Source organism: Phocoena sinus, chromosome 10, assembly GCF_008692025.1.
Source record: "Phocoena sinus isolate mPhoSin1 chromosome 10, mPhoSin1.pri, whole genome shotgun sequence".
In the NCBI taxonomy this organism is placed as follows: domain Eukaryota; kingdom Metazoa; phylum Chordata; class Mammalia; order Artiodactyla; family Phocoenidae; genus Phocoena; species Phocoena sinus.
The window spans coordinates 67,882,765-67,954,853 of NC_045772.1; the positions used below are offsets into that span (position 1 = coordinate 67,882,765).

The window sequence follows — 72,089 nt, forward strand, 5'->3', positions numbered from 1 at the left end:
GTAGTAGAATGAGCAAAAATAATCAAGGCTTGGACTAGAGTATTGTCAGATGGTGATAAGATGAAATCAACAGATCAGGGAAATAGTTAAAAGATGAAAATCAACAAAATTTAGTGAGTGAATGGATATGCATATGAAGGAGTGGGAAAAATATCAAGTATGACTTGAAGATTGTACCCTGAATGTGGGTGGATGGTGGTGCCATTTCCTGAAATGTGAAACACTGTTTGCCAATATTAATGGGATTTATAAACAGTACTTAAGTTTAGTCTTGAATGCTTATATTAGAAAGAAAGAATAAAAGTTAATTGCTTAAGCACTTTACCCTCAGATTAGTATAAGTACATCATAATAAATCCAAAGAAAATAAAAATTAGAAAAGGATAAAAATACAACTAGCAGAAAATAGGAAACACATAAAATAGGATCAAAAATACCAATCTGATATTGTGTGAAAATTAATAAAATTGACTAAGCACACTTTAGCAAGACTAATCAAGAGAAAAAAGAAAAAGAACAAATAAATAATATTATGAATAAAAAAGATATAATTAGAAATTCCACAGAGCATAAACAGAAAAAGTATGTTATATTTTTTTGCCTATAAATTTGAAGTTAATACATTTCTAGGAAATATAACTTACCAAAGGTGACTCAAGAAAATATAGAAAACCAGTGTAATCTTTATTTTTTTTTAATGGAAAGGCATTTTATTTTAAATATAGCCATGTGTACATGTCAATCCCAAACTCCCAGTCTATTCCTCCCCCTCACTGTTCCCCCCCGAGTAACCATAAATTTGTTCTCTAACTCTGTGAGTCTGTTTGTGCTCTGTAGATAAGTTCATTTGTATCAGTTTTTTTAGATGCCTCATATAAGCAATATATGATATTTGTTTTGCTTTGACTTACTTCACTTAGTACGATAATATCTAGGTCCATCCATGTTGCTGCAAATGGCTGAGTAATATTCCATTGTACATATGTACCACATGTTCTTTATCCATTCATCTGTCGATGGACATTTAGACTGCTTCCATGTCTTGGCTATTGTAAACAGTGCTGCAATGAACATTGGGGTACATGTATCCTTTTGAACCATGTTTTTCTCCAGATATATGCCCAAGAGTGGGATTGCTGCATCATATGGTAACTCTGTACCAATTTACATTCCCACCAACAGTGTAGGAGGGTTCCCTTTTCTCCACACCCTCTCCAGCATTTATTGTTTGCAGATTTTTTGATGATGGCCATGCTGACTGAAAATCAGTGTAATCTTTAATCTTTAAAGAAACTGAATCAGTGGCTAAAATCTCCCTCCCCCCAAAACACCTGATTTATTTAGTTATACAGAAAAGACTTCACCATACGTTCCTGAAACATAATTTCAATTTATATAATCTCCAGAAAATAGAAAAAAGAAAAGAGAACCTAAAATGGACAGTATAGGAATGCAAAATCATGGGCCAATTGGACTCATGAATATAGATGCAAAAATTTTAAACAAAATATTTGCAAACTAAATCTAGCCATGTATATGACAGAGTTGAGGTTATCTCAGGAATTAAATGTAGTTTTGGTCTCATGGATCTCTTTATCAGTCTATCATAGATAAAGCCTATGGACCCCTTCTCAGAAAAATGTTTTAAAATCATAAAATAAAATATATAGAGTAAAAAAGGAAAAGCAGTATCAAAATATAGAAAAGGAAATCTGTGACTTAGTAATATTTGAATTTTCCTACTAGTATGTTAAATAATAAGAGGATTCAGTGGTAGGTCTAATAACTACCAAAATTTTGAGGTGGCAATAAGTGTAAGTCATATTTCAAGATATCTGCAACAACTGCATTTTGATATAAAAGTATTTGTGGCTTCTATTGGTACAGGTACTAATTGTTCCATTGTGGTTTGTTGCGTACATTCATAATTGAAGGAAAAGCTAAATTTCAGTTAAAGAATAATGAGAAGAAAGATATAATTTTTTCCCACCTAAGCTGTTCTGAATTCTGCACAGACCCCCCCAATGGGTCTGTGAACCCCAGGTTAAGAATTCTAGTTCAGACAGAAATCCTGGCTAGAGATGTTTGAGGATTCTCATCATGGAGGTAGTGGTTGAAGCCACAGAGATGGATATTTAGAGCAACCAATGAGAGTTCGTAAAATATTAGAAAAGAAGTTCCTATGGAACACTAAAATTTAAGAGACAGGCAGAGGAAGGGACACTGATAAATAGAATGAGATGTTCAAAAAGTTGGAGGAAAATTAGAAGAGACTAGAGCCAATGTTAAAGAAGGAACTGTTTCAAGGAAGAGGAAATGGTTATAGTCATCATCAGCTTAAGAGAAATCAAGATTTCAAGAAGGACCAACTGTGACCACTGGGTTTAGCAAAAAAAAAAAAAAAAAAATCACTGATGACTCAGGTATGAGCAGGTCTCTGTAGGATGAGAGAGGAAGTCATGTTATAGTAGTTTGAGGAGTGAATGGGGAGGAGAGACAGAAAGTAGACAACCCTTTCTAGAAGGTAAACTTGAAGGTAAAATGAGAGAGACATGCTAGAGAAGAATCTCTGATGTTAAGAATGTGTTTTGCTTTGCCAGCTGGGAGAAACTTGAGCATGTTTAAATACAGATAGGGAAGACCCAAAGAGAGGGACATATTAATTGGATATCCAAGATGTCTCATTCACATGTTTATTGCCTTTATGTGTCTTAGTGTCTGTCTGTCTATCTCTGATACTCCCCCTGTCAGCCCCTCTCTCTTTAAGTGGCACCTCATTTTCCAGAGCCTCTTCATGTGGTTTGGGCTTGTCTCCGCATGATGGTCTTCGGATAGACGCACTTCTATGGTGACTTGCTTCCAAGAAGCAGGAAGCAGAAGTTTCCAGCCAGTTAAAGGCTACACTCAGCCCCACTGTCCATCAGCAACATCTGAGGTGATTGTTAAGGTTCTGATGCTAATTCTGAATCAGAAAGTGTTGAGTGGTGCCTGACATCTGATTTTCAGCAAGCTCTACACAGGTGATGCTTTTGCATATCCAGGCTTCGAAATTACAGGGTTAGGAAGCTACAGGAGAAACACTGATTGCTCCAGCTGGTTCATCAGCATCAACCCTCTCCTTCCCTTCCTGGTCAAACCTCCCTTTCCTTTTAAAGATCACTCTCCTTCATTTTAGTGCCATATTTCTTAAAGGAGAAAACCCCCTTTCCGTCTGAGTGATTTAAAATCACCAAATCAAACTAATTCAAAGTTGAACACGGATTTCACTTGTCAAATATCCTCTTATTAAGGAGACTTTATTTATGAGAAGCATTGTTAAGTGGTCAACTTCTCCTCTGAATCTCAATTTTCTGTAAAGAAGCATCCCCTCTATTCTATTATTTCACCACTCTCTCACTATCAGACTGGCTGGTTTCACTTCTCTATGGACTCACCTTGATTCTATGGTTCATTTACTCCTTTTAAATACAGTCGTTGCCTCTACTCCTCCTCATTGTACATGTCAGCAAAACCTCAAACTACCCATTTTCTCCTATGCAAACTTGAGCAGCTGAAAGGTACTACAGAAAATCAAACCATCAGGATGACTAATTGACATTAAAAACATGAACACAGAGCTCGATCATGCCAGGCAATCTTAAAATGTGTTCCCAGTAAGTTTACTTTCCTACTTTCCAAAAAATAGTATCCTATTGCATATCTACACCTCCATCCTCAAATCTCCTATACCAGTCTGCACCATCTCATACTTTTCTGAATATATGAAGGCCATCCAGGAACTCCTTTATCTTTCCATCAACAAACTGCTCGCATTGATATCTCTTCCCATGTTCTTCTGTGCAGTTACAACAGAGGATGCCCTCCTCCTCCCATCAGAGAACCATCCTTGCACGAGTAATCTGGATTCCATCACTTCTGTTCTTAAGGACAGTCCTTCAGTTTTTCTTCCCCCTTGCATCAAGAATTTCTCTTTTTCTACTGAACTATTCCTATCGGTATACAAGCATGCTCAAGAATCGCCTACCTTCTTTTCTTTTCTTAGCCCCTCCTTACTTCATGTACCTTTCTAGCAACTACTTCATTTTTAGACTCCTTCTAGCAAAAATTCTTGAAAGTGGCCTTTATAAAGTCTCCACTTAACTCTCCTGCAATTCATTCTTCGTTTCATCTCCTTATACTTAATACTTTTCCATTCTTATCTTTCTAACCCTTTAAGCAACATTGACTACAGTTGACCACTTCTGCATTCTGGAACCACTCTCCTTTCTCAGCCTCTGTGTGTAACACCACATTCTCCCAGCAGGGGGCAGCTTCTAAGATGACTCCCAATGATCCCCTCTCCTGGTAGTAATGCCCTTGTGTGATCCCCTCACCTTGAGCATGGGGTAAACCCAGCAACTTGCTTCTAAATGAATAGAATATGGCAAAAGTGATGGGTGATACTTCTGAGATTGGATTACAAAAGACTCCGGCTTCCATCTTGTCCACTCCCCCTTGCTTGCTCTTTTTCATTTCGATGGAAGCCAGCTACCATGTTGTGAACTTCCCTATGGAAAGGCCCACATGGTACAAAAACTAAAAGAGGTCTCTGGACAACAGGCAGGGAAGAACTGAATCCTGCCAGCTACCACCAGGTGAGCCTGGAAGCAGATCCTCCCCAGTGGAGCCTTGTGGTGACTTAGCCCCAGCCAACACCTCAGTGGCAGCCTGTGAATGACCCTGGGCCAAGGACTCAGTTAAGCTGAGCCCAGACTCCTGATCCACTGACCCTATGAGAAAATAAATATTTGTTGTTTTAAGCTGCTAAATTTTAGGATAACTTGTTACACAGTCATAGATAACTAATACATGGGAGTTTCCCCCAGAGGTCAGCAAACTACAGCAGTGGGCCAAATCTAGCCCACTGCTTGCTTTTGTCCTGCCTGTGAGCTAAGGATTGTTCTCACCTTTTTAAATGGTTGAAAATGAATAAAAAGGATAATAATATTTCATTAATGTAAAAGTTATATGAAATTCAAATGTGCCATAAATAAAGCTTTATTGGAACATAGCCACATACATTCCTTTCTGTATTGTCTATGGTTGCTTTTGTACTGCAACTGCAGAGTTAAGTAGCTGTGGCAGAGGCCTTATGACTTGCAAAGCCTAAACTATTTACTATCTGACCCTTTACAGAAGAAATTTTGCATTCTTTTTCCATCTTCTTTGCTGGCTCTGCCTCCTCTCTTCTATCTCTAGATGATGTAGTCTGTCTCCGTCTCTCTTTCTATACACATATATATATATAAAACGTTATGCACGTTCTGACATATAATACCATTATGTACAATATTACACATATCAGATGTTATATAGGTTTCTTTCTATTTGATCTTTGTGCTTCTATATCTAATAAGCTTCTCAAACTTAACGTGTCAAGCACAGAAGCCCTCTGCTGCCAGCTACCTCCAAAACCTGATTTTCCTCTATTCTTCCACATCTCAGTTGATGATACTATCATCTACCCAGGTGATCTACCCAGACATTGAGTGAGCCTGGATTTCTCCCTATTGCTCACCCTGTACAAACAATCCATCAATAAGATCTATATATTCTATTTCCAAAATATACTATTTTGGAATGTATTCAGTCTGTCTCAATTCGTTCCCTAAACACAGCATCCATTTCATTTTTTCTTATCATTTATCAACAGCATATAATTATTTTACTTGCTTAATAATGTATTTTCTATCTCTTTAACTAGAGTTTAAACTCCCTGAGGAGAGACCATCTCTGTCTTACTTACTACAGTATCCCCAGTACCTTGCCCACTGTAAGTACTAGAGCAGTTGATAAGTATTTTTGAATAAATAAACTGGGAGATGCTTGGTAGTAGCTATAGCTCAAAAGGGCACTAATTCACCTTTAAAAAGCTGTATTTATCTTTTGGTTAACTGTAACTACATTTAATAGAAGCAAGCAAATATCTTCAACTCAAAAAAAAAAAAAGGGTGATGAGGGGAGAAGTTTGTTCCTCTATTTTTAACTGGAGTAGTTTACTAAACAACATATTTTTAGAGAATAAATAGTTATGTTATTTTAATGACTGAAGAAGACTATGGTTTATATAGAAACATTTAAGATACAGTTTAAAATGTCTAAAACTCTGATATCAGTGATCTGTACTATAGAAAAATATCACTAGAAATTATTCAATGCTATCTCAAATTAATAGCTATATTAGGCAAAGTAAGAAAAATCCAGATAATTAATGGAAATAAATGAAGAAAAAAATTGCATAGGTATCTAACTAAATAATTTAATAGCATTACTATGAGGCTTTGCTAGTACTCAGGCAAACCAAAGATAATTCCTTATATGATCAAGCGAGTTTATTGTTTTCTATCATCATATTTTCCTTTGATTTTATAACCCAGTAGTATTATATGTATGTTTTGATTTCTAATTAATGCAGAACATTATATGATTAGGATACTGTAGCGCACTTTATAACTGTTCACACATGCACGGTGTCCCTCCTTATGGGAAGATTTTATTCCTCACCCTATTGAACTCAAGCATGGCCACGTGACTTGCTTTGGCCAGTGAAATGTGAGCAGAAGTGACATGTGCCCTCTTTGGGCAGAAATTTTAAGAGTTAGTACGTGCTTTGATATACTTTCTTTTCCTTCTACCAAAAGGCCAGAAATACTTCAGATAGAGGCTACTCCATCAGCTTGAAGCCAGGAATAAATTCTATGTGGAGGAGAGTTATGGCCCACAGAGATGGACATAAACCTTTACTGCTTTAAGCCATTACAATTGTGGAGTCATGTGTTACCAGAGCATAACTAACCTATCCCTATCTTTGAACATTACATACACTTGGAACGAGTAAAACCTTACATTGAGAGAGTGTTGCCTAGGAGAAGGCCATTTGAATTAGTAAGAAGTCAGAGTTGTAGAATATTTTAAAGAAATCAAAACTTATTACTTCCAAATCTAACAAGAACCTAATGAGAGGACTAATTAGTAGTTATGCTCTATTAAAAAGGTGAGACTTTGGCAGAATCTATCTAATTAAATAATGTAATCTGTAATGCAATATTGCAATGGAAGAAGAAATGAAATGTTGGTGTGTCATTCAATTAAGTGGTGGGCCATTTCACAAGTTCATCGCTGAATGACTGGTCAAAGTGTGTAGGCTAAATGAAGAACGTGTAGCTAGGGCAGAAGTGTTGGATTGGGGCTTGGGGTGATTACTAGATGGAATGATGGAGAGAGTGAAATATATGTAGTAACTTGAAAAACAGGGAGGGTATTGGAATGCCACTGCAGAATTACACCCCACAATTTAAATGGTTGACTTTCAAGCAATGCTTACTTTAGAAGCTTTGTAATGTTACTCTAGTTTTCAAATAAATCAAAGCTGTGAAACTCAACAGAGGACTGGGGGACTAGAAAAAACTCTAGGGATTAATTTTTGTTTATTGGCCTAAAATACTTGTTGTATTTTACATGAAACAAAGTCTCACCAGAGAAAGGACACCCTGAAGCAAGGCGATTAACACATCTAAATTTGGTTCAGAGAGCCTGGATTCAGAGCCTTAGGGTGGAGCTTCACAAGGGATTAACTTCTCCGTGTGTACTTCATAATTTTGGCAGTAAATGCAAACAACTTAATGTTCATCAGAAGGGACTACTTTGGTGTAAACATTGGGGAACATGACAAAATTCACGATGCAATGTGTATCCTTCCTTTTGTCCAGAGCGGTAATTCAGGGCCAACCAGAAAGCTTTGCAGGATTTCAATATGAATGAGAGGCACCTGTGACTCTGAGGACATTGAGCTAATGAGAAACGGTTGAAAAGGCTGCTGCTCAGCAGCACCCAGGGTAATTTCCTCAAAATCTTTCAGTGGTTCTCACATTTCGCTTGGGGCCAAGCAGTACAAGGGGAGACGTGGTTAGAAATGATCAATGAGCAAGGAATGCCAGAGAAACTGAATGGCCTGGAAAGAAACTGGGAAGTCTCCCAGTTACAGAAGAAAGTCAGTAAAATAGAGCTTGAAGGTTGAATGCAGGGCACGGAGATGAACAATGCCCGAGGCATGGCAAAATGATACACCAATGCCAACAGAGCCAGCCAGGAAAGACATGTGCAGGAAAAGTAGGACAATCGGAGCATGAGTCCTGCCAGGTCAACACTGAGAACATATTTCAGAGGTGAGCCAGATTTTTAGAATGTATTTCAGAGACCCGAGAGTATATGGGATGAGATGGGGTCGAGGGAGTGGGAGAATGTTTGGGAAAGAAGAGAACTGTACGGAAATCAACTGAGTAATGATTATTGAAGTGGTTGAATATGCCTAACTCTTAACATATTCCTTTATTTTTCTTTAAAATATTTTTTTCCTCTAATTCAAGGATTAGGAATGTAATCTGCCTAAGGCTCTGAGTCGTGAGTGTGTGCTGGGCTATGGAGAGAATCTACACAGTTAGCAGTTAATGGGAAATATTTGTTTCTCCCTGAGTAACCCTGCACCAGCCAGACTTAAAGGTTACTAAAAGGGATACAAAGGGTTCCTGAATCTTCTCCTTTAAGTTGAGGACAGAGCCTAGCTCCTCACAATTGCATCTCCTTTTAAAAGATGTCTGATTGTTGGAGCAGGTGCTCAGAGGCTGCCAACGAGAGGTCAGCAATTCATCCCGGACTTCATCCAGTGTCTGTATTACCAGGGCTATGAGAAGGCTTCTCTCTCCACCAAGCACAGAGACTCTCCTGCTCAAAAAGAAGAATTCTGCTGATCATGGAGGGGTGGGAAGAGCTTCTTCAGACTCCATTACAGAGGTCCAGGTCTTAATGGAACTATTGTTAAGCATGCGAGTTTAAAATAAAAAAAAGATATACTTTGTTGTATCTGTTTACCACTTAAAGGATTTGAAGAGACACACTAAATGGATACACATATAACAGAGACATTAAAATAAACATAAAAGATGTAAAGTGAGCTAAGGAGAGGATGGGGATGAGGGAAAGGCAGGCTAAGGGAGTTACTGCCATTGAACTCTAAAATTAGCTCAACTTCTTGGCATTCAAAACACATCAGGAAACACAATGGCTATATAGTTCTCACGGTCTGATAAAACTCAGCATACTGGTTCCTTACGGAGAGACAAGACTTCCTCAGACTCTAAATTCACAGATACTTTCTAGATAGCTCTCAAATTCTCCTGCTTCACCCCATCATCATTGCCACAAACCCAGTCCAAACTCCTGGGACCTCTTACCTGGATGACTTTAATGGTCTCCAATCCCAGTTTTCTCCAAATCTTAGCATAGCCTCCGTACCACAGAAGTGGTCTTTTAAAATGCATATAGGAGATCGTATCTCAATGCAGAGACTGAGATACAACTGACAGACATTATTGAGATACAACTGACATACACTATATTAGTTTTAGGTTGCAACACAACCATTTGATATTGCAAAATGATGACCACAATAAGATTAGTTAACATCCATCAACACACAGTTACAATTTTTTTTCTTATGCACATCTCGTTGCTTTAATGACAAAGTCCAAAATCCTGAGTGCTGCATACAAGGCACAATCTGGCCCCAGCCTACTTCTCCAGCTTAATGACAAAATAGGTCTCAGCCTACACTTTTCCCTACAGGCTCTCTCCCCTCCTCTCCTCCTCTCCCCCTCCCACCCTTCTTTACTAGCTAACTCGCGCTCATTATTTTATACCGGGCTATCCCATAGGTTTTACCCATCTGACCCTGAAGTCATTTAAGTTTGTCATGATGCTTTTTTTTTTTTGGACCGGATCTTAGCATAGGCCAAGGTGGTTCTTTAAGGAATGAAAATTCTATATAGCAAAATGGGCTGAGCCTCTTTGTGCATTCTCAATTATTAGGTTCTTTTTCATAAATATCAGTAGCTTCTAACAACTGGTTAAGCAAATTAAGGCATATAGAGCCATTCCCATAACCCCACTACCACTAGGTGTGGAAGCAAGTGTCAGACTGAATTCTAGGACGCACTTAAACATTTATGTGCAAGCGGGTACAGAGACAGTCATATAATAGGTTTTGGAAGCTCAATAATGTCCAGCTCTTGGCCCTTTCAAGGTCACATCCTCTAAGAGAGATCTGCTTGAGGAAATGTGACAGTGTTCTAGTCCTGGGATGCTGCTAACCCTAGTTGGGTTTAGGAAATGAGTTCTCGGAGTCAGTGGCTAAGCACAGGCCTGGCTCAGAATTAAGCCTTGGGCTCCATTCTGGAGGTTAAAGGCTTTCACATAAAGGTGGAATGCTTCCCTCCACATCTTAAACGCCACTTATTGATCTCCTGAAAAATAATTTGTAATGTTCATTGAACTAAATAAAGAAGTCTGGTGTTAACTGAACATAAAGATAACTGTTGGGAAAGGCAGTCTTTATCATCGCCCACTTGGCTGCGTAAGAATGGGCCTGGGGCCTGGAACACTGCTTTACCAGGAAAGAGCGAGCCCACCCAGCCTGTGCTGGGCTCATAGCCTCTCTTGGTTCCATCACACAGCCCCACCTCTTTTGAACCTTCAGCCTCCTGTCTGTAGCACCTCTTTTTTTCTCATCGTACAGATATATTCATCTCTTCTTTTAACCCATGACTCCCTTTAGCTTTTCCCTCATGTTTCTTCAATCTCTACTTTCCTATCTTCTGTTGACCTTCAATCATCCACAAACTGATTTCTGCCTCTCTTGCTCCCCATGAAAAGCCTCTTGCCCTAGTCACTTAGAATCAAGGTATTTTTTTGGTCTGAAGCATTTACAGAGTTGCATATTAACTAAGGTATGTGAGGATATGCTGTGGAAATCAACTCTTTGAATTTTAATGGCATTAGCTAATAAAGGTTTACTTTTTGCTTATGTCATAATTTACTCATGGAGATATTCATGGTCACTGGCCTTCCAGGGTGATGCAGGGACTTAGGCTCCTTTCACCTTGTGGCTCCACCATGCCCTGGGGACCTCGGGTCCTCAGCTGGACCTCTGATCCGGCGGCTGAAGAGCAAAGAGTGCAGAGGACTGTGTGGATTGTTAGCAGGGGACAGCCCTAGAGGAGAAATAGATCACTTCCCCTCTTACTCCATTGGCCATACACAGCCTGCAGGGGAGGCTGGGAAATGCACTGTGGCTTTTGTCCAGCTGGAAGAAGAAACTGCTGAGAATACAGCAGTTCTTTACCAAAGCTTGCCGTTCACAGTTTTCTGAAACTGTCTCTCCCTCGTCTACCATTTTCTCCTGGTTTCTGTCTTCAAATCTTGACTGATTGTTTTTTCAGTCTCCTTCACATCTCCTTTTCTTTTTTCCATCCCTCCATGTTGGTATCCCCCAGCATCTATCTCCTGACTCACTTCCCTTTTCACTACATTATTCTCCCTCAAAGATTTCATAAACAACCAGAACATCTATCTCCATCCTTTTGTTCATACCCCCATGTAAAACTCCTCCTCCTCTTACAAGTCCCCATCTTGATAAGTGGGCATCTGCTCAGTCACTGAACCAGAAAACCAGAGAAGTGATCCTATACTCTTCCCTTATCCTCTATAGCTGAGGTTTCTCAGCCACCACACTACTGACATTTCGGGCTGGGAGCTGTCCTGTGCATTACAAGATGTTTAACAGCATCCCTGGATTCCAGCTACTAGGTGTTAGTAGCTAACCCCTGCCCCCCCGCCAAGTTGTGACAACCAATAGTTGTGACATTGCCAAATGTCCCCTGGGGAGGGGGTCACCCCCCCACTGAGAACTGCATTATCCAGTCTTATTGATTCAATCATTACAATATTTATCTCCTCCATTCCATTTTCTTACAATTAACTTTATTAAATTCCACATCATCTTGTGTCTGGATTTCTCCAGTTGCCTCTTATCTGTCTGTGGCAAGTTGGCTGACCCAATAGTTTCTTTGCTCAAATCTTCACTGTCACCTTCCACTAAAAAAAAAGGAATACTTGTTTTTCAGCCCCTCTTCGAACGGCCAGGCAACACCATTTAGCATGGCAAATCAGGTTTGTGGAGAGGGTGACACTTGAACTTAAAGGTTCCAAGGCTTTGGAATCATCCAGTTTAAATTGTGTCTCAGCCTTATCCCTCTGGTAGTTGTGCAGCTTTAGGAAAGTTACTTAAATTTCTCTGGGCCCCATGGTAACACTGGGATAACAATAGCACCAACCTTATAAGATTATTGTGGAGATAAACAAGTTAAAATGTGTAAAGTGCTTAGTGCTATACCTGTCTAAATGTAAACACTGGATAAATGGTGGCTATGATACAGGAATGGCAGCGACGATGTAATCTCTCTATTCCTTGCTAATCTCAAAGGTTACTACTTCACATCCTATCCTCAACCACGGTCCACTTTTTAGGACTCAGTTTAGGGGAGACTTCTGGAAGTTTTCTCACACTTTTCTCTCCAAATTACAAGATGTTACTTGTTTTTCTCCCTCACCAGGCTGTGAACTACAAGGCAACGACAAGATCTTTCTTTACTTTATGTATTCCCAGGACCACCACAAGTGCTCAATATACATGAAATGCTCTGTAAAGGTATGTTGATTAAATCAATAAGTGAATGAATATTAGTAACACGCACCAGCCTTGCCAGAAACTTCTCTCCCATTTGGCAGCAGCGGGAAAGGGTGGACCTTTAAAAATCTTTGGACATACCAAGTGTAAATGAAACACAAATCCACCAGGTGAATTTTCAAGTGGAAATTTATCTCACAAACCTGGCAACTCCAGCCAGCTTTTAAGTAAATGGAAGCTAGGGGCAAAATTATTCTTAGGGTAAAGAGTAAAACTATACATGTGACCCCAAACTTTGCAGACATCCTTTAAAAACTGTACTCTAAATAAATGCATCGAAATTTGCACAGGAGAGTGGTAGTGGGAAGTGTGAACTGACAGAGAAGTCACAGTTGACATAGACACTCCATTGACATAGACAGTCATGAGCAAAATGAGGCTGCTGGGACTTCCCTGGTGGCACAGTGGTTAAGAATCTGCCTGCCAATGCAGGGGACACGGGTTCAAGCCCTGGTCTGCGAAGATCCCACATGCCCCGGAGCAACTAAGGCCACGCGCCACAACTACCGAGCCTGCCCTCTAGAACCTGTAAGGCACGACTACTGAGCCTGCGTCCCACAACTACTGAAGCCCACACGCCTAGAGCCTGTGCTCCGCAACAAGAGAAGCCACCGCAATGAGAAGCCTGCGCACCACAATGAAGTACAGCCCCCGCTCACCACAACTAGAGAAAGCCCGCGCGCAGCAACCAAGACCCAACGCAGCCATAAATAAATAACTTTAAAATAAATAAATTTTAAAAGTGAGGTTGCCTTGTGGTTAACCAGAACTTTTAATGACACACATGCTTTTTTTCACCTGTCCAGTCTCTATCTGGCAGACTGTCAATAAATTGAAAATACCCACAATTCTAGGGAAAAAAAGGAAAAAGAGCAACTATAATTCTAAGGAGTTCAGTGTTCACACCCGCGTCTCTGAGGAGGCCCCAGCCACCTTTGGTTTGGTGGTGGCTTTCTTCCCGGGTTTTGGACTCAAGCATCTGTTGTTTGCCATTTAACCAACTCCAACCAAGATCCCCTTTTCTAGATCAAAATTTATTAGATCACCTCTTCTTGAGTGCTTCCTAAGTCAAATCTTACTAAAAAGTCACTGGAAATGAATTGCTGGAACCTGAGAAATTTCTTAAAAGGTCTTCAAGAAAAACATTTCTTTTCCTCTTAAAAACAAACAGGGGCCACATTTAATACGCGAACAAACCCATTCTTGAAAAAGTACCTTTTCATCTGTACCACCACAAGTCTCAGTAACACGTGTGGCTTTCTCTGATGACTACAGCCCTTCAAGACACTGATGACTCCCATTCTCCTCCCCTGGATGCCCTGAAGTGACACCAACACGGGACAGCCAGGGGTCGCCCAACAGGTGGTCCGCCGAGCGCTCTCCAGGTGAGAGCGCCGCTCGCGCTCAGGGCGCACCGCGAGGCTGTCCACGCGCACTGGCGCCCCCGGGGCAGCGCTGGCTCCCTAGAGAGGGCCGGGGCCTGGCTGCTGGGAGGGGGCGAGCGCCCGGTTCCCGTCGCCTCCACTCCCGTCTCCTGCGGCTACGCGTCCCCTCCCCTTGCCAAAGCTCGGACTCTCGGGGTTGCCCTTATTGTTGGCCGCGTCTGTCACTTTGTGGGCCGGGTGACATGAATGGATGGGCTGGACACACCTTCCAGCCTTCTAGAAGAAAAAAAAAGTCTGAATCTGCATAGAGGGCGGGAGGGACGCCCCCGGCGCCCCCAGAGCCAACGCCGCGGGCAGGGGAAACGCACAGCTCCCCCCTCCCACACTCACTCCTCCCCTCCTTTAAAAAACCGCCCAGCCCAGAAAATAATCTCTCTCCCTACCCGCCGGCGTCCGCGGTGCTCTCGCCTCCTTTCCCGGCTGAGCGCGCTGCCGCGTTGCGGGAGGCGGCGCGCGGGGCGCGGGTCCGGAAGCGGGCGCGCAGCGGTCCGGGGCGCCGCACCATGCTCCCGAGCGCCGTGGCGGCCCATGCCGGCGCCTACTGGGACGTGGTGGCTTCCTCCGCTCTGCTGAACTTCCCCGCCGCGCCGGGCTTCGGCAACCTGGGCAAGAGTTTCCTGATCGAGAACTTGCTGCGGGCTGGGGGCGCCCCGCCGCACAGGCTACCACCGCCCCCGCCCCACGGCCCGGCAGCAACTCTCGCCGCGGGCGCTCAGGTCCGGCCCCTGCCCGCCAGCCCGGTTCCGCTCAAGCTGTGCCCCGCGGCAGAACCAGTCAGCCCCAGCGGGGCGCTCTACGGCACGCGGTGGGCGTTTCAAGTGCTCAGCCCCTCGGCGGACGGCGCCAGGCTGCCGAGCCGGGCTCCGGCGGACCGAGACTGTGCCTTCCAGCCATCAACCCCAGGTGAGTCCGCTTTCCCCTCCCCAGCTGCGCGCGGCGCTTCTTGGCCTGTGGATCCCGAGACCTGGGCGCGCCGGCCCTAGTGCGCAGGAATCCGCCCGGGCCTAGACCTTTCGAGAGCATCTAGAGATTCGGTGGAGATGCCGCCTCGGGGGTGAGGAGGGTACCACCACTAACTGTGATTTTCCACTCCTTCGCGTACCACCAGCCTCCTCTCCGTCCCCTCTTTCTACAAGTGGTAGGGCTGCCTTGAATTTAAGGCCTTTTTGAAGAAACTCTGGAGGCACCTCCTGGCATTATCCGAAAGGGCAGCCCCGGTCCTGAGATCTCTGGGTTCGCAGGACCAGTTTCACGGGGTTTCCCAAGTTCAGCGTCTCCACCCGCCCGCTCCTGTCCCAGAGGCCTTGCGACACCCGTTCCCTGGAAAGTTCTTGGCTTGGAGAGCCTCGCTCGGCCCGCTTTGGGGGCTTTTGCTTCTTCAAACCGTTGCGACGGTCGAGGCGGTTGCAGAACGCGCGCAGAGATCTTTGGAAAAAGAGTTGCGCAAAGTTTTGGCTTTCTTCACTCTTAACATTTTGGATCACTGAGACGCAAGAAAATCGAGGCTGGCTTTTTCTTAGTGCTGAGCTGGAACAGCCTAATTGGCACCTGGAGTAGGAAGTTCGCCAATAAATGAGAATTTACCAAAAGAAGGGCAGTTTTGGTTTGCTTGTTTTAATTCCCGAATAAAACCTAAGTGTCGTGACTGGGAAGAGGATGCGGACAGTTTAGTCAATATATTAGCTAAAGCTTACGGGAGGGGCTGCCGAAATTGGCAGCGAGAAAGGGGAAGCCTCTTAGAGACTCAAAAACTGAGATCCAGTGGATTAATTTTTTTTTTTTTTTTTTGGCTTGCGTCCTTTGACGATCTTAACTCATTCTTTAAATCCCGGTGGGTTTGTCCAGAATGACTAATAGACGCTTTTTCAGCAGATTTCATTGTCCCACCAAACTGCCGAATCAAATTTATTGCTAATGGCTTTATAGAATTGAACATGTTTAGAACCTGTCCTGGTCTCTCAGTTTGAAATGGTTACTAACAGAATGGAACAAATATAATTATATTAGCACCGGTCTCATTCACATAGTGTAAAACCTAAATTCTAGGCAGCCTTTTTGCACCCTGGGAGAGGAACAAGTACAGTTAAGACAAAGTTTATGTGCCTTGGAAATTTGAGCCACTCTGTTCTTTTTGAAGTATTAGGAAAATTAGAAACGTGTAAAGCAGGTTCGTGTAGACAAGAGCTGGTAAATAATGACTCATAAAAATAACATTTTCAAGAAGATTTGGTGATTTGTATAACTTTTGGTGGTTTGCCGTTGTGTTCATAGAAGTGTTTTTCAAGAATTCTTAAGTTGCTCTTGATCATGACTGGCTCCTCAAAAAAGTTAATTTTAACCTTTGTAGATTTTACAGGTTAAATTTAAGTAAACCAAATGCAAATCAAATGCAGACATTTCAATAACTGAAAAATAATTTTGTATACCTATTCATTTTCATTCAAGATGTTACAATTATTGAGTAAAGGGTTTCCTAACTACATTATTTTTATTTTCAAGAACATACTCATTCTTGTACACTTTTTAAAGTATCAAAATGCAAAAATGCTTTTTGGAATAATTGAGAGTATAAGAACTTAAATTTCACTTTGAAGTATTTTCATATAGCTTAAGCCTATATTTTTCCTAATTTTTTTTCAGTCCTTATTGAAGATTTGCTGTTTTCCTAGGTTAATTTTTATTTGAACAAATAACTTTTTATTTCAAAAAACTCATTCTTGTGAAGAGTGCATTTAATTTTTGAAACTCAAAAAATATCTTAAGATTAGAACCCCATAAAATTGTGCCCACAAATATGCTGCTTAAAAACATTTAAAAAAATTTTTGACAGAGAATATAGCTTTCTGAACTGTGCTCCAGTTTTATTTAAATGACAGATTCTTGCCCTACCAAATGTGGAAATTCTTTTGTACTGTGTAGAATTATGAAGTTATAATGAGTGCTGACAATGTTAGCTATCACCTGAAAATTAGATGAGGATGAAATAGTGATTGACGTTCTGTAAAGAGTAGAAAGGAGATTTAGAAAAGCTACTGTTTTCAGAACGATAAAATACTTCTTTCTGAAACATCAGTGAACAACCAGTTCTAATCCTTTAGACACTAACTTAGGAGTGGATCACAAAATGTGATTTTTAATGATTTCGGTAGTCAAATAAGATTTGACTACTCATTTTTTTCTCAATTTAATTTGTTGAGTGCACCAGTCTAGATGTTGAATAAGAAAACCCCGGAGTTCTTTTTAAGGGCATTGGTGAAAGACAGCACCATTTAACTAGAGGATTTATGCCACTGCATGCATTTCGGCTTCATTATTTTTGTTACCCACTATTAATTATACCATATAGTTCATTCATTCAGCAAATGCTTACTGACTGTCTCCCATGTGTTCAGACTGTTCCAGGCCATTGGGATAATGAGTGAACAAAACAGATGACTGTCTCTGCCCCTGTGAAGCTTATAGTCCATGTTCTGTCCTACTTTATGGTTTACCAAGCATTTTCATAATTGTTAGCTGCTTTAATTCTCATAATAGGCCAATTTTTTCCTACAAAGATTATTCCACTTCCTAATTTTGTTTTTGTCTGAAGTATCAGTTTAAACATCTGTGGTCTTGTGAAAGAGAAGAAAATTGCCCCAAATCTCCATATTCCTTGGATTAGTCTTTCATTGAATGTGAGAAAACTAATGAGGGCTTATGGGATAACCAATTGCATGTATCACAATAATAAATCAGACTGGGATCTTATATCTGAGCCCATAAGGAAAGAAATTGGCCTTCCCCTTCATCTTGTTAACGTGTCTGAAAGGTGGTGACAGTAACACAGGTTTACAGATTATGGATGAAAGTTTAGCTTTTGACAGAGAATATAGTACTTCATCCCTGAAAACTGGCAAGCCTTTAAGTATTTAGAGCAAGCAAAGGAACATTCCATAGCTGTGTGTTGTCAAGTTGTATATATAGAGTAGTTTAAAAACTTAAAAAATCAGAGGGCATTCTTCGAAGTTTGAAAGGAGCATGTTTAGTGTAATAATAGGTAGTTGAGTAGATTCACCTCCAGGGGTTGTATGTGAAAAAAAGAATTTTGGATATTATAGTTTATTAATGAAACCAGGTTTTTCAAGTAAGTCCTAATCATCAGAGATCCTCCCCCAGAAGTTCATTAATTTCATTACTTGGTGGCTATTGTGCTAGATTTAAATATCCATGTTTTTGTATATTAAAGAGGGTCCTGAAATGTAAAAAGCTGAAAACTTAAAATTTCTCTTAGTTATGCCACCAATTTTCTTCAAAGTAAGTGGAACAAATAGCCTTGCTTTTCAGTAACATTTGTTATGTTAAACATTTTAGAAAGTGTTTGAAGTGAAGATAATTTCCTGAATATAATTTAGTGATTATTAAATCTACTCCTAGGGCTGCATATAAAAGGATTAGAAAGCAAATGTTTATTCTGAATGGTTGAATTGAACTGTTCTTTTTTTAAAGTAATTTTGTCGAGTAGGTTGTACTATGTAGTAGAGAAATGGAACCAGATCCATAGTATTTTTTTCTGGTACCCCTGTAGGGCTGTGAATTAATGTGTCACGTGCACTCTGAGTTTCTTGTCCACCTCACAGTGCCAGTTACTCTTGACCTGTTAATCCTTGACTCTGTCTTAAACTACTTGCACTTATGTTTTTTTTCCAACTGGTAGTTTTATCCGCTTTCACCGAGATACCCTGAAAGTGTGACATAAAATAGCTTCTCTTACATCTTAGGCACTTTGGAGAGGGAGAAGAAGATGAATCTGTGCTCCAGGTGGGGATTCCAGTCCAGCTGAAGACTGCGATTTGATTTATGAAGCTGGAGTTTGTCATTTATTTTTGCTGACGCTATGCTCTAGGTTTGTTTTGGCAAATTAAAGTCACAGGATCTTGCCTATTGATGATACTGACCCAGAACCAGGACAAAGAGAATGGGGGGATCCAGAAAAGGATAATGATGGGACCCATGCTGGTAGTTCCTTGCTCAGGCTATCACCCCAAACATCCTTTGGTGGAATTTGTAGATAATACCAAACAATATTCTTACTACACCTGTACTTTTTTTTTTTTTACTGTACGCGGGCCTCTCACTGTTGTGGCCTCTCCCGTTGCGGAGCACAGGCTCCGGACGCGCAGGCTCAGCGGCCATGGCTCACGGGCCCAGCCACTCCGCGGAATGTGGGATCTTCCCGGACCGGGGCACGAACCCGTGTCCCCTGAATCGGCAGGCGGACTCTCAACCACTGCGCCACCAGGGAAGCCCTACAGGAGAGGCCACAACAGTGAGAGGCCCGCGTACAGGAAAAAAAAAAAAAAAAAAAAAAAAAATCTGCTCAACGTATATTTGGATTTATATGAAGATATTAATAACTTTTACATAGTTCATGAGGAATCAGCTCTGAACAAATTGTTATATGGTCCCCAAGTTCATAAACTTCAGGTTCAGGAAGTTCTTGCAGTGACGAGAACCAGTAGGATTAAGAGACAGTCCTTTTACTTCTGGTTCAGATTGAGAAAACCACACTCCCTCCAAAATAATGTCTGAGTTGGAATTACAAAAGGGTAGCAATTTATGTGCATTTTATTTGCCTCTCACTTTAGCACCTATCCCTCTCCCAATCCCTAAAATATGCTTCTCTACTTTGCTTTAACAGCAGGAAATTTCAATCTGTTAACATGTATTGAAGCTTTATTACTGAGGTTTAATAATCAAATAGGAGTAAATACAGTAGGCAAGTAGGAACATTTTAGAATTTCTCCCTTAACTCTTACTCACTTTAGGAATTTGAGGATTATTTTAAGAGGCACAGTGGTTTGAATGCCCAGAAAATTGCGTACGGATTTATGCAGAAGTAAATGTAGGCTCCAGTGGGTTCAGGGTCGTGTCAGGAAGCCAAAGGATGTCATATGTTGTGGGCAACGTAAAAGAATTGGCAACAGTGATTTTTAGCTACTTTTGTTTGCCATCAGTGTGGCTCAGATGTGGGACCCCATGCTGTGCATTAGACTCCGTTGTATTCCTTTTGGAGTGTGCCGCCTCCATCCTGTTCTTGTGCCCACCAGAAAAAGTCTCTTTTTGCTATAAGAAGACATCTTACGGTTAGTTTTGCTGCTGAACAATGATAGAGATGGTATCAAGTTGAAAGTAAGGGAAGCAACATAAGTAATAGCTGTGTTCATAAAATACTTTTAGCTTCATTGCTATGAAAGTTTTTACAGAAGCAAAAATGTTATCGTCTTTCAAATATTTAAACAAATGTGTGGTTTTTTTTTTTTTGAGTCATAAATTTCTTAATTCTCAAACTCTAAGAGTTAACAAATCAGCCGTTGGATCATGTTGTGAGACTAGTTTATAATGTGTCTGAATTCCTGGGGCAGATCTTATTTGTTTGGTATCCTGCTTATTTCGATTTAGTTTTTAACTTCTATAATTTGAAGTCATAATGTAAGGTTTTTGTTGGATTCATAAAAAAAGTCACTGATAAGTTACCATTTATTTCATATTTCTATGTAACCTTGCTTTATAAGGTTTTTCTGAAGTCTTATAAGTCATTAATCAATAGGATTATCAAATATTTTGCATAAGAAATGTGTTTTTATGTTAGAGTTGGGGGGTAAATACCTTATTTTCTCCTCAACCTACTTTCCACCACACTATTTCTCTTGCTGATATCTCCCATAATTTTAGAATCCATTTTATACCTTTTGGGGAGGCTTGATTTGTAGCTCTTAAAACAGTGTTTGTCCACTTAATCTTGGGTTAACAGAGGCCCTAAATAAAGTTTTTTACCTTAATTACTGTCATTTTTCTTTCCACAGTGAAGGTACACAATTTTTAAGTCAAATTAAAAACAATTTTTTAAAATTTAAAATTAAAAAAAATGTTAAATTAAAAACAATTTTTAATCACTTTGTTTTCATTCAGATGCACCTGGAGTCTGTCAGGAATAAAAAGGCAAACTGTAGAAAGAAACAATATGATTTTTATCCAGGAATGCTTGTTAGAATCCTTCTTTAAAGACTTCATTAGATCATGCTTCCATTTTAAACTTTCTTAGTAAGAAATTGGATTTTTGCCTTAACGTATAATATGCTTACCAGACCCTTGTATATTTTATTCCAAAAATATTTTATTTTACTTTCAGTAATGTTTCCACTTTTAATGAAATCTCTCCCTTTCATTCTTTTTAGCCTCCAGTCAATGCTTGACTTGGCAATGCTGAGTGATTCATCACTTTGTATAAAGTTACCATAACTGATTTTATCTTTAATAACGTTATTATTTTGTCAGCCAGCTATTAGTTAGGAGTATTTCAGGGGCACACTCTTTTTGTAAGTTATACGAACAGTAAACTTAAGGCACTAAAATTCTCTAAAGTCAAAGATCAGGAAGCCTCTATAAGTTTTTAGACTTTTGTTTCAGAATCAAACAAAGCATGGGGAAAAGGAAAGGAAAAAAACATCAGGTCTTTTTCTATATATTGCTGAATATTTAATTGCCTTCTTGTTTATAGGTATTCCAAAGATGAACTAGGTTTTTCCCTTTTCTTTCACGTGTTCAGGTACCACGCATGCCATAACAGCCTTGAGTTCATTAGTTCTAAGTGGCCATCAGAAACAGAATATACAATATATACATTTATACCAGTCCTCTTGAGAAGTCTCAAAATTCTTTGTTCCTTAAAGATTTAAATCCCTAATACTTTCAAAATTAAAATATGTGGAGGAATTACTCTTTGAGAAGATTTATGTATGTTAAAAGAGAATAAAAACCATGACTGCTGGTGAATTTTTTTAATAGACTAACCTAGGACTGGATTGAGTTTAGGTGTGTTGAACCTACCCTAGAGTTAGATTGGGTCTGAAACCAAAAGACAGATTCTTCAAAGTGGGAACAGAGTCATTTCTGTTTGTCTACGTATTTTCTATAGGTGCTTTCACACTACACATTGAACAGCTGCAACAGAGACCACATGGCCTGCAAAGCCTAATGTATTTACTCTCTGGCCCTTTATAGTAAAAGTTTGCCAAAACCTTTTCCAAAGCATAAATGGCAAATTGAGTCAATTTTAAAAGAATGTATAGTTTTCTGAGCTGGTTTTAGCAGTATTTCTTTAATTTTAAAGTCTAGATTCACATCTAAGGTCTTTAAATTACTGATGATATAACCCTAAGCAATTCATGTAACTGCATTGAGCCTCATTTCAAAATGAGCACAGATGTTAGGCTCACCATTTGACTTTCAGCCACATACCTCAAGAGCCCATTGACAACATACAGGGAAAGATGTGAAGGACAGCTTTCCACCCTTCCACCATAAGTAAAATACATACTGGAAAAGGGGTATTGCTGTGAAGAAACCATCTCACAACTTAGAGGCTTAAAGGAACAATTTATTATTTTCTCTCATGGTTTTGTGGACCGGCAGGGTGCAGCTGGGTGGTTCTCACTTGGAATCTCATTGCAATTAGAGGTCAGCTGGGGCTGCCATCATCTGAGGGCTCAGCTGGGCTGGATGTCCAAGATGGATGTCTATTGACTCGCTTGGCTGACAGGGATGCTGGCTGCTGATGGGGTGCTCAACTAGAGCTGTTCCGGCATTCACACTTGGATTTTCCAAGGGCCTGGAGCTTCTTATACCATGGCACCTGGGTTCTGAAAGGCAGAGTTCTAAGAGCAACATTCCCGGAAACCCAGGCAATAGCTGTAAGTCTTCTTACAGCCTAGCCTTGGAAGTTCCAGAATGTCACTTCTTCCATATCCCTTGGTCAAGCAAGGCAGCAAGACTATATCCCAAATACAAGAGAAGGGGAAATAGAGATGGCTCTCAGTGGGAGGAGTGCCAAATAATTTGCAACCATTTAAAGTGTGCCAGGAATTAATCATATATGGTGGTAGAGATGGGAACTCAAGGAGCCTTTATTGAGGATTTTAGAGTTTTGAGAGCTACAGGTACTGTTCTGCCATGGTATTCTCTTCTGTGACACTGACTTTATAATAAAAAGAGCAAGGGATTTCCTCAAATTTTGCTCATTTTTTGGAAGCTGTCTGATGAAGACTCCTTGAAGGGAGAGGCAGCTGTCTAATGAAGACTCCTTGAAGGGAAAGGGACTACTTTTGATAATTGCAATGAACTAGAACCCCACAGCTTGAGGAAAAGCCAGACCCCACCCCCTTGTTGGTGTTGTGAGGACAGAAGAGAAGATGCTAGTGGGAGTGTCCAAACAGCTGGTCATTACCTCTTGCCACGCAGCATGTGACCACAGTAGAATCCTTCCATTTAGCCCCTGTATATTCCACTACAGCCCATCCACTACTGCCAGGTGATTTTTTTTTTAATGTAGCTTTCATCATATCATCAAGCTATTTAAGGAAAACCTTAATTATCCCCATTTGACTATCAGATCAAATAAAAATATTTAGTTTGTCCTTCAAGACCTTCATTCCATCAATTGCATTTAGCTCCTCCAGCCACCTTCTTTTTTTTCTCAGTTATACATATATATATATTCTTTTTCAGATTCTTTTCCCTTATAGATTATTGCAAAATACTGAGTATAGTTCCCTGTGCTATATCGTAGGTCTTTGTTGGTTATCTATTTTATATATAGTAGTGTGTATCTGTTAATTCTAGCCTTCTAATTTATCCTTCCCCACCGCTATCCCTTTTGGTCACCATAAGTTTGTTTTCTGTGTCTGTGAGTCTGTTTCTGTTTTGTAAGTAAGTTCTTTTGTATCTTATTTTTTTTAGGTTCCACATATAAGTGGTATCATATGATACTTGTCTTTCTCTGCCTGGCTTATTTCACTTAGTATGATAATCTCTAGGTTCAGCCATGTTGCTGCAGATGGCATTATTTCATTCTTGGCTGAGTAATATTCCATTTTGTGTGTGTGTGTGTGTGTGTGTGTGTGTGTGTGTGTGTGTACACACACACACATATACGTATACACCACATCTTCTTTATCCATTCACCTGTCGATGGACATTTCGGTTGCTTCTGTGTCTTGGCTATTGTAAATAGTGCTGCTGTGAACATTGGGGTGTCCAACTACATTCTTAATGTTCACATCTTTGGCCCTGGGCCAGCAGTCAGGCTGGTCTCCTTAACCTGCCCTGGGTGTCACCATCATCCTTGCCTTCTTTCCTTTTGTTCATGCCACCTTTCCTTCCTGGAATGCCTTTCTCTTCTTTTGCCATTCAAATACTTTCCAAATCAAGTTTCCAGATCAAGATGCTTTTCCTGCTTAAAGCCTTCTTTGACAAAGGCTTCCTAACAATAATAACTCTTTTCTTTGTTCTTGATAGTATATTTTAGTGGAAATGTGGACCATGCTGCTTCTTTTTATATGCTGTCTTAGAATCGATCCCAAATTATATAATAGTGGTAGGAATAAAGGCTAACATTTACTGAGTGCCTGCTGCACGTCAGGCATTTTTTTGTGTTCTTGTCAGTGGCCTCATCCTGTTTATACATTATAATCATGAGTGCAGCTTTTGAAAAATAATGGTATACTAGGGGGCCCACTCCTCGCCAATTGGTGTGGGGCCTGGGCATCTGTATCTTTGAAAAGCACTCCAGATAATTCTGAGGTGTATTCAGTGTTGAGAAACATTGGCTAGGGGAACACACAGTACTATGTTTTTTAGATCTCATGGCCTTGGAAAATGCCTCAGATTTTATAGGACAAAACTGAATTTGGGGCTTCCCTGGTGGTGCAGTGGTTGAGAGTCCGCCTGCCGATGCAGGGGACACGGGTTCGTGCCCCGGTCCGGAAGGATCCCACATGCTGCGGAGCGGCTGGGCCCGTGAGCCATGGCCACTGAGCCTGCGCATCCGGAGCCTGTGCTCCTCAACAGGAGAGGCCACAGCAGTGAGAGGCCCGCGTACCAAAACAAAACAAAACAAAAACTGAATTTGGCGTATGAAGATATTTGTATTTCATTTATTTGATCAGCAGATTCAGACCTGTAAGGTACAGAACATTTAAAGGTAGAAATTCTTCCAGGGAGGGAAGCTATCCTTTTTTAATCTGTGTCATCCCAGCACACGGTGCATTGTGTGGCACTTGATAGATATGCAATAAGTATTATTTGCGTGGAATTAAAAGGACAGAATCAAACAAGTAGACTCTGCATTTGCTTTATCTTCTCATGAACTGTACTAGAACATTAAGACCTTTGTTTTGCTGTCTCTGAAATACTCAAGGCAAAGATAGATGCAGACTTCTCTTGTTTTCTGATGAGCAGAAAGGTAAAGGATGACTTAACTTGCTTAGCCTTGTGATGGAAGGCAAGTTTGCACGTGAATCACATAAATGAATTCCGTCCAGGTTGTGTGATAAAATAAATCACACCTTATTCATAAGTGTTATTTCTTAGGTCTTACTACTCAAGACAGATGGTTGTCATTCTTTAGAGTCTTTTGCCGGGGGCGGGGGTGGTGGTGGCGTGGGTCCACTCTATTCTTTGTAGTCAGTTCAATTGTGTAGTATTTCAAGGTCAGGGGTTTAGATTTCTTTATTCCCGGTGCCATGTGCCCAGCACTTGAAGGAGGTCATTAAAACCATCCTTTTGAAATTATTTAATTCTCTGTTATTCTTTCCCAGAGGTTTTTTTTGACCTTTTGGTTGCCTTTGTAAGACACCTTGGAACCTTTTCTCATTTCTCCTTGTCCTTCTAAAATACGCTGCCCAGTTGGCATAGCGTCGCGGTAGCTCCTGAAATTTATTTGAAGGTTTTATCAGTGGTCTTTAGGATCCGTCCCTTGAAATGTCAGCACAAATCAGTCAATACCACAGTTTGCTATGACAATAAAAAGAATGTGGTTTCGCCCCATGTAAATACACTCTGTTCTCCATTGGTAAAGAAAAATGAAAATAATAAAAAACAATTTAAAATGTTTTGCTTGTTTTCTAGACAACAGAATTTTGAAAATAACTTTTCTGTATCTAGGCTTGTAACCACCCTTGACTGTGGGGATGCGTTTGTCACAGAACCGTGTAGTTAAGTTAAAAAGAAAACAAACCAGGCCAGTTCACCATTAAGTTGCCTCTAAGTTCCCATCTTAGTTAAACATTCAAAATAATTAATAGATAGTTTGATTCTGTGTCTTCAAATAAGTCAGAACATCTGATTAAGAAATGAAAAGTTCATGAAGTTTTCTGTGAATAAGTGATTTTAGTCATTTGGATTCAGACAGTCTTGTTCCGGAAATTTTAAGTCATTTGTTTGTAAGAGATTCCCACAGAACCCAGAAGGCAGATTTATTGGCAGGATACAAAATTTGGAGTATCCTGAAGTGTTGTGCTGAGGGAACCTAACATCACGCTCTAGAACCTGACAGTGCGCATTTTTGCCATAGGGAAAGCCATTCGTTTTTCTCTTATGGAAAGCTGGGGAGATGTGGAGATGTCCATTTCCTGGGTTCCATCTCTTACTGGATAACTTGGCAGTCTGTGTGCATGACATCCTTATCCCTCATGGCTAATAACTACATACTGTGCTAGAATATCTGTGTTTCCCTGGTCTTTTAAAAAATGTGCTGAGACCAGTCATCATCACATTCCAGATGCTTGCCCATTTGAGGTTGAATATTAATGAATGAAATAGCAAGTGTTAAATGCATAGCCAGTCCAGTGCCTGTGTATAGGAGGTATTCCATAAATAGTATGATCATAAATATTGTTCAGTACGCCTAAAATGAATTGTTTCTCTGATGATAAATGATAAAGTGACTGCATCTAAATTATACTGATTGGCTTTGAAATGCATATCATCTGCTTGAAATTGCTTTGTTTTCTGCCCTTTTCAGAGCTTCTTCAAGGTAGTTCTTAAATGGTTTACAAAAGTTTTAATGCATCTGTTAACTCGTCACTTTGTTTTTATCACACTTGAGTTTCTGTTTTTGCTCACCACTTTAAAAACCATGTGGTTTACAAACACTTAAAAGTGTTACACACGTTTTTAACGCACTACATTGTTTTAAATGGCTATTTCCTCGCACCGTTCGACATCCCTGCAGTCACACGCTCAGCGGGATTAGCATTTGACTTATGTCCAAGTAGGAGCACATAAAAAAATGGAGCACTTAATTGGAATTTCACAGTGATTTCTACATAAACCAGCTTCAACAAGGTGTATTATGTATGGAAATTAGGAATTGACTAATCTGTGTAAATATATGTGTGTCAATGAGGTGATTTTAAAAGGTGAAGAAATGCTACACGGTGGAACTTTAAGCCCGGTCATGTCACATGTAGTTCTTTAGCCACTAGAGTTGCTACTGTAGACAGAATGTCATTTTGATTACAGCTTTACTATATTTAGATAGGATAATATAGAGCACTGTAACAAACTGTTCTATTAAAACCTTTTCTGGTTAAATTTAACACTAAGATCCTATGTCTCAGAACCTCATTTATCATCACAAATGAATTTAGTTGAACACTTGTCTCAAATGAACCATCAATTTTTTAAAACATTCTTTAGTTTTTCATTTTAGGGCCATAGGGTTAGACTGAGAAACATTTTGGCTAGAAGAGTAAAATTTGTAATTTGTCCATATCCTGCATTGTTCTTTTAATAGTATCACTAATGTGCTTATTTTCTACACTAGAAATTGAACAAAAACATTTCTTTTGTGTGTATATTTCCAACTGTCATGATAAATGCTTACACACATGTATGTAAATGCAACATGGCTCAGCCTTTTTCTTTTACCTCAATTTCAAAAATGCCAAACAGCACAATAGCCATAACTGAATTATCTACGGAGTGTTTAGTTTGGAGGTGAAATAAGTTAGTTAACAGAAATACTTGAGAATAGACATAATGAGGTAACTTTTATACAGGGAAATGTATTTCCACATTTCAAAGTGCTTCATAAACTCATAGAAACATTAGAAAATGTAACTCTGCCTAAATAATGCCGTACTCTTATAATTTAAGATGTCAAATTCAAATAAAGTGATTTATCATTTCTATGATGGTTTTTCAGTCAGTATTAGAACAACTTATGATAACAATGAAAATTTTTTAAAAGTTTCATAGAACTTACTGAGCACCAAAGTGGGTCTCCTTTTCATCCTTTGCTTAATTGCCATATTTTCAAGGTAGCATTAAGACATTTTATTGTTTGAAAATCCAGATGTTTAAAAACTAAAAACACTGACATTGACAACTTTCCATCATATTATAGAAAAGACCCTGCATTAGGATTAATTTGCAATTCAAAGACGTTAAGGACCATGAGACCATAAAATTCTTATATATACTTATTTTGATATATCCTTCAAAGATACTGGTAAAATAAACACATACTTATCAGTTGGTTAAAATATGAGTCTGAAATTACTATGTTCTTGAAAAAGACATGTATTTGTAGCAAAATAATATTCACTGTATATGATTAAGAAAAGAAAGAAGTTTCCATTGAAAATGAAGGGAGAGTAGTAAAAATATTTATTTTCAAGTCATGTTCTAGATTTCAAGGTCATCTGTTATGGAAGATACTATGTTTCAGGGTGTGTCAGGGGAGCAGGGAAGAGGTTAATTCCTGATTTCCTATTTCTTAGTTTTAAGATTATTCATTCATTTATTGAACATTTTTTGACTATTTAGAATGTGCCATGCACTCTGCTGGGTATGTGATGGTAAAAGCAAGTTGCCCACCTAAAGAAATATCACCCATATTTATATTGTATTAAACCCCACTGTACTAAAGGACATGTTGTATCTAAGGTACTAAACCAAAGCCTGGCATATAGTAAGTGCTCAATAAAGAAGAGCCATTAATATTCTGTGACATCCTTTATAGCTATTTTTCATCTACTGAGGAACAGAGTGTAAAATTTCTTTATTTACAAAAGTAATGATAACTATTCCGTGTATATGAATTGAAAATGTTCTGAATAGAATAGTTTAATAAAATGAGAAGAGCAGAATTATATGGCAACTCCCTATACTATAAACACAAATGCTTTCAGGTTGATATCTCTTGAGAGTAAATGTTGTTACTATTCTCACATACTTTGAGTCATGTAAAAGTGATCAGAAAGACCACTTTTTGTTATGGAATTGCTCAGTAAATTAACTGTTATCAACTTTGGAATCTAGCTATCCTATATATTTCAAAGAACCTTCTGAAAATAAACAGTAGAGCCGTGCTGTTCAATGTGAAAGCCTCTAGACACATGAGTCTATTTAAATTTAAAAAGAACTTAAAGTAAGAATTCAGTTACACAAACATACTAGCCACATTTCAAGTGCTTAGTGGCATATGTGACAAGTGGATACATATTAGACAGTGCAAGTAGAGGACATGTCCATCATCACAGAGAGTTCTCCTGGGCAGTGTTGCTCGAGGTTATATTAGATAAAGGACTATTTGATATTTACTACTTATAACTACACAGAAAACGAATGACTAAGTTTGGTTTTGATAATTTGATTGTTTACACCACAGCTTCCAAATCTTGATTAAATTATTTAGCAAGTTCTTTGACAGGTAAAGCCTGCTTTAAAATGACCTTAATTCCAGTAAAAGTTTAACGAAAGCCTCAGAAGATGTAGTGCTTTACTCCATGACTTCGGGGAAATTGGAATTTTGAATACTGTCTAAGAGATATGGCTAATCAGTGTGATCAACGCTTTCTCTGCAGCGCCTTCCAAGCCTTTTTTTCTGAGCGCCCCGCCATTCTACTCGTCGTGCTGCGGTGGGTCCTGTCGGCGCCCTGCCTCCCCCACTGCTTTTCCAAGTAAGTTTTTATACTTCATCAGCAATGCCTCAGTTACTCTGTAAACCAAAGCAGCAGGATTTAATGTGCTCTGGAAAACTAATTGGTAATGCAATGGCAAGGAGATAATTCCTCACTGAAAATCACAGCGATCCTATTCAGGAGGTTTCCAGAGATTTATTGAACCTCAGCACACTGAGCGATTGTGAGTGGCTTCTAGTGGCATTGAAACCCAGGGCTGACACACCAAGGAAAGCAACTTATTTTCCATTTGATGTAAAAGATCTCAGAGGGACCCATTTGGCTCTTTCTGAAACGTGTAGCAATGCTCATTTAAAGAAGAAGAAAGGAAGGAAAGCAAGCTAAGAAATTGTGTAAAATTTCCATTCAACTGAAAATGTGACACAAGAAAGTCACTAGGTATCCATGGAAAATAATAAAAAATTGTCAAGACTGTAAAAGGTGATAAATACCTTCTCTTATGATCTTTAAGAAAACCAACCAGGGTTGTAGGAAACATTTTCAAGAGAACTTTTCAAACATTACACAATTGTAATAGTGTGCAGGGTAGAGGGAGAATGACAACTTTCAAAAACTTGAAGAGCACACACGCACACTCACACGCACAAAGAAAAAACATGTCTAACTGAAAATAAAAAAATAAAGTTCCCCTGATCTTGAGATTTCTAGGTCAGCTAAGAATCTGTAGACAGAGGATTCGAGTTTATGATAAAGAAGTCCAGAGGAGGGGTGCATTTATCTCAGCTGCCCAAGAGAAAACATTGATTCGATTAACAGCTCTGTCAGGTGAAAAGTGAAATAGGGGTAGAGTCAGGTGGAAGTCCAGAGCTGTATCACGGGCGAATTCAGATTCCCTGTTGCCTCTCTGCATGTGTTTTATGAATGTTTCAGGAGAGCAGTTGCTCAATAGAATGATTCCTGACAAGTGAGGCAGCAAATGCTGGCCGTTTAATGAGCTGCCAGCTTCTGAGCATCTCTTTAGGGGGCTGATACTTTCCCACAGAGCACTTTACATGGCTGGGACCCGGCCACAATGGGTGACAGACCCGTGACCAATCGTCACTTTCACTTGACTCATCCACACGCGACCTCACCACGATTTTTCACTGTGCAGATGAACTTTCGGAACGATTTCACAGGGAAAAGGCTTGGGCAAGGGTCAGTTGCCCTTTTGTATGGTCATAAAGCAAGGCTCTGTGTGTCAGTCTTTTCTCCTGTCTCACATTCCAGGTGAATTTCTGGACACCATTTAAAGCACTTGGCTGAAAAATAAAGCAGTGAATGAAACTGACTTTTATAGACTCATTCTAGCTCATCTTCCCATATAACCCTGTCCACCTGAAAAAGGATTTAGTGGATGAGCTGGGTGTATACAGGACTTGCTCAATACATAGGGCCCATTATCCACTGTGGGGATTGTTTATTAACCAGGACTGATACGCTATTTTGGAAGTGACCTATTAATTGTCCATTTAACTAGAATGTATTGATTCAAATAGAAAAATAGAAACCATGACTAAACCTTTTTCTCGCTCCTTCAAGGTGGTCTCCTGTGAGGATAATTGAAAACTGTTGTACCGATTAAGGAGACATTTATCACCATATATTAGAGTATCAGGAAAGGATGCCTGGAGTAAAGACTTAAACCCCAAATATCTGATACCACAGCATGGTGGCATCTCTGTGGAATTAAATCTTCAGTGTGGTATTCCAGGGGTGGAGATTGAAAGAGGTCCAACCCCTAGTTTCAGTGTTTTCACCCTGGTATAATACTGGTCTTCTACTTTAGAAACTCTCTGGAAATATAGACAGGTAAGGGGCAATGTACCAAAATATTGCATGTAACAGGTGGACATTCATGTATGCGTGAATGTGTGTGTGTATTCATTTTATAGTACTGTTTTCATGAGTTTCTAAGCCATAAAAGCATACTAATGCCCGGGCCAGTTTACTAAATAGAGCACATAAAAGTAAGTCCAAAGTCATTTTCTAGATAACTTCATCTTCCTGACTGCTTGAAAAAAATCACCCTAAGCATGTCTCATTTTTCTCCATCTGCTTCTCAGCCCTTCCCACTTTATGCCTTTGTGTAGCTGTTGTAAATTGTGGTGTGTATCTCTGGAGGCTTATAAAGTCCTTGTGTTTATCTTTTTTATTCAATAAAACATACAAGGAGAAAATCAGCACAGTTCAGACTGACGATGAGAATGCACTTGGTTTGTCTCCGTTTCTAAGCTGGCATTTTAAAACAGCACAGGAGGGTGGAGTCAACCTGGCATACTAGGAGGATGCGGAATGCGCGTCTCGGCACAACTAGGGCACCTACCAGGCACCGGTGGGGAACCTCGGACACCTAAGGGGATGGGAGGAGGCCCCAGTGACCGGGTAGGACATGGGTCACTGGGGGAAGGAAGGGGGAGGAGAAGTGGAGGCGGGATGGGACTGGCGCCCCTGAGGGGTGGCTGGGTGAGGGGAAGGGATCCCATACCCGAAGGGAGAAATTGGGGAACCACTGGGAGGGCAGAGGATCAAAAAGGAGTATGGCCAGGTTTCTCCTGCCCACTTGGGCCCCCAGGAACCTGCTGAGATCCCGGGCCTGATCCTCTGGCCACCAAAGCCCCCTCCAGCCGTGCAGGTCCTGAAGGAGTGGGAGGGAGGGAAGGGGGAGCAAAAGTAAAGGCCAGACCTCCAGGACCAGCACCCCGAGGAGTGGCTGGGGGAGGGGAGGAGTGCCTAAACCCAGTGGGACTGACCCAAGGTTACGGGCCCAGCAGTGGTGACAGGGGAGAACCTGGGGGAGATGGTGGGGACGTGGAGGAACACAGCCAGTGCTTTCCTTGTCCACTTAGGCACCGGGAAGCCTGTTGGGCTCCCGGGCCTAATCCTCTGCCATTGGACCCTCGCTCCTGCCATGCAGAACCCAAGCCCCACCCATACACCCTCACTCAGGGCGCTACTTCCAAACTCCAGAACTCCACACTCCAGACTCCCTCCTTTTGACGTGCTGCCTCTCCTATTCCACGCAGGCCCTAAGCAGAGGCTCCACCCCATGCTCAAACGTAGCCCCCCCTCCCACCTAGGTCCTGTCCCACCCTAAACCCCGTCCCTGCCTAAGTTCCACCCCTGCCTAAATTCCGCTCCCATAGTCAAGGCTATTTTTTTTTTTTCTTTTTTCCTCTTTTAGATTGGGATTGTTTTACCTTATTGATTCATTGTGGTTGATTCTTTTATATTTTTATTTTTTCAATTCTTTTATTTTTCTAATTTTATTTTATTCTTTATACTTTGTTATTGTTCTCTCCTTTTGGCTTGTTCCCCACCCTCCCCCCCTTTTTTTTCCTTTTCTTTTTTCTGGTGTGGTTTTGTTTTACTTTGTTGCAGTTGTTCCAATTATAGTTTTATTTTTCCTAATATATATTTTATCATTCTAATTTTATTTTGTTTTTTTATTCTTTGATATTGTACTGCTCTTTTCTTTCTTGCTTGCTTGCTTTTTTTTTTTTTACTGCACTAGGAAGCTTGTGGGATCTTGGTTCCCAGACCAGAGGTGGGCCTGAGCTCCTGTGCAGGGAGCTCTGAGTCCAAACTGCTGGACTAACAGAGAACCTCAGACCCCAGGGAATATTAATCGGAGTGAGGACTCCTGGAGGTCCTCATCTAAGCTCCAAAACCCAGCTCTATCCAACCGCCTGCAAACTCCATTGCTGGATGTCTCAGTCCAAACAACCAGTAAGACAGGAATACAGTACCATCCATCAAAAAAAAAAAAAAAAAAAAACAAAAAATTACGTTACAGATGAAGGAGCAAGGGAAAAACCTACAAGACCAAATAAATGAAGACGAAATAGGCAACCCACCTGAGAAAGAATTCAGAGTAATGATAGTAAAGATGATCCAAAATCTCGGAAACAGAATGGAAAAAATACAAAAAACATTTAACAAAGATCTAGAAGACCTAAAGAGCAAACAAACAGTTATGAATAACACAGTTACTGAAATTAAAAATACTTTAGAAGGAATCAATAGCAGAATAACTGAGGCAGAAGAACAGATAAATAAGCTGGAAGATAAAATGGTGGAAATAACTGTCAGGGAGCAGAATAAAGAAAAAATAATGAAAAGAATTGAGGGTCGACTCATAGACCTCTGGGACAACACTAAACGCATGAACATTCAAATTATAGGGGTCCCAGAAGAAGAGAAAAAGAAAGGGTCTGAGAAAATATTTGAAGAGATTATAGTCGAAAACTTCCCTAACATGGGAAAGGGACTAGTCAATCAAGTCCAGGAAGCGCAGAGAGTACCATACAGGATAAACCCAAAGAGAAACACGCCAAGACACATATTAATCAAACTATCAAAAATTAAATACAAAGAAGAAATATTAAAGCAACAAATAACATACAAGGAATCCCCATAAAGTTAACAGCTCATCTTTCAGCAGAAACTGTAAGCCAGAAGGGAGTGGCAGGACATATTTAAAGTGATGAAAGGGAAAAACCTACAACCAAGGTTACTCTACCCAGCAAGGATCTCATTCAGATTTGATGGAGAAATTAAAACCTCTACAGACAAGCAAAAATTAAGAGAATTCAGCACCACCAAACCAGCTTTACAACAAATGCAAAGGAACTTCTCTAGGCAGGAAACACGAGAGAAGTAAAAGACCTACAAAAACAAACCCAAAGCAATTAAGAAAATGGTAATAGGAGCATACATACGATAATTACCTTAAATGTAAATGGATTAAATCTTCCAACTAAAAGATATAGACTGGCTGAATGCATACAAAAACAAGATGCATATATATGCTGTCTAGAAGAGACACACTTCAGACCTAGGGACATATACAGATGGAAAGTGAGGGGATGGAAAAAGATATTCCATGCAAATGGAAATCAAAAGAAAGCTGGAGGAGCAATACTCATATCAGACAAAATAGACTTTAAAATAAAGACTATTACAAGAGACAAAGAAGGACACTATGTAATGATCAAGGGATCAATCCAAGAAGATATAACAATTGTTAATATTTATGCACCCAAAATAGGAGCATCTCAATACATAAGGCTAATACTAACAAGCATAAAAGGGGAAATCGACAGTAACACAGTCATAGCAGGGGACTTTAACACCCCGCTTTCACCAATGGACAGATCATCCGAAATGAAAATAAATAAGGAAACACAAGCTTTAAATGACACATTAAACAAGATGGATTTAATTGATATTTATAGGACATTCCATCCAAAAACAACAGAATACACTTTCTTCTCAAGTGCTCATGGAACACTCTCCAGGATAGACCATATCTTGGGTCACAAATCAAGCCTTGGTAAATTTAAGAAAATTGAAATCATATCAAGTATCTTTTCTAACCACAACACTATGAGACTAAATATCAATTACAGGAAAGAAACTAAAAAATACAAACACATGGAGGCTAAACAATATGCTACTAAATAACCAAGAGCTCACTGAAGAAATCAAAGAGGAAATAAAAAAATACCTAGAAACAAATGACAATAAAAACACGATGACCCAAAACCTATGGGATTCAACAAAAGCAGTTCTAAGAGGGAAGTTTATAGCAATACAATCCTACTTCAGGAAACAAGAAGAATCTCAAATGAACAAACTAACCTTACACCTAAAGCAATTAAAGAAAGAAGAACAAAAAAACCCCAAAGTTAGCAGAAGGAATGAAATCCTAAAGATCAGATCAGAAATAAATGAAAAAGAAATGAAGAAAAAAATACCAAAGATCAATAAAACTAAGAGCTGGTTCTTTGAGAAGATAAACAAAATTGATAAACCATTAGCCAGACTCATCAAGAAAAAAAAAGGAGAAGACTCAAATCAGCAGAATTAGAAATGAAAAAGAAGTAACAGCTGACACTGCAGAAATACAAAGGATCATGAGAGATTACTAGAAGCAACTATATGCCAAAAAAATGCACAACCTGGAAGAAATGGACAAATTCGTAGCAAAGCACAACCTTCCGAAACTGAACCAGGAAGAAATAGAAAATATAAACAGACCAATCACAAGCACTGAAATTGAAACTGTGATTAAAAATCTTCCAAAAAACAAAAGCACAGGACCAGATGGATTCACAGGTGAATTCTATCAAACATTTAGAGAAGAGTTAACACCTATCCTTCTCAAACTCTTCAAAATATAGCAGAGGGAGGAACACTCCCAGACTCATTCTATGAGGCCACCATCACCCTGAGACCAAAACCAGACAAAGATGTCACAACAAAGAAAACTATAGGCCAATATCTCTCATAAGCATAGATGCAAAAATCCTCAACAAAATGCTAACAAACAGAATCCGACAGCACATTAAAAGGATCATATACCATGATGAAATGGGGTTTATCCCAGAGATGCAAGGATTCTTCAATATATGCAAATCAGTCAATGTGATACACCATATTAACAAATTGAACGATAAAAATCATATGATAATCTCAATAAATGCAGAAGAGGCTTTTGACAAAATTCAACACCCATTTATGATAACGCTCCAGAAAGCAGGCATAGAGAGAACCTACCTCAACATAATAAAGGCCATATATGACAAACACACAGCCAACATTGTTCTCAGTGGTGAAAAACTGAAACCATTTCCTCTAAGATCAGGAACAAGACGGTTGCCCACTTTCATCAGTATTATTCAACATAGTTTTGGAAGTTTTAGCCACTGCAATCAGAGAAGAAGAAGAAATAAAAGGAATCCAAATGGGAAAAGAAGGAGTAAACCTGTCACTGTTTGTAGATGACATGATACTATACGTAGAGAATCCTAAAGATGCTACCAGAAAACTACGAGAGCTAATCAATGAATGTGGGAGAGTAGCAGGGTACAAAATTAAAGCACAGAAATCTCTTGCATTCCTATACACTAATGATGAAAAATCTGAAAGAGAAATTAAGGAAACACTCCCATTTACCATTGCAACAAAAAGAATAAAATATCTAGGAATAAACCTACCTAGGGAGAGAAAAGACCTGTATACAGAAAACTATAACTCACTGATGGAAGGAATTAAAGATGATACAAACAGATGGAGAGATATACCATGTTCTTGGATTGGAAGAATCAACATTGTGAAAATGACTATACTACCCAAAGCAATCCACAGATTCAGTGCAATCCTTATCAAACTACCAAGGCATTTCTCACTGAACTAGAACAAAAAATTATACAATTTGTATGGAAACACAAAAGGCCCCGAATAGCCAAAGCAATCTTGAGAAAGAAAAATGGAGCTGGAGGAATCAGGCTCCTGGACTTCAGACTATAGTACAAAGCTATAGTAATCAAGACAGTGTGGTACTAGCACAAAAACAGAAATATAGATCAATGGAACAGCGTAGAAAGCCCAGAGATAAACCCACACACATATGGTCACTTTATCTTTGATAAAGGAGGCAAAAGTATACAATGGAGAAAAGATCGCCTCTTCAATAAGTCGTGCTGGGGAAACTGGACAGCTACATGTAAAAGAGTGAAATTAGAACACTTCCTAACACCATACACAAAAGTAAATTCAAAATGGATTAAAGACCTAAATGTAAGGCCAGACACGATAAAACTCTTAGAGGAAAACATAGGCAGAACACTCTATGACATAAATCACAGCCAAGATCCTTTTTGACCCACCTGCTAGAGAAATGGAAATAAAAACAAAAATAAACAAATGGGATTTAATGAAACGTAAAAGCTTTTGCATAGCAAAGGAAATCATAAACAACATGAAAAGACACCCCTCAGAATGGTAGAAAATATTTGCAAATGAAGCAACCGACAAAGGATTAATCTCCAAAATATACAAGCAGCTCAACATCAAAAAAACAAGCAACCCAATCCAAAAATGGGCAAAAGACGTAAATAGACACTTCTCCAAAGAAGATATACAGATTGCCAACAAACACATGAAAAGCTGCTCAGCATCACAAGTCATTAGAGAAATGCAAAGCAAAACTACAATGAGGTATCACCTCACACTGTCAGAATGGCCATCATCAAAAAATCTACAAACAATACTGGAAAGGGTGTGGAGAAAAGGGAACCCTCTTGTACTGTTGGTGGGAATGTAAATTGATACAGCCACTATGGAGAACAGTATGGAGGTTCCTTAAAAAACTAAAAATAGAACTACCATACGACCCAGCAATCCCACTACTGGGCACATACCGTGAGAAAACCGTAATTCAGAAAGAGTCACGTACCACAATGTTCATTGCATCACTATTTACAATAGCCAGGACATGGAAGTAACCTAAGTGTCCATCAACAGATGAATGGATAAAGAAGATGTGGCACATATATACAATGGAATATTATTCAACCATAAAAAGAAACAAAATTGAGTTATTTGTAGTGAGGTGGATGGACCTAGAGTCTGTCATACAGAGTGAAGTAAGTCAGAAAGAGAAAAACAAATACTGTATATTAACACATATATATGGAATCTAAAGAAAATAAAAATGTTCTGATGAACCTAGGGGCAGGACAGGAATAAAGACACAGACATAGAGAATGGACTGGAAGACATGCAGAGGGGGAAGAGTAAACTGGGACGAAGTGAGAGAGTAACATTGACATACATACACTACCACATGTAAAATAGATAGCTAGTGGGAAGCAACCGCATAGCACAGGAAGATCAGCTCCGTGCTTTGTGAACACCTAGAGGGGTGGGATAGGGAGGGTGGGAGGGAGACGCAAGGGGGAGGGGATATGGGGATATACGTATACATATAGCTGATTCACTTTGTTATACAGCAGAAACTAACACAACATTGTACAGCAATTATACTCCAATAAAGATGTTTAAAAAAAAAGAAAGAACACTAGAAAAAATAAATAAATAAAACAGTGTAGAGATGCCACAAGTGTTCTTAATAAACATTGGTGTCTCATTAGTGATAAATCTGAAATGAATTTCTTACTTTCTTATTTATGATGTTCACTGTATTGGCAGCAAATAATAATGAAATGGTAGATTTAGGCTTTCAATTAAGAATATTACATAAATAATCATGATACCAAGGAACAGTTAATAAGACTTACAGCTGCCCGGTAAGCTTTTTAATTTAAGGCGTTTACTAGATTTTCTTTTCTTCTTCTTTTTTTAATAGGAAGAACGATTTTATGCCCAAGCATTTAAGTTTTTTTCCATTTGTACGAAAGAAGGAAAATAAACTGTTGAAGTAATTTTGTATTATTTTGTATTTCAGTTCGAATAGCCAAAATTATGGTTTACACTAAAAATTTTAATGAGATGAAATCAGTGCCCTCATCATTGTTTCACAATATTGACTTCACTTTTTCTAAAAGGTGTAGGATTAGAGCAACACATCCTTAGCTAGCAAGTGAAATACCATTTTGACTGTTAACATGAGTCACTTGTTTAAAATTGATTTAGTTTCTCTTGTTAACCTTTTAGATTTATGATTGGCTTGTGGCAGTGTGGAAACAATCATTCATCTAGTGCCCTTCTCACATATAATAGTTTAATAGGGTATTTAAGCACAATCCTTACAGTGGGGAAAAATTTAAAGGCAGTGGTAAAAGTTCTCCTCTCCCCCAAAGCAGTGTAAGGAAAATCTTTGATAGTATATCCATAAGGTTCTTTTCAAAATAACATACTTCATAAAATGAGATGGAAAGTTGTAGAAGTTATGCAGAGAATGACCTTAAGGAAAAGACTACATGAAAATGTATAGGAGTCTTAATTTTGTAGAATAGCTAATTGAATTAATGAGATAATGATTTCGTTTTGTCTTTGAGTACCCAACTTGAATTTGACCTTTCAAGAATTTTATGCATTAAAAGACAAAGTTTAAATTTGGAGCAGCATTATAAAAATATGAGCGAGGAAATGTTCTTCTGGGATAAGTTGCTCTCCCTTTTTCTTGGGAGGTGAACTTAGATTCTGCGTTTTGAGATCATTTTACTATCTTCCGTTTCTCATTAAAACTTAAAAGAACATAGAATATTCTCCAAATTTGAATTTAGGATTTTGTTGAAGGCAGCAGGGAAAGGACCTTATTTTTATTACTGTAGGTTCGTCCTATGAGTGACACTGTCAGAGGTGGCAGTGCTCTGATGGGTCTTCTTACCACCTGACCTGGATGTTTCCTGCTCTCAGCTGGAGCAGTGAGTGGGCTTGGGGAACTGATTGAGACCTATGGAAATCCATAAAAGGCTGCCTGAGAGCTTCTTTTATAAGGATTTATCTTTAGAACTCTAAGATTTTCAGAGGGATGCAGCATTTTGTGCTAACATAGAAAGAAGCCTAATTATTGTGGTGAAAACATAATTGTGCATGTGTGATAAGTTGAACATAGGTTTTGACTTCTCAATAGTGAAGGGAGATAAATGACACTTGGTCAACCAGGAAGAAAATTTAAAGGAGTCAGAGACTCGAAGACAATAGATTTTCCAAGTTGATGGCTCTATTCAGCAGTTCCACAGTGGCAGTGAAAGTATTCGAGGGTCGTTCCTGGAATGGGGTTCCCTTTCTCCCCAAATGTTCATAAGTAGTAGTAGTAGCCTACCCTGGGGTAGACAGAGGCCAATCTACTGCTGTGTTTCTCTATTGCTCTTCGCTGCCCCCCACCCCGTACTGTATCATTCACACACAGCACACCTCTGTTCAAATTGCCCTTCACAAGCTCACTGCACACAGGGATTCCCAGGGGGGTGTGGTACATGGGGGCTGTCTCAGGATGCAGGGAATTAGGCCTTTGCAAACTTTTCTATACTAGGTCATTCTGCCACTTTAATGACTCTCCCTACCTCCCGACCTCTTTCCTGGCACATTGGTAATTTTCACAATCTTTGGTATAATTTTAAAGAGCATTGATTGGCCTCACTCTGCTTGGGTGTATGACCTCAGTTGCACAACTTATCTTTCCAGAGCCTCAGTTTCTTCCTGTGGAAAATGGGGATGATAATATGTACCTCTGGGGATTGTGGTAAAGATTTCATGCCATGCTGCCTGTCGTTGCCACATACATCAGCGCATGTTGAGCCCCAAATATATATGGAAGCCACATTATAAAATAATAATAATGATATTCGCAAATTAGCAGAGCCTATAGCACCTTGAATTGGTGGCCCTGGATTTTAAAGTGTCTTTTCTACTGCATGCCTTAAACTCTGTCCCTTTTCATTGTTATTTTTATATTATTTATTTATCTTTGTCACCTGTAAGTTTCCATATAAATCAGACTTTTGTCATGAATTTAGGAATAATCAGAGGTGTTTGTTGCTTATAACTTTTCAGTAGCTTCTGAGAGATTTTTGAATTACCAACAAGTTCTTGAAGTCACTGTGTTTGTTTCGCAGGTGTAATTGAGCCCATATTCCTAGATTTAGAAGGTAGGAAGATGGTATAGGTTCATCAGTAGTTTATGGTTAGATCCAGAGACAGCCCACAAAAGACTCATGGGGGAGAAAAGGAGAGGAGCATCAGTGGTAGAAGTAGCATCTTGTCACATGCTTCTTGTAGGAAACTGAGCCACCTCCGTTTATGAAAACAAGCGCAATTTGTGTGTTGAGAGCAATGCGAAGAGAAACCAGGCAACTAGCAAAGAAAGGAAAAATGGAATATTCTTTATCTTTGCCATGGTTTTCGCTTGTTTAGTGGTTGTATTCGTGTTTGTTGTAGGGCACCGAATCCCAAAGACCAGACCCAGGAGTTAACCCTCTGACCCTCAAAACCACTCCAGCTCTGTCTTTCAGAGATTGAGGTCTGCTTTGTGTGCACGACCCTTCAACGTTAGCTTTTACCATGTTGGTGAGAATAATTTATCTGTAGATCCCCTTGATGGGACTCTTCTTTCTCTTCACTTAAACATAACTCAACAGGAAAACCTGTAGGTTCCTATTAAAAGTCGTAGGGGCATTTAAATGTGTTACCCCATTGTTTTATGTAAACATGTAGATCTTGGTGAAGAAGGGGTGAAAATGAGTAAAATCATGATCCCTATTTGTAAAATCTCGGCTTAGAAAAAAATGTAGGCAGATTTTTTTTTTTAAACTAGCTTTATTGGTCCAGAAATTTGTTTGTATTTCTATACAGATTTAAAAAGTTGTATTATAAAATAGATAACCCATAAGGACCTACTGTATAGCACAGGGAACTATGTATACTCAGTAGTTTGTAATAACCTATAAGGGAAAAGAATCTGAAAAAGGCTATATATATAACCGAATCACTGTGCTGTACACCCGAAACTAACACAACATTGTAAATCAACTATACTTCAATAAGAACAAAATAAAATTATTTTAAAAAGTAAAAAGTTGTATTAGCTCAAAAAGTATTGGCCTTTCTAAAATACTAAATTGGTCAAGTCCTTGAAAGGCTTTTCCTCTGTGGCAAATTATCCCTTAGATTTGTTTCAGTCACCCCTGGCCCTAATCTACCTCCCAGCTAATGTCCTGTGTTCTTCCCGCTCATCTCCTGCAGTCTGGAAGTTCCAAGCTGTGTGAGATTCCTAGATTTACCACGTTTCACACTTGTCCTCACTCCACTCACGCGTCTGCAAATGTCAGTCCCTCTCTCTGCCCGCCTTTGTCAAGATGGCCAGCAAGAGGAATTGCTAGTCTTCTGGCAGCTCTTCTCTCTCAGGACTCACTCTGTTGGCCTCCAAGACTAAGTGGCTTCTTATCTGGTGCTTAAAAGCTTCCTATGTGGTGGTCTGCAGGTGTTTATCTCACTTGTACCTTGGCTGTCTCTGTTCTTCTCGGACCTCTCCTTATCAACTGTGAGCATCTGTGAAGGATGGAGTGGATTCATTTTCAGTTGTCACTCAGGGACGACTCAATCACTTGGCCAGATTACTCCCCCAAAGGTTACTACAACGTTTGCTTGTTTTCCTTAGAAAACTGAGCCAGACTTAAAATGTAGAGTGGAGGTGAATTATTTGTCCATAACTCTACAACAGTAGCCTATCTGAGTGGGTTTTTTTTTGCCTTTCAGTCTTTTTTCTCTGCATTTTTACTTAGTTGTGAGCATAGTATGTATCTTAAATATCATACGTATTATAATGGTTTTTTGTTTGTTCGTTTGTTTGTTTTGCTGCTGCCTCATCTTCCTAGTCATCATCGTTAGTGGTTCTTTACAATTTCACCTAGTAGATATAGCGTTATGTGCTTATGCATTTCTTTAACTTCGGATATTTAAGTTTCTTTCCTAATTTTTAGTACATATGGCTTTAATAATGGTAGATTGTATACAGTTACAAATTAAGAATTCCAGATCAAAATAGGAAGTGAGAAGGGGATGCTGGAATCTGAGGACACTGTTACCAGGTTGGATAGGAGATGCTATATGGTTCAGGCTCACAGACTGACCCAGGACAGGGAGCAGAAGCCCATAGACACAGACAGGAGCCCTGGCTATGTTTATAAATGTTTCTTTCTTCCCATTCTTGACCCATCAAGAAACAGTGTGGGGAAGCATAGAAAGGAGCCAAGAATTTGGATTTAGAAGGTCTTGCTACCACTGAGATCTGTGTCCTTTGTGCTGCTTTGGAACTTAACTGCTCTGAACACTTCTTCGTCTGTACAGAGGATGTCTGTGGCATATGATTCGTATAAGAATAAAATGAAATTCAACAGGGGCAAGTGAAATAGATTTGAGGGATCCTTATTGTGGGCTAGGCACTGGAAATGTTTTGTGCTATTTCATCAAATCCTTAAACTCCATAAAACAAACTGAAAGAGTAACTCACTCCAAGTGCTGAGATCCAAACCCAGTTCTTCCATCCTCCAGAGACTTTTGTTCTGAGGCTTCCTAGAGAGACACCGTCTCAACAGATGAATCTGTGATCTGAAATAGTGCAGAAGGGCCAATTCCATGGTCTCTCTACAAAGGATAGTTCAGAGAAGAAAAGTATTTAGAAAGATATGAACATATTGAGATGTTTGTACTATTTTTATTACTGACAAATATTGCATAAAACGATTCAAATCTCTAAGAAATAGTGAATCCAGGTGCCAAAGCCTGACTTCCAGCTATGACCTCGGTGTGAGAGAGGCAAAAATAATTGGTTCTGTAGATGGAGAATTAACCAAGTTCCCATGAGAGGATGAATGGGAAGGGCATCAGTAAGAGTAGACTTTTGTAAAGAACTGGGCTTGATTACATCCCAGGGGCTCTGGCATTTCTACGGAGATGCAGGTGTTACAGACCTGGAAGAAAGAGGGAGAGGCCAGTAGTTCTGGGAATGTCAGGATGAATCAGAATGAGGCACAACCCAGAGCTGAGAGACTAGCTGGGAGATGTTTACAATCTTTTAAACAAATAGGAAGGGAAGCTATTATATTACAGAGGTAAAATTGACGAGATTTATCCACTTATTGACATTTTTCTTCTAAAATACAAGTCAGATTGTGTCAGTCCACTGTAGGATTAAGAGCATTTGTTTTGGAATCAGTATTCCTGGGTTTGAAGCCCTAGCCATGTGACCTTGGACAAAGTTCCGTAAGCTACCTAAGCTTCTTTTTATTCATCTGTGAAATGGGAAGAATAATAGTAGCATTCATGGCATAGGTAGGTTGGGAGGATTAAATGAAATAATGCATGTCAGTGACTTAACATAGTAAGTATGAGTACAGAGGAAGTGCTCAGTGTAGGTTTATTATTATCATGTCACACCCTGCTTAAACATATTCTATTGGTCTTCACTAACTATTGGGTAATGTTCCAAACCCTTGTAGTCCTCTATGGTCTGGCTCGATTCCACTCCATAATCTCTGTGCCAGAGGTCTAGATGTCTTCAAGAGCCTGTCAGGTAAGAAGCAAGTTAGGGCTTCCCTGGTGGCGCAGTAGTTGGGAGTCCACCTGCCGATGCAGGGGACATGGGTTTGTGCCCCGGTCCGGGAGGATCCCACATGCTGCGGAGCGGCTGGGCCCGTGAGCCATGGCCACTGAGCCTGCGTGTCCGGAGCCTGTGCTCCGCAGTGGGAGAGGCCACAACAGTGAGAGGCCCGCGTACCGCAAAAAAAACAAAAAAAGCAAGTTAGGTGAGGCTATGGCAAACTGAGGATCACATGCTCCATCTAAAGAGGACACCTGCCACTCACTATGGTAGATCTCTGCTTTATGGGAAGGTGAGCCTAGTGTGGTTACCTTTGAAGAGATGTTAGAAACCTGGACCTCATATGAAACCTCCCAGTTATTAAATGTGAACAACTAAATCAGAATTTTTAATCAACACTCTAAACAAAGCCTGTCTGCAGGCTGGATACGGTTGCCAGCTTGCACCCTCCGTTTCATGCCCTTCCAAGGCCTTGCAGACTGCTTACTTTTCCTTGGAGAGACTTTATTCCTTTGTGCTTTAGTGCTTTGAGACGCTAGTCACTCAAGGCCTGGATTGGCCTTGGTTCTTTCTCTCTGGAACTGAATTGTCCTTTTAGACTTGACTCAACCTAACTATTTTCTCGAGCTCATCACTTCCTTTTTTATGATGCCAGAGCATTGTAGGGATCATTCTATTTCAGTACTTAAGACATGCATTTGCTTTTTTATTTAGAAATAATTATCAAGCACCCAAATGCATACCAGATACAGTCGTAAACTGGAGTCCCTGCTCCTCTGGTGCCTGTATTCTGGAGTGACGTTCATGTATTGGTCCTCCCATGAGAAGGTGAACTCCTTGAGGGTGGGGACCATGTGCCGTTTGTCTGGTTTCCTCAGTAGATACCCAGTGTATTAGTGTCCTCTTGCTGCTGTAACAAATGTCCACAAACCTCATGTCTTAATACAAGCTTATTATCGTACAGTTATAGAGGTCAGAAGCCTGAAATGGGTCTCACTGAACTAAAATCAGTGTGTCAGCAGGACTACATTTCTTCTGGAGGCTCTAGGGGAGAATCTGTTTCCTCACCTTTCCAGTTTCTAGTGCATTTCTTGGTTCATGGCCCCTTCCTCCATCTTCAAAGGAAGAAGTGTAGCATCTTCAAAACTATCACTATGACTTCCTTTCCTGGTCTCCCTCTTCCACTTATAAGGACCCTTGTCATTACATTGGGCCTACATGGATACTCCAGGATACTCTCCTAACCTCAAGTTCAGCTGATTAGCAACTGTAATTCCATTTGCAACCTTAATTACCCCTTGCCATATAATGTAATATGTTCACAGGCTCTGGGGATTAGGACATGGGCATCTTTGGAAAGGACATTATTCCTCCTACCACAGCTTGGAAGCTGAATAAATGAATAGTGAATGATGAATGAAACTCACAGAGGGTGGGAACCAGTGTTGTGCTAGCTGCAGAAAGGCAGAAAAAGTAGTAAATGTCTCTTCCCTGAAGGAGTTGATGATCAACTGAATCAGGGAGGGGGTGATTGGAGGTCTTCCAAACCTTCCTTCTCAGTTTAAACATCTCTGACTCTTGCAAGCTTTCCCTGACATCCCAGATGAAGATTAAGCCCATCGTTTTGTGCTCCCAGTGCACCCTCTTCTTAGGAATACTTCATCACACTTGTGATGCTGGTTCAATAAATGCCTCCCACTTGATTTTATAGGTAATGAGTACGATAAAACATATGTCTTATTTCTCAATGTATAGTATTGAGAGGAGTGCCTGGCATATGGTAAGTGTTCAACAGTTTGAGACAATGAATGAATGAATAAATAAATGAAGAATTAGAGGAAAATTAAGTATTTAAACCACCTACTAGTTCTGCACTGGAGCTTTGTAACCTGGGACCATGGACTTTCTGACATGGCATGCAAAATTGGGAAGGCAAGCATATGTACTTTTTTTTCCCAATGGGGAGCAAAGAGCATTTATCAGATTCTCAGTGGAGTCCATGACCAAAAAAAGGTTAAGAAGCTCTCTAAATGTGCAGAGTTCAGAGATGAGATAATTTGGTCATGGTACAGAGAAGGAGGATATTGTCATGGAAAAGACGGATGGAATTCTCCCTGCAGCTAATGGGGCTTTTTGTATCTTTTCTCCCCTCTAGGAGAAGAGAGTGTGTTGCCTCTTCTGACACAGGAATCTAATTCCAAAGCTCGGAGGGGTATTTTAAGAAGAGCTGTCTTTTCTGAGGACCAGAGAAAGGCTCTGGAGAAAATGTTTCAGAAGCAGAAATATATCAGCAAAACAGACCGAAAGAAACTTGCCATCAACTTGGGACTAAAGGAATCACAGGTACTAATGAGCAGGAAGATATCTACTGCTCCTGATTTCTGAAGGAATCCAATGATATCCATTCATTTGGTAACTATTTGTTGTAGTAGGCATAGCACTGGACCCTGAAGCATTATTGAAATGACTTGCATAATTTTTTAGTGGGTGGAAATATATGTCACAATTCCTATTTGGAAATCGGTCCCTTTGCTGAAGAGGTCTAGGTTTTCGCCTGATTAATTCTTCTCAATTGAAGAGAAAAGCGAAGGCTTGTGGCATTTACATCATTACATTGTTTGCTCTGTTTTCAGAGAAACAGGTTACATAATTGCCTTCAAAAGCAGGAACCAATTTTCCTGTCTTTTTCTTCATTTCCAGTCCAAAATCAAGGCATGAATGAGTGACTCATAAATACCCCTTAATAGATTTCATTATTTTGCACTGTGGGCTTATGTCAAGTACAGTCAAGTAGTTTCACATTTGCAACCTTTACAAACCTTTCTTGTACAATGATATTTCATATAATTTTGAAATAGACTTTCTAGCTTTTTGGGAAGTGCAGCATACTCCATTTAAAGTTTGGCCTACTTATAAATAATTAACAGTATAAGGCACTAGCATTTTCCTATTTAATCCTTATTGTAATCACCATATGAAATATCCCCATTTTCTAGATGAGGAAATGTAGAGAGGTAAACAGAGGTCCATGTCACAAAGTGGAGCTGCTTTGAAACTGGGCTCCCACTCCAGGCAATCTGACTCTGGAGTTTGCATTCTCTTTAACCTGGAGCCACCATGTACAGTTGTGCAGGATGTTCACTGCACAAGGCCATTTGGCTAAGAGGGATGGCAGCAACTGAAATGCAGCAGGTACTCTGCTTGTCAAACTGACTTTCCAGGTGCAAGGCTCCTTCCACCTGGAATTTTTGAATCAGCATAAAGGCACTGAAGGGCTAGCAGAGGCTCTGTGTTAACCACCATGCTCTACTGTACTTTCCTCAATACAAATGACCTGGTTTCTAACTTTGGATGTTATTAAACTAGTTATTTTTGGATGAAACCCTTCTTAACCTTGCTTCCTTTCCCTAGGGAAGTGATCTGTCCCCCTGTCCCCCGACTTTTTATAGTCGTAGGAAGCAGTACGAGGTGTGGTAGAGGATAACTGACCTAGATCAGCCAGTCTGTGTTTTCCTCGTGTGTGGGACTAATGAGCCCATAACCTTAATTGACTGCTCTGTGCCTCAGTTTCTCACTTTAAAAACAGGGACAAATATAGGAATTCTGTCTATGTCACAGAGCAATTTTGTGTCTGTGACAGACAAATCAATAGGTGTATCTTGGTGGTCTATTGTGTGTAAGACACTATGCTAGGTAAGAGGGAATATTGAGAAATACTGATTAAGATAAGATAACAAACTGTTTCCATATTTGTATGTTATCTCCCAGTTGTTATCCATAGGCACATAGTTTTACATAGTCGATTATATCGTTTTTAAAATTCAAGTGCCTCAGGAATGAACGCTTTTTGCCTTATTGAATTTGGCGAACAGCTCGGAAGTAATTTAACGTTTTCTTATTTGCATGTACACTATATCTAATTACACAGTTACTACATGGTATTTATTACGGTAAATTCAGACAAAAGGGAGATTGGTAAAGTTAAAAATGAAAACACATCTGTTCCCTTTCCAATCCAACTCCCTGGTTTCTACTGTCATTTATACATGGCTCTTGTTTGAGTTTATTGGCATATCATGTATTATTTTTAAAATAAACTTATATGTGTGTCATATATGCACAAACATAAAAACACAGGTACTTTCATAATGACTACTATGTGCCCTTACATTTGATGTTATTTACAGATAATAAAAGTAGCTACTTTTGCTATTTCTGTTTTACAAATGAAGCTGAGACCTAGAATCGTGTATATAATTTTAAATAAAAATGGCATCACACTCTGCATATATTTTAACATCTTCTGAAGGATAATACAAATCACTTGTGTAACCAGCACACAGCTCAAGAGGTAGAACATTACCACCGGGCCAGGAGCCCCCTGCCTGCCCCCTCCCGGTCACTACCTTCTCCTTTCGAACTTTGAACAGCATAGATTAGTTTTGCCTGTTTTTGTGCTTTATATAGGTAGGCTCACTCAGTCCATCTTCTTTGGTATATGGCTTCTTTCACTTACCATATGTTTGCGAGATTCATCCATGTGGCTGTGTTGTAGCAGTAGCTCATTCACATTCATTGCTGTGTAGTATTACATGGTATACCAGGGTTTACCCATTCTAATCGTGGGTGTTTGGATTGTTCCCATTTTGGGGCTATTATGATTAATGCTGCTGACCGTGAGTATTGTTTTGTCCTTTGCTTTTTCTGCCCCCACTCAAATGGCATGGGATACATCCTTCCATGTCTGCATACACATGTACTTCATTCTTTTTTAGTGAGTGTCTCCGAGCAGACCATTACATGGATATACTGTAATTCACTTAGCCATCCTCAGCTTTAAGTTACTTCCTGGTTTTTACTGTTGCATATCTTTATGCACTTTAAAAATATTTCTGTAAGATAGGGAACTAGGAGTCGGATTTATAAGTTAAAGTTTATGTACATTTTAAGTTGTGATCAATTTAAAAATTCCTTTCCAAATATTGTATCAAGATATTGAATTATATCAAATTTTACTCTTACTAATAAAGTCCTTTTTTTGCAATCCCTCCACTATTTAAATTTTTGAAAATGTTGCCAACCTCATGGGCAGTTGTGTCTGTTATTTTTTTCCTAATTATCAGAACTCGGGAATCTTTTGATCACTTTACTGGTCATTTTTCATCTGAATTTAACCTTTTCGTGGCTGCACCATTTTTTTTTCTATTGTCTTTTTGTTGATAGATATGCAGCAATTACTTTGGCTGTTAATCAAAATATTTGGAATATTACGGTTTGTAACATTTTCCTGTTAACAGCTGCCACAAAAATCCCCTCCAAGTTTGTGGCTTTTTTTTATTGTGGTAAAATACACATAACATAAAACTTACCATTTTAACCTTTTTGAAGTGTACAATTCAGTGGCATTAAGTACATTCACCTTGTTATGCAGCTGTCACCACCATCCCTCTCCAGAACGTTTTTCATTTCTCGAAACTGAAACTCTGCACCCGTTAAACAATGACTCCCCATTCCTCCCTCCCCCCAGGCATCAGGCAACCACCATTCTACTTTCTGTCTCTGAATTTGACTACTCCAGGCACCTCATACAAGTGGAATCATACTGTATTTGTCCTTCTGTGACTGGAATATCTCACGAGGCATAATGTCTTCAAGTTTCATCCATGGTGTAGCATGTGTCAGAATTTCCTTCCTTTTTAAGACTGAATAATATTCAGTTGTATGTATATACCACATTTTGTTTGTTCATTCATCCATCAGTGGACACTTGGGTTGCTTCCACCTTTTGACTAATATGAATAATGCTACTGTGAGCATTGTGTGTACAAATATCTCCTTGAGTCCCTGCTTTTAATTCTTTTGGGTAGTTTGTGGCTTTTTCATATGCTTGTAGCATCTTTATTTGTACAAAAATTTCTCTTTTTTTAATGTAGTCAGATCTAGTTTTCCCTTTGTAGCCTTATTTTTTTATGTCATGCTTAAGAAATCATTCATCTCCCCAAGACTGTAATGATCATCTCTATATTTTCTTCTAGAATTTTTATAGTTTTGTATTTATGTTTAGCTGTTTAATCCATCTGGAATTTGCTTTTGTATTTGTTGAGAGATAGAAATTTTATTTTATGATTTTTCCCAAATATGTACATTTGTCCCAATGCCACTGATTATGAAGAAAGTCCTTTCATGATTTCTTTTAAATTGAGATATTACTCAAAAAATTTCTGGATATACAGAAAAGCTAAGAGGAGAAGAAAATAATTAATGTGGTGAGAAAGACAAAATTCACTAATGGCAACAAATAACTGTCTTGGTGAAAACCCATTGGAAATAGTTGGCAGGCATTCTGGGAGTAAATGCCTACTGCAAATAATAAATGAGTTTGTGAACAGAAGCAAATGCTCTGCTATGTATGCATTAGGACTGGTTTCTTGTGAAAAGCCTGAATCACAGGATTACAACTGAGATGGCAGTCTTTCGGACTCAGCTGCCTGTGGTAGGTTTCTTTTGTAGCCATTTTGGACATTGCCCATCACGTTGAAAGAATGAAAGAATTGTTTTGCCAATCTGGAAAGACCATCTCAGGTAGAATTTTTTACTTCATTGGGAGAACTATCTGGTTGGTACACTTTAATAATTACTTCTTTAGGTAAAAATTTTCCAGTTTTTGTTCTAAAAATAGAAAGCTACTAAAAAAGGGTGCAGTGCAATGCACAGGAAAGCAATGTGATTGGCTTTTAAGCTGTCAGGAAACCAGTTGTGAAGTTTCCTGCTCAAGCACAGTTGACTACACAGTCAGAGGGAGGTTAGTAGTAAAGAGGGACTCAAGTGGGGTGGGGGAAGGTACGGCTCAAATTAGAAACTACCATCATAAGCACTTTTAGGTTAATTACAGTCAATTGTTATTTATTGAGCCTAATTCTTTGAGTCTGATCAATCCTGGAAGTACTCGAACTTGGAAATTATATAAAGCCTGCAATTTATCCAAGCATTATAAAATGTAATCTTAATTTAGTCTCCAGAAGCTTCTGATGAGGTCTGAATGTTTATAAGAGCCTCAACGCTGGAGTGGGACTTTGACGGATTCTAGTCTAAATGCTTCTGTTTTACTAGCTATGTGACCTTGAACTGGTTCATTGTGTTGAACCTAAGTTTTCTTATGTGTGAAATAAGGACTTCTTGCAGTCATTGTGAGGATCAAATTGCATAATCCAGGATGAGTGCCTGGCCTGACACCTGGCACAAAATAAACACTCAGATGCTATTACTAGTCAATAACATTTCCTTTGGATAAATAATTTAGCACAGACTAAATGAGGTTTTAAAATATCGAAGAGAGTTAAATCAGTCTTGAAAGATGTCTGACTTTCAGGATGTCATCAGCTTACCAGAGTTGTTTTGTTTCATAAGTGTGTGGAGATGCTGTACTAAAGTAATTTCTCAGATACTTCTGAAGTAAAAAGCCACAAGGACTTTGCTAGGCTGGCTCTCAGGATAAGGTATTCTATGGAAGGCACAGTGGAAGAAATTACAGTTTAAAATGCTGAAGTGAAGTAACGTGATGTAAGTGATCATTTTGTCCGATTACTTTATCAATAGGTGAAAATCTGGTTTCAGAACAGAAGGATGAAATGGCGGAATTCCAAAGAAAAGGAAGTGCTTTCCAACAGGTGTATCCAAGAAGTAGTCCTTCAAGAGGACCCCCTCTCAAGATCTGCTCTGGGTTTCCCTTCTCCATGTCCTTCACTCTGGGAAATCTCCCAACAGCACTCGAGTCCAAGATGGAGGGAGAATTCACCAGAACCTTCAGAGAGACTAATCCTGGAGAGTCCAGGGGCATTGGCCCCAGAAGCAAAGTCACTGCAAGGTGCCTTATATTTGTGTTCTGAAGAGGATGCCAGAGACAAGGGTGTACTTACTGGCTCAGTGTGAATGGAAGCATTCTGCCACGTTAACGTAAAGAACAGTTAACTATTAACGTTTGGACTCTTAAGCCTGCTAGCTTGTGTCTCATCAGTGCCTAAAACCTAACACCTTTGGAGTGAAGCATGGACTAATGTTTTAGGAAACCCTCTCCAGTGTTCTCTTATTTGGGTCCTAGACTCAGACTTAATTTGTAAGTGGAACAGAATCTCCCAGAAAGTACGATGGAACTGAAAAGAACGAGAATAATGGTCAGCTCAGTCCTTACTCTGAATATGTGTATATATGCGTGTGTCTCTATGTGTATATATATAAATATTCATTAAAATACATTAGTAGAAATTAGTTTCTCTCTAAATAGTGCATTGAGCAAATTCACTTCCTTTTATATGAAGAAAAACCAGCGATGACTGAATGTTTTTAATTTTTTGAAAATTATGTGAAATTTGGACTTCAGTACAAATTTTCATATCAAAAGAACATTTTTTAAAAACTCTCTACTTTCTGGTTTCTTTCAGTATCCAGATGTAAGTGATTTTTAACAACTCAGCTCAGAGATCCTAATCAAATGAGCCACTATTAGATACATGCACTGAAAGTATGTATTTAAAATTAATCCAACAAGCAACTAGAAGAATTTCTGAATGTAACTGTTAGTACCTTTAATTTCCAAGGCTCTGGACTTTATCAGCCTATCAGTGAGGGAGGGACCCATTTAACTAATGATTATCATTTGATCTCTTTTCTGTAAGGATGGGTCTTAATCAGGGTCTGCCAAATAAAATGCCTTTAAGGGCCTGTCAGGTAAATAGAGGGCATGACTCACCTAAAGATATTTGAGTTTAATAATTTTGAAATACTGTGTTGGCTGAAGAAAACATCTGTGCCAAGCAGTTTGTGACCTCCAACCAAGACTTAAAGAAGTGTCACAGCTCTTAAAATGTTCCCAACTGGGCTTCAAAACCCGATACTGATGGGATCTATAGTGATTTCTGTTTGCACTTTTAGTTATAGACTCAATTTTCCATCTAGGTGGTATGCAGTATATATTAGGTTATTTTTATGTATTAACAAAAACATCACCACAGATGTTTTATGTTTCTTGAGTACTCTGAAATAGTATTATTATAAAATTGCATTTCTGGTAACGATTTGCTTGGTTCATCTAGAATTTTTTATTCCAGGTCCAAGAAAAAATTATGTTTCACTTTGAAGGAAATGAGGCAGAAAAAGGAAATGATGTGGTTTTGAACTAGGTTGTTATTAATCTGTGGACAAGAAACATTAGTAGAAGTTCATGATGTGGAATTTTGTTAGTGAGAAAGCTGCATAAAGAGAGTAGCTTCTAATTTGCTTACGTTCTTAGCTATAGACTTTGAGGATTTAGAGTTTTAGCAAAGGTAACATTTCAGATGGTAATGTTTTTTGTCAACACCAGGGAATTGTTTTGTATGAATGGAACTTGATTTGGTGTATGCTAGCTTATGTCTTTATCACAAGATCAAAAATCATCTCAGAAGAAGATTGTCTCAGTCCCTCTTTGTGGGAAGCAGAGGCAGGGATCTGCTGACAGCAATTTAAATTTTAAAACCTGTCTTAAAATGATTTATAATATGGTTTCTTTTCTTTGTATAATGTTAACCTCATTTACATTTATCAGGTCCTTTCTGTGTGCTGGAGACTGCTAATAAGCCTTTAATGTGGATTAACTCATTTAATCCTCATGACAATAACCCTATGAAGTGTAGGGACGCTATTACTGTTAGAATTCTTGTTACTCAGACAAGGGACCCAGACCAGTATGGTCAGGGTGATTTGCCCAAGGTACTGAGGGTAATAAATGGGATTTGACCCCTGGCAGTCAAGTTTCAGCTCTTGAAATCTAACCAACCATGCGGGGGTGTCTACCACTGTGAATGTATTCACCCAGCTATCAGATGCATTGTAAGACATACATTTTGAGGATTGCAGAGAAATTTATTAAAGAAATTCAGAAGCACGTTGTACTTTATAATCTCTTACTTGGGGAATGATTTTCTCTTCAGTATCTTCTCTATTAATTTTGAAGTTTGGGGAAAGTAAAGAATCACAAAAGTCTTCAACTTTGAAGTCTCTGTAGAGAGTAGTCACTCAGGAGTGTTTATGAAATGGAAGTGTATTTTTCTATCACTTGTTGCTAGAAATCATAGAGTGCTTATCTATGGTCAATGTTTCTTGAGAATAATTTAAAAATCAAATGAGAGAAACCTGCGTCTTGGCCATCCGATTACCCAGGTTTTAGAAGTGAGCTACTTGGTGCTTAAATGATCTTCCCCCAGGGTTTCATCTCGAGCTCTGAGACCCAGCGGAGGCTTCTCTCTGTATGATTAGCCTGATAATCGTATACACAGATACATTTTTTTTTTTTTTTTTTTTTTGCGGTACGCGGGCCTCTCACTGTTGTGGCCTCTCCCGTTGTGGAGCAACAGGCTCCAGACACGCAGGCTCAGCGGCCATGGCTCACAGGCCCAGCTGGTCCGCGGCGTGTGGGATCTTCCCGGACCGGGGCACGAACCCATGTCCCCCGCATCGGCAGGCGGGCTCGCAACCACCGCGCCACCAGGGAAACCCACAGATACATTTTTTAATTGGCTTCTACCTCAGAGTGTGTTAAAGGCTTAGGAAAAGTACATCTTGGATGAATATATTAGGGGTACTTAGGAAACACACACAAACACGCACATGGTCCACAGGCATATGCTTGCTGTGCCTTGATTTTGCCTTCATTTACCCAGATTGTTGGAGAGAAGTGCTGAGCTTCATATTCTAATTGACAAGGGTCTCCTTTCCCCTTTAACGTGTGCTTTACCAACGCCCCCTCCACCTACAGTGTTCTTACACGTGTATTTCCCTCTGTTTTCTAAATGCAGACTCCTTTTCTCCAAGTGATCACATATGAGTATGTTTTCTGTCTGCTTTCCAGACTAACACTACTCTAGAAAGCACCAGGACCATATAAGCCCGCAGGCAAAAGTGTTTAAAATTTTTTAAAAGACATTGTCTAATTAATCTTAGGTGGAAGAGAAGGAAAAAAATGGTGAACACCATCCTTCAGCTTTTATACAGGAAAATATTTTATAACGCTAAGTATAAAGGGTTGGAAGTATATTACCAGGTTTGGAATGGTCACTGGATCTGGAGACAGTGAGGCCATGATCACTGATGTTTAAAAAGCAACTCTGTTTTCTTAGTAATGAAGTGGTTTGAATGGGGAACCTAATTATTCAGTCTAGTGGTTCACAGCCTTTAAAAATCCATACCCTTGAACATGCCATAGCTTCCAACCAGTTTTGGGTATGTGCTCAGATTTGGCATATACCTCATAATACTCTTCAACACCCACACCTCCCACTCCACCCCCTTAGAATCACACATATACTTCTTCTCACTTTTCAAATATAAAAGCATAATTAAATATAAACCACACGTGTCCTTTCTGGCCCGCTTCATTCCCCATTCTGATGCATCGTTTGCAAAGGTACAGACTCCCCAGCTTGCTCCACCACCGATCCCTTGATGACCAGTGATTTCGTCAAGTTCCGCTGGCCTTTAATAAAACAAAGCTCATTCCACTGCGCTCGTAAGCGTGTTAGACACTGCCTCTGCACTCTTTTGAAATCCACAAAAATATTTTTTTCTTTCTGGATCTCAACACTTCTTAAGCATTATGTGTCAGGCACTGTCCTAGGCTCTATGTAAACAAATATGAGGGAGAGCATGGTCCTTGCCCTTAAGGAACTTATGATCTAATCTTCTTGCCAAACTATTTTTGAAATATTCCGTGTTACCAGTGACTGGATCCAGTAAATTTGGGGTAAAAAATAATCTAACATCCTCCAAAACCCTATCTATCCATTTGCAGTGGTGGTGGTGGATTGCGGGGGGCGGGGGGGTGATTATTGAGTGCTCCATTTTTCAGAAAAATACAAGCTATTTGGCATTGCTGATTTTCTGTGCTCTTTCCCCTCCATTTAGGCCACAATTGGTCCCAAGAGGAGTCAGAAAGAGTCTAAGGAAAGAATATAGTGACTTTTTTGTTCATAGTGCACCCTACCCTCTACTTTCGTCTTTCTACCTTCCCAGCCTCAGATCAACTTGCAACCATGGTGAGTGGTAAGAGCGAAGAAAAAGCAAATAGCATAAGTGGGAGGAAATCAGGATGATGAGTATTCTTGATTATATAGGGAAAATCTTGCAGAATTAATTTATATCCTTTATAAACCAGTTCTTAAATAAGCAAATACCTTAAGGACAAAGTACTATCCCCCCAAAGATGGTTCTTAGCCTCCAGCTGTTAGTTGGGTTCCATTACATTAGTATTTTTGGTTATAAAAGCTATACATGCTCATTATTAAGAAACACTTGAAAATGTAGCTAACAAAGAAAAATTCACGTAATTCTGCCATCTGGAGATAGCCAATTTAGCTCTTGTGAAAATTTTTCACTTTTGAATGTATGTGTATGTAAATGTGTATGTCTAAACAAATTTGGGTCCTAGTGTATATCTAGTTTATCCTTTTTTTTTTTTACTCAACTTTATAGAGAATATTTTCCCATGCCATTAAAAATTCTTTAAACTGGTTATGACAGCTGCATAATATTATTTCTTTGTAACTCCTTCATTTCTTGAGGTGGACCAGGGGATGGGGCCAGGAGATGGTAGGTCATGGGAAGAATGATCTTGGGCTCCTGTACCAAAAATTTACTTAAGAAAAACAATCTGATGCTTGTTATTTCTTTTAACTAAATGAAAGCCCAGCAAACTAGATGTAGAGTGAAAATTGAGGAAGTTTGGGCTTATACTTTCAGTGGTGTTGAATATCAAGGAATATCAAATATACTACCTGGAGAGCCTCTTCCAAAAATCCATCATGAAATTTATCAAAACAGCCCCCATCCATTCAAAATCCAAGGGAGTGTATACACGGATTTCAGTACGTAGCCAGCAGCAAACATAACTAGTGTAGGGTAATAGTCTACCTCTCTTTAATTGTGCTTTATGGTCACATTGATATATTAGTTAGCTTTTTCAGGTACATATTTTTGTTCACAATGTGGACAGAGGTCAAGTAAGCTAATGGGTATCTGACGTGTGTCACCATTTTGAAGGTTTCGTTGATAAGGCTGTTTTGCCTGTCCAGTCTAGAATTCCCCAGCTCTCACAACTCTATGCATATTCTCTCAAATGTGCTTGAACAACAGAAATTATGGAGAGAATCTTTTGGGATCAGAACATTCCAAGGTTAAAAGAGAGCCTTGAATGTTATCTAAACCCAAAATAGAACCATTAAGTGCTTGATGCTAATCAAAAGTCAAAATATCAAGCATGTTAAATTTGAAAAAAGTGCGTGTCATAACCAATTCATAATGTAAATCTAATCCTATTACAATGAATTTCCATGGTGGTTGTCTAGGGCTACCATAACAAATTACCATAAACTGTGTGGCTTAAAATAACAGAAGTTTATTCTCTTAGAGTTGTGGAGGCTAAAAATCTAAAATTAAGATGTCAGCAGGGCCTTGATCTCTCAGAAGGTTTTAGGAAGCCCCCTCTTCAGCTTCTGGTGGTGCCTCTAGGAATTCTTTGGTTTGGGCTGTGTGACTCCAGTCTCTACTTCTGACTTCTTATGTTTTTCTCTCCTATGTGTTTATGTCACAAACTTCCCTCTGCCTTTCTTTTATTTCTTTTTTTCTTCTTTTCTTTCTTTCTTTTATCCAGGACACCTGTCACTGGATTTAGAGCTGAAGTCCAGGAATATCACATCTAAAGATCCTTAACTGTATCTGCAAAGGCCCTTTTTTTCCAAATAAGTTCATAGTCACAGGTTTTAGGAGTTAGGACATAGACGTATCTTTTTTGGGAACCACTATTCAGTCCACTACAACTGTGTTCCTCAGTATCACAGCATAAGATCTAAAATAAATGAAAACAGAAGACTTAGACTCCTATGGCGTTCCCTGTAATGGAATTTGACTATATTGCTTTGACTTAGGCTTTTGTACCAACCAAGCAATGCACTACTTGCAAGGATATTTGGAGCAGGGAAATTTTTGTAAAAATTGCCTCCATTTTGGATTTCTTTCTACAATGGGACAATTTAAGAAAATGTAGCACTAATTTTTTAAAGCCCTCACATGGATTCCAGATGTTGACCATTTAACCCAAGGTGTTTCCTTATTATACAAATGTGGTGCACATCAAAAAATTGGCATTGTTTAATTTATGACTCACACGTGAACCATTGTTTTTTGTGATGTAGTTATTTTAAGTGATTCATAAATGAAACAATGCCAATATTTAGGACATATACCATGTTTGTATAATGAGGAAACACCTTCTTGCATTAAATGGTCAACATCTGGGATCCATGTGGGAATTTCTTTATTTTAAATAAAGACAAATTAGCATGGCATACATTTTCTCAGAGATGCAGCTAGCTGGTGGTCAAAAAACAGAGTGAACTTGGTACTATATCGTGGTTAAGAAAATGGGGATTTTTTTGATGGAAATATCCAATAATGTTTCGATAGCATTATTTTGAGGATGGGGTAAATGGAGGTGTGGAGTGAAATACGATATGGGCAGTGTTGAGTCAGGGATGAGAAATCAACTCAAATGTACTCTCTTAGGGGTGTAACTTACCATAAACTTTCTGGAGGAGTATTCGGTAACACAAACAAGTTGTTAAATGAGCATACCTTTTGACCAGACAATTCCACTTACTGGAATTTATCTTAAGGAAATAGTCCGGAATATGCAAACAGAGTTACATACAAGGATGCTCATCATAATACACTTGACTTTATTTTTTCGAGCAGTTTTGGGTTCACAACACAGTTGAGCAGAAGGTACAGAGAGTTCCCATATGCCTCCCGCCTCCACATGTACATGACCTCCCTTCCTATCAACATCTCACACAAAAATGGTACGTTTGTTACAATGAAAGAATCTACAGTGACACACCATTATCACCTAAAATCCATAGTTTACATCAGAGCTCACTCTCGGTGTTGTGCATTCTATGCGTTTTGAAAAACGTATAATGACATTTAACTACAGAATAGTTTCACTGCCCTAAAAGTCCTCTCGTTATATATTTTGATGACAAAAGGGGTTTGATAACAATAGGGGACTGCTAAAATCAGTCGTAGCAAATTTATATAATAAAATCCTATGCAGCCGTTGAAAGTATTGTAGAAGAATGATGATTGATAAAAATGGCCATGATTCATTGTTAAAGGGGAAAACAGATTACAAAACAATATTTTAATCACCTGATATTGCTTGTGTGTGTGTGTGTGTGTGTGTGTGTGTGTGTGTATACAGGTTTAAAGAAAAGACTATACACCCATGTATTAACTGTAACTGTCTCTGAGTAGTGGGGTTAAAGATGATGTTTGCTTTCTTTTTTCCCTCCATTTTCCAAATAATCTACTACAAATCATGTTACTTTTAAAATTAGAAAACACACATTGACTTGGATGTCTCACAGACATCTCAAATTCAAATGAGTTCTTCTTTCGCCTCAAATCTTTAGCAGTATTTCCTTCTTTGGGTAATAGTAAAATAGGACAAACAGTTGCTGAAGTCAGCAACATGGGAGTCAGCTTGACTCTTTCTTCCCTGCTCCCCTCATATATAATTAATTACTGAGTCTTGTCTATGCATTCTCCTAAACATCTCTTCAACCTGGCCCCTTCTAACCATCCCCACAGCCGCTAATGCATTCCAGATCACCAGTCCCTCTGGTTTGCAACCCCTTCTTGTTTCCTAGAAGTCTCTTTGCATTCTTCCTTCTAGCTTCCTTCCAACTCCTTCTCCAGGCTGTAGTCAGAAGGATCCTTTTAAGATGCAAATTTGATCAGACCATTCTTCTGATTAAAATCTTTTTGTGGTTCTTCCCTAAGCTAAGATCAAGACCAACCTCCCTCATATAGTTTACAGTGTCCTCTGAGATCAGATATCTGCACATCTCGTCTCATCTCTCCCTACTTTCCTCTTTGTTTTTTAAATATACAAGTATTTAAAATATTATTTTGTATTAGTTTCCTATGGCTGCTGTAATAACAAATTACTGCAAACTGGTGTCCTAAAACAACAGAAATGTATTCTTTCATAGTTCTGGAGGCAAGAAGTCCAAAATCAATATTAATGGGCTGAAATGAAGGTGTTGGCAAGGCTAGCTTCTTCTGGAACTTCTAGAGAGTCTATTCCTTTCCCCTTCCAGCTTTTGCTGGCTGCCGGCATTCCTTGGCTTGCGGCTGTATCACTCCAATCCGTCTCCATAGTCACATGGCCTCCTCTTCTGTCTATGTTTTCTCTACTTCTGCCTGTATCAAATCTCCCTCTGCCTCCCTCTTATAAGATTACATGTGATTGCATTTAGACTCCACTCAGATAATCCAGAATAATCTCCCCATCTCAAGACCCTTAATTTAATCGCATCTGCGAAGACCCTTTTTCCAGATAAGGTAAAATTTACAGGTGCCAGGGATTAGGATCTGACATCTTTGGAGGGAAGATATCTCAGCCTACCACAACCAGTATTTTATTTTATTTATTTACTTGTTTGTTTTTAAATTTCTTTATTGTTTATTTATTTAATTTATTTTTGGCTGTGTTGGGTCTTAGTTGGGTCTTAGTTGCGACACACGGATCTTCATTAAGGCATACGGCATCTTTCCTTGCAGTGTGCGGGCTCTTCCTTGTGGTGCGCGGGCTTCTCTCTAGTTGTAGCGTGCAGGTTTTCTCTCATTGTGGCACACAGGTTCCAGAGCGTGTGGGCTCTAGTTGAGGTGCGTGAGCTCAGTAGTTGTGGTGTAGGCTTAGTTGCCCTGTAGCATGTGGGATCTTAGTTCCCTGACCAGGGATCGAGCCTGTGTCTCCTGCATTGTAAGGCAGATTCTTTACCACTGTGCCACCAGGAAAGTCCCACAACCAGTATTTTAAAATATTGTAGTCTTTTACAATTAAGCCTTGATCTTAAAGTATAATTTCTTTCAGTCAAAAGTATATTTTTATGTTGTGGTTCCATAAACGTATACAAATCTTCTTTATGATGAAGAACTTCAAGTTATAAAGGTCAGAAATAAAATCAGAAGCCTTACCACCATTGTTTTTAAAGGGGACACATATAGAAAAGATCTTTTCTATATATATTATAAAACTTTTAAATTCCTTTCACATGAGTAATCCAAACTGGCCATTTAATTGCTCACTTGTGCTAAAAGGGATTATACATCAGTTTAAAGGTTTCCTACTCTCATTATCATCTTATTGTAAATTCAGTTTCTGCTTTATTGTATGCTCTCAATGATTTCTCTAGGTATTTTGAATCACTGCATTTCTGAAGTTTTTATTCCTTTTTACCTTATTTCATGTTATTCTCTTTTCTTTCCTTTTGTGAAATATCTCTAGTAATTGTACTGTATGCTATTTTTTCATACCATATTGTTTTCACCTTTATAAGATTTGTCTTGATTTACCTCTGAGAATTTATATCTTGGGTTTTGTTTTTTTTTACTTCAGCGATGGAATTTGTTAGGTTCGAATTGTGAGTTCCCCAACCATTTATTAACTTCATGTTTCATTCAAGACTGATTTCATCTTCCTCTCCAAGTGAGCTCAGCTTCCTATATCTTCAGACTTAATGAATGCACTGCTTTTATCTAGACATCTAAACAAGAAACTTGTGGGTAATCCTGGATATCTTTGTCTGTCTGTCTGACTCTCTCTCTCCTCCAATGGTTATTTACAAAGTATAGTCAGCTGTAAACATTTACCCTATATCCAAACATCCTAAACGTGTATTTACTTCTCTCCTTACCACATACTTTTTTCTATTATAGGACATCCTCTCTTACCTGGAACGACCTTCTAATTGGTCTCCCCACTGCCAACTGAGGAAGAGATTAGCAATAATGTATTCTTTAAATTTTACCTTGATCTCTCTAAAGCAGGATCTCTTAACCTTGACACTGTGGGCATCTGGGGCCAGATCATTCTTTGTTGTGTAGGGCTGTCCTGTGCCTTACAGGTTGCTTATCAGCAACCCTAGCCTCTACTCACTAGCAAGTCCTCCTTCACTCCAGTCATGACAATACAAAACATCCAAACATCCCTGGGGGAGAGGGAGGATTGCCTCCAGTTAAGAGCCACTGCCCTAAAACATGGATCTGATCATGTCACTTCCCTCCAGGTATGTCATTGATTTGGTACTTAATTCATTCAAGAAATACGTGTTTGCGGGGCTTCCCTGGTGGTGCAGTGGTTGAGAGTCCGCCTGCCGATGCAGGGGACACAGGTTTGTGCCCCGGTCTGGGAAGATCCCACGTGCCACGGAGCGGCTGGGCCCGTGAGCCATGGCCGCTGAGCCTGCGCGTCCGGAGCCTGTGCTCCGCAACGGGAGAGGCCGCAACAGTGAGAGGCCCACGTACCGCAAAAAAAAAAAAAGAAAAAGAAATACGTGTTTGCAAGGCTCTGTCCTAGACTATAGGAATATCATGGTGAACAAGTTCAATGTGGTCATTGCCCACACAGCTTATATTCAGTTTCACTGAACAGACAATCTAAGTCAATAAAAAAGTATAAATTATAATAAGTTCTAGAAAAGAAACAAGGTAGATATGAGGCAAACTTTACCCTGGGTGGTAACATTTCAGGCACACTGTGAAGGATGGGAAGAAGCTGGATGTGCAGGAGTGGCGGGAAGAAGGTTCCCAGCAGAAGAAAGATCATGTGCAGATGCTTTGAGACTGGAAAACATGCTATGTCTGTGGAACGGGGGCAGAATCTATGGGGATAAGCATTGTTCAGCAAAGGGGAAGGGGCTGTAGCATTGGGCAGGGACTAGATGAAGCCCAGTCATATAAAACATGGTAAGTGGTTTGGATTTTATTATAAGTGCAATAGAACCCAGGGAAGGGTGAGGGAGTAATCTTCTTATTTTTGAAAATCACTTTCTTGTTGCAGGGAATGGGGTAGAAAGGGATAGGCAAGAGATTACAAAGTAGGCAGAAAGAGAAAGGAAGGAAGGAGAAAGAGAGAGAGAAAGAAAGAGAACGAAGGGAAACCGAGTCCCCCTAAAACTGAGTTCCCTTGCTGAGTTTATGATTAATCTCTCTATCTAAAACTTTATTCCCTTTCTTGTCCTGCCCCTGTTCCTCTCAGGATTGAGGAGTATCAATGAAAAGGGGAGACTGAAACCAAGCAGGACCCTGGGGGTCCTTCCCAGGTAAAAACCCCTCTGTTCCCTGTTTCTTGTTTGTAGAGACAAGGGCTTTAGTCTCCTAGGCCTTCCCTGCGTTCCAGAGAGCAGGCTCAAGCAGTTAATGATTAGGACAATAGGACAGGACTCCTAAATCCTCCTGAAGGGATAAATATAACAATCTGATGCATATCTTTGAATCGTTCTGTAGAAACTAAGACCCCCCCTCCCCCAACTAGGTGGAGGATGATGACTACTTTTTGACCACAAGATGTAGACCCCAGACTGGTTGGAACCAGAAGGTTGAGATTCCTGAAACATTACCCTGTTACTGCACCTCTAACCAATCAGAAGAAAGTCCAAGAGGTGATCACGCATTCTACGAACCTCTCCCCTAATACTGTCTTTAAACACCCTTGCCTGAAAGCCACTGGGAATTTGAGTCTTTTGAGCATAAGCTGCCCATTCTCCTTGCTTGACTTACTGCAAATAAATTCTTACTTTGCTGCAAACACCTGCTGTCAGAGTTTGGCTTTCTGCACTGGGGGCACATTGCTCTGTAATAGGAGGAAGGAAAGAGGGAAGGAAGGAAAGGAGGAAGGAAAGAAGGGAGGGAGGGAGGGAGGGAGGAAAAGACTATTCAGTAGACCAGAGGGGAAATGAGGAAATGATGGTGGCATGGACAAAGTTGATGGCAGTTTAAATGGATATATTTGAGGTAGGCTGTAAAGCTAGAATCAGTGGGGCTTTCTGATGGATTAAATGTGATGAATGATGGAAATGAAGGGATCACAAAGATTCTGAGCCTTGTGGGTTGAGCAGTGAGATGAGCAAAGAAGACATTTACTAAGACAGTGAAGGTATGGGGAATGAGTTTGAACTGGAAATTCAATTTTGGGTTCATGAAGCTGTTGAGTCATTCAATGGACATTGGTTAAAGTTGGTTATGAGTGCCTGGGGTTGAGAGGAGACATCCATACTGGAGATACCAATTTGGGAATCATCAAAATATAGGTGGTATTTAAAACTATTGGGTGGGATCATGGAAGAAAAGGTGTAGAGAGAAAACAGAAGAAGAGGACCCTGGAATGACTCTGAGGGACACCAGCAAAGAGTTTGTGAAGGAGGCACCGTCTCTGAGAAGGAGGAGGCAGTGAGGTGAGAGGAAAAGCAAGAATGCATTGTGTCAGGAAGCCAAGAGAAGATTATAACAAGAAAAGGCTAACCTCCTCCTGGAATGCTGCTGAGAGGTAAGATAAGGACAGAGAAAAGCTCTTTGAATTTGACAACAGAGAGGATGAAAGCATTGACAAAAATCGTCTTAAATGTAAGTGAAGGCCAGATTGGAGCCCACTGAAGGTGTTGCCAAACCCAGGTTCGTGTGCACAGTGAGGCCAAACAAACTTTAACGTTGGAGTTTGGAGCAAAGAAAGGTTTATTGCAAGCGCCACGCAAGGAGAATGAGTGGCTCAAAACCCCAAACTCCCTGACGGTTTTGGGGGAGAAGTTTTATAGGCAAAATTGGGGAAGAGGGCTGCAGGGTATGTGACTTTCCTTTGATCTGTTGGTGGGGAGGTGACAGGGTGGTGCTCCAGGAATCTCAGTCACCACCCCTCTGGTTGCAACCAGTCTGGGGTCCACATACTTGTGCTCAGCCTGAAGTTACCATCTGTCCTCTAACTGGGTGGAGCTCGGGAGTTCTTCCCAGCTCCTGTGGAAGAACTCAGTATCCCATTGCTGCACATCCCCTGAGGAGGAACGAGGACCCTGCCCCATTGCTACATGGTCCCGAATTAGTAACTGTTTGAGTCTTCCCTTTTGAACTCAGAGAAGGTCTGGGAGGCTGAAGCCCTTTTCCTACAAACAAGAAACGGGGGGCACAGAAAGCCTTTTGTACCTGTGAGGGCCCCACAGGGTCCTGCTCAGTTTCAGAGAGATGAGGAAAAGTGAGAAAGCAGACAGGGTTGAGTATAGAAAAAGTTTGAAGCATTTTTGCTGTGAAGGAGGGTGGAAAAGTAGTGTGGAATGTAGAGGGGTGTATACAGTGAAGTGAGGTCCTTTTCTTTGAAGTCAAAGCTACTAGAGAATATCGGGGAAGCAATGGAATGCTTTAGTTGAGAGGGGATGTCAACAATGTAGGAACGGGAGAGAAGGAGACAGTCTTGATGACAGCAGGAGGGATTGGATAAAGGGCCATGTGTGGAAGAGGGGCCTTCCTTCAGCAGGGGAGAGCACTTTCTCCCCTGGACTCACAGAAAAGGGCAGTGCAGAGACACATCTCTGTGTAGGTATGTTGCCAGAAGGGGGACCCCTTCCAGGGCCCAAGAGGGGGCTCTTGTCTAACACTTGGAAATGAATTGTCCGAGGACACACATCCTGATAAAGCAAAAGACTATTGGGAAGGGGCATGCTGGCAGAGAGCAGCAGGGGAACTGCACTGTCACGTGACTCACGGTCTCAGGTTTTATGGTAATGGGGTTAGTTTCTGGGTTGTCTCTGGCCAATCATCTTTCTTGGTTCATATTTGGTCTGACTTAGGGTCCTGCCTGATGGTGCACGCATGTCTCAGCCAAGATGGATCCCAGCGTGAGGGTTTCTGGGAGGTTGGCAGATGTCTACTCCCTCCTTGTGGCCCCTCCAGAATTCTCTCAGTTAGCTCTCAGCAGGAGCACCGTGTTCCTCATTGGGACCTTGTGTTGTGAGACAACTCATGCAAGCGGTTATCATCATGTCTGGCCAAGGATGGTGGTTTCGGTCGATGGTTCCCTAGCAAAGTCTTCAGCTGACAGTGAAGGTGAAGACTGAGGAGGGGTGTGGAAGGTTAGAGGAAAAAGGAGATAAAATAAAAGAGGGTGTGGGAAAGTGAATCTACCAGAAAAACAGAGTAGCGAGGGTTTCTGGGTCTTTTTGTGTACTTGTTACCGAACCCAGTTTTATGTTACTGCAGCACAGAGAGGCAAAACAAACTGAAAAGTTGGAGTCTGGAGCAGAGAAAGGTTTATTGCAGGCCCAAGCAAGTAGAATGAGCGACTCAATACCCCCAAACTCCCTGACTGTTTTTGGGGAGAAGTTTTATCAGCAAAACTGGGTATGCGGGCTGCGGGGAGTGTGAATTTCTTCTGAGTGGTTAGTGGTGAGGTAACAGGGCTGCACTCCAGGAATATTGTGCTCAGCCTGAAGTTACCATCCTCCACCTGGGTGGGGCCTTAGTTCCTGCAGAAGAACTCAAAGATTTTGTTATGTATATCTCTCGAGGAGGAAGGAGATCTTGCTTTAATAGCAGCACTATTGTTTCTTGACTTCTCCTCCTTTGTTTCTGCATTCCCTCACTTCCCTGATTAGTACCAGTTTGATTCTCCCTTTAATATTCAGGAAGGTCTAGGAGGCTGAATAAAGCCCATTTCCTACAAAAAAGAAACACGGAAAGGATTTGTACCTGGGAGGACCCCACAGGGTCCCGCTTGCTTTCAGTCTGTGATACGAATTTAAAGATAAACAAGTTTTATATTCATGATTTTTCTCTACCAATTTTCAGATGCCAGTGCATATATGAAGAAGGCAGATTAACAATAAGGGTTTTGACAAGAGAGTAGTATGGAGGGATAAAAGGATAAGAGAGCTCAGGGTCTTTGGAAAGACCGTGATTATGATAGTGTACCATGATCTAGGCTAGTTGAGGGAAGGGCTGAAGGTTTGTAGCTGTGGGAATACATGAACAAGAGATCTGGTGGCTGAAAAGTGTGGTATTGTAATATTGTAAAATTAAGAGTTTAGAAGTAATGCAGTTTCTAGTAGTGATGAGGTCTAGGATAGGACCATGGGGATAAGTGGCTGATAGGATGGAGAGAAAGGTCATTGCTGATAAAGAAATGAAGGAACCAGAAGATTCCCATTGCTTTTAGGATGAAGCTTAAATTCTTTAATAGGACACACACGGATGTTTGTGAAATGATTCCTGCTTAACTCTCAATCCAACCATCTCCTAACTCCAGACATTTTTCAGTGCATCTCCCTCTTCATACTCTCACTATTGCCGTCAGGTCTTTGCTCATGTTCCTTCATTCTGTCTAGAGCAACCTAATCTCATTGTACTCTGCTTCTCATCCTCAGCTATGCACATCTTTAAAATTTCCTACATATTATTTTTTCCATTAATATATACCTGAACATAGAATTCTGGGTGAGACTGTGGGGCCTTTAGGGACTTTCCACCCCCTCACTTGTTCCCGTAAACCAATTCTTCTCCCTATCGTGCGCCACTCCTTCTCCCTATCGAAACCAATTCTTCTCCCTATCGTGCGCCACTCCTTCTCCCTATCGAAACCAATTCTTGGAGTTTTTCAGTTGACGGGGACTTGCCAGACAGCGGGTAATTTTCCAGTTGCCCGTAACAGGTATACGCCCTAACCGCCACAATGAACAGACAACTATAACGGCCAGAAGGTGGGACAAAAGTTCCTAAGCCAATGAATTCAAAAGTCACCACATTTACCCAATCATTGTGAGAATATACCCGCCCTATGAATAAATAAACCTATAAAAAGTATGTGATTCCGCTTTTAGGGGTTCCCCATCGGCCTCCTGCGTGAGGTTCAGGGAACCCCGGTGCATCGGCTCCTAATAAACCTCTTGCGTGTTGCAGCGGCTCTCGACTCTTGGCGGTTCTTGGGCGAGTTGGAATCCCTCGTAGACCGTTTGGGTCTAACATTTGGGGGCTCGTCCGGGATCCCCACTCGCCCCCGGGTCACAAGAACATCGGGAGTCGGAGGTATCAGGTAGGCTCGAGCCCAATTGTCTGTTTGTTTGTCGTTTGTTTGTTGCTAGCCGCCATTAGGAAAAAGCCGTGCGAACCGGCTTGCTGTGGAATCTGTATTGGACTCCTGGCTAGGCAGACGTGCCGAAAGCTGGTGTCCACGGGCCCCGGGGGACGCCCTGGTGGTCCATCTGGAAGGAGAAACAAATTTTGTCTCCCCTTCATCTGGTTCTGGCAGGTTATATAAGCTGCCATCTGAATTTGAGTTGGTTTCGGGTTTAAGTTCGCGGCGGCTGGTTCTGGCAGGTTATATAAGCTGCCATCTGAATTTGAGTTGGTTTCGGGTTTAAGTTCGCGGCGGCAATATCAATGTGTGTCTTTTGAAATTTTATTGTTTTTCTGTACTATTATCTTTCTTTTGACGGACGACAATGGGACAAACTATGACGACTCCTCTTTCTCTTACCCTAAGCCACTGGACCGAAGTTAGGGCTAGGGCCCACAACCTTTCGGTAGAAGTAAAGAAAGGAAAATGGCAAACGCTGTGTACCTCTGAGTGGCCTACATTTCAGACAGGGTGGCCACCCGAAGGATCTTTTTTGTTATATAAGGTTGGGCTAGTCAAGTCTAGGGTCTTTAACACAGGACCCCACGGACACCCAGACCAGATACCATATATCTTGGTCTGGGAAGATCTAGTTCTCTCCCCGCCTCCATGGGTCCGGCCCTTTGTTTCCTCAACAGGCACGTCTGCATGCGCTCCAGCACAATCGGAGATATTGGCCCTGAAGAAAACCCCAGACACGGAAAAGTCATCTGCTGCCCCGGACCCGCCAAAGGCGATATATCCTGACCTGCAGTCTGATTTGCTTCTTCTAGATTCCCCACCTCCTTATCCTCCGGCCCTAAATCCCATGTCGCCCCTAGGACCCCCAGCTTCACAACCCTCCGCACCAGTAGGGCCACCTGTTATGGCGGAAAGGGGGGGTCCCTCGGCGGGCACCAGAAGCCAGAGGGCTGTTTCCCCAGATTCTACTGCTTTACCCCTTAGAGAATATGGCCCCCCCGATAACCACGGGAATAGACCCCTTCAATACTGGCCCTTTTCCTCTGCAGATCTTTATAATTGGAAGATGCATAACCCTACTTTCTCTAAAAACCCACAGGCTCTTACTGCTTTAATAGAGTCTCTTGTCTTCTCCCACCAACCCACCTGGGATGATTGTCAACAGCTCCTCCAGACTCTCCTCACAACTGAGGAGAGGCAACGGGTTCTCCTGGAGGCTAAAAAGAATGTGTTAGCCGCCAATGGACAACCTACCCAGTTGCCTAACGAGATTGATGCCGGGTTTCCACTCGTCAGGCCGAATTGGGACTTTAATACCCCGGAAGGTAAGGAGCACCTGAAAATGTATCGCCAGGCTCTGGTGGCGGGTCTCCATGGAACGGCCAGGCGCCCCACGAATTTGGCTAAGGTAAGAGAGGTAACTCAGGGGCCCCAGGAATCGCCAACCGTGTTCCTAGAACGCTTAATGGAGGCTTTTAGACGATTCACTCCTTATGATCCAACCTCTGAGGAACATAAGGCCACCATAGCAATGGCCTTTATTGACCAGGCGGCCCCTGATATTAAAAAAAAGTTACAAAGGCTGGATGGCCTACAAGGTTTCTCCCTTCAGGACTTAGTAAAAGAGGCAGATAAGGTATATAATAAGAGGGAGACAGAAGAAGAAAGAGAAGAAAGAAAGCAGAAGGAACAAGAGGCTCGTGAGGTAAGATGAGATAAGAGGCAAGAAAGACATTTGAGTAAGATACTGGCCACTGTAGTCAGAGGAGGAAACAGTAGAGACAGAAATAGACAGGAAGGGCGAACAACGGATAGAAGGTGGCCATTAGACAAGGACCAATGTGCCTACTGTAAAGAAAAAGGTCATTGGGCAAGAGAATGCCCTAAAAAAAGGAACGGGGGAAGGATCACTAAGCCTTTTCATCTGTACGTGGCCGAGAATAAAGGTATTGCAAAGGGAGTACTAACTCAGAAATTGGGCCCCTGGAATCGCCCGGTTGCGTACCTATCAAAGAAATTGGATCCTGTGGCAGCAGGATGGCCCGCCTGTTTAAAAATAATCGCCGCGGTGGCCGCTTTGGTCAAAGATGCTGACAAACTGACTTTGGGGCAGAACCTAACGATAACAGCCCCCCATGCATTAGAAAGTGTAATTCGCCAGCCACCCGACAGATGGCTAACAAATGCCAGGATGACTCATTACCAAGCCCTGCTGTTAAACTCAGATCGTATTAAGTTTACCTCAGCCACAGGACTCAACCCGGCCACCTTGCTACCCGACCCTGACCTGGAAAGCACTACCGTCATCCATGATTGTCAGGAAGTACTGGCTGCAGCACACCGTAGCAGACCAGACTTGATGGATCAGCCCCTCCCCAACGCCGACGTTACCTGGTTTACTGACAGAAGCAGTTTCCTAGAGGAAGGTAAGCGTCGGGCGGGAGCAGCCGTGGTAGACGGGAAAGAGGTCATCTGGGCAGCCACATTACCGCAAGGGACATCGGCCCAACGGGCTGAACTAATCGCCATGACTAGAGCATTGGAACTAGCAGAAAACAAAAAGGTAAACATCTATACGGACAGTAGATACGCATTTGCTACCGCCCAGGTCCATGGGGCCATTTACCAACAAAGAGGGTTGCTCACCTCGGCGGGCAAAAAAATTAAAAACAAAGAAGAAATAGTGGCACTGCTAGCTGCCCTCATGCTCCCCACTAAAGTCAGCATCATTCATTGCCCCGGACACCAGAAGGACAATACCCCGGTGACAAGAGGCAACAAATTGGCAGATAGGGTGGCACGAGAAGTGGCTCTACGGGAAATCATACTAGAACTATCAGATGAGAGTCCTGGGAAACCAAATGATAGGGGAACAATTACCCCAGCCATAACTAAAGGAACATTATCTCCTCAACAAGCAAAATCCATGCTACAACAGATTCACAGATGGACACACTTGGGAACCAAAAAGATGGTGTCCCTACTACACAAGACAGGTTATGATACCCCTGGACTAACTAAATTAGCTGAGCAGATTGCACGAGAGTGCATTCCATGCCAACAGGTAAACTCCCATAAAGGAAAACTTGAGGTCGGAAAAAGGCTCAGAGGAGACTGCCCAGGAGCCTATTGGGACACTGAAATACGCCCTGGAAGGTACAGTAACAGGTATCTTCTAGTTTTTATAGATACCTTCTCAGGATGGGTAGAAGCTTTCCCGACGAAGAAGGAGACAGCTACTGTGGTGGCCAAAAAGATCTTAGAAGAAATTTTCCCCCGGTTCGGGGCACCAAAGGTAATAGGATCAGATAATGGTCCCGCCTTCGTCGCCCAGGTAAGTCAGGGTGTGGCCAAATACCTGGGGACTGATTGGAAATTACATTGTGCCTATAGACCCCAGAGTTCA

General features: G+C 40.3%; 1 protein-coding gene across 1 annotated transcript; it reads left to right on the top strand.

The window, feature by feature from the left end:
* Positions 1-14,239: 14,239 nt before the first annotated feature.
* On the top strand, positions 14,240-52,959 carry DBX2 (developing brain homeobox 2). The gene is made up of 4 exons (XM_032646351.1): positions 14,240-14,967; positions 29,751-29,846; positions 46,853-47,040; positions 52,294-52,959. Exons 1-4 carry the CDS (start codon positions 14,568-14,570, stop codon positions 52,624-52,626), a joined length of 1,017 nt encoding a protein of 338 aa, XP_032502242.1. The 5' UTR covers positions 14,240-14,567; the 3' UTR covers positions 52,627-52,959.
* The last annotated feature ends 19,130 nt before the right edge of the window (positions 52,960-72,089 follow it).

Excerpts from the sequence above, each read along its gene's own strand:
- DBX2 (XM_032646351.1), top strand. The coding sequence starts at position 14,568 with ATGCTCCCGAGCGCCGTGGCGGCCCATGCCGGCGCCTACTGGGACGTG. Across the intron at positions 14,968-29,750 it reads CTTCCAGCCATCAACCCCAG|CGCCTTCCAAGCCTTTTTTT; the intron begins GTGAGTCCGCTT and ends CTTTCTCTGCAG. Across the intron at positions 29,847-46,852 it reads CTCCCCCACTGCTTTTCCAA|GAGAAGAGAGTGTGTTGCCT; the intron begins GTAAGTTTTTAT and ends TCTCCCCTCTAG.